Consider the following 72,089-nt stretch of genomic DNA (forward strand, 5'->3'; position numbering starts at 1 on the left):
CTGACCAAGGAGGAGTAGAGGGGAGAATTACTTCACATGATCTAGACTCTGTGCTTTTCTTATACATCCCAAAACTGGACCCAGTATTCCAGATGAGGCCTGACCAAGGAGGAGTAAAGGGGGGTAATTACTTCACATGATCTAGACTCTATGCTTCTCTTATACATCCCAGAACTGGACCCAGTATTCCAGATGAGGCCTGACCAAGGAGGAGTATAGGGGATAATGACTTCATGTGATCTAGACTCTATGCTTCTCTCATACTCCCCAAAACTGGACACAGTATTCCAGATGAGGCCTGACCAAGGAGGAGTAAAGGGGGGGAATTACTTCACATGATCCTAACTGTGTGCTTCTATTATACATCCAAGAACTGGACCCAGTATTCCAGATGAGGCCTGACCAAGGAGGAGTAAAGGGGGGTAATTACTTCACATGATCTAGACTGTATGCTTCTCTTATACACCCCAGAACTGGACACAGTATTCCAGATGAGGCCTGACCAAGGAGGAGTATAGGGGAGAATTACTTCACATGATCTAGACTCTGTGCTTTTCTTATACATCCCAGAACTGGACCCAGTATTCCAGATGAGGCCTGACCAAGGAGGAGTAGAGGGGAGAATTACTTCACATGATCTAGACTCTGTGCTTTTCTTATACATCCCAGAACTGGACCCAGTATTCCAGATGAGACCTGACCAAGGAGGAGTAAAGGGGGGTAATTACTTTACATGATCTAGACTCTATGCTTCTCTTATACATCCCAGAACTGGACCCAGTATTCTAAATGAGGCCTGACCAAGGAGGAGTATAGGGGATAATGACTCCATGTGATCTAGACTCTATGCTTCTCTTATACTCCCCAGAACTGGACACAGTATTCCAGATGAGGCCTGACCAAGGAGGAGTAGAGGGGAGAATTACTTCACATGATCTAGACTCTGTGCTTTTCTTATACATCCCAGAACTGGACCCAGTATTCCAGATGAGGCCTGACCAAGGAGGAGTAGAGGGGAGAATTACTTCACATGATCTAGACTCTGTGCTTTTCTTATACATCCCAGAACTGGACCCAGTATTCCAGATGAGACCTGACCAAGGAGGAGTAAAGAGGGGTAATTACTTCACATGATCTAGACTCTATGTTTCTCTTATACATCCCAGAACTGGACCCAGTATTCCAGATGAGGCCTGACCAAGGAGGAGTATAGGGGATAATGACTTCATGTGATCTAGACTCTATGCTTCTCTTATACACCCCAGAACTGGACACAGTATTCCAGATGAGGCCTGACCAAGGAGGAGTATAGGGGAGAATTACTTCACATGATCTAGACTCTGTGCTTTTCTTATACATCCCAGAACTGGACCCAGTATTCCAGATGAGGCCTGACCAAGGAGGAGTATAGGGGAGAATTACTTCACATGATCTAGACTCTGTGCTTTTCTTATACATCCCAGAACTGGACCCAGTATTCCAGATGAGGCCTGACCAAGGAGGAGTAAAGGGGGGTAATTACTTCACATGATCTAGACTCTATGCTTCTCTTATACATCCCAGAACTGGACCCAGTATTCCAGATGAGGCCTGACCAAGGAGGAGTAAAGGGGGGTAATTACTTCACATGATCTAGACTCTATGCTTCTCTTATACATCCCAGAACTGGACCCAGTATTCCAAATGAGGCCTGACCAAGGAGGAGTATAGGGGATAATGACTCCATGTGATCTAGACTCTATGCTTCTCTTATACTCCCCAGAACTGGACGCAGTATTCCAGATGAGGCCTGACCAAGGAGGAGTAGAGGGGAGAATTACTTCACATGATCTAGACTCTGTGCTTTTCTTATACATGCCAGAACTGGACCCAGTATTCCAGATGAGGCCTGACCAAGGAGGAGTAGAGGGGAGAATTACTTCACATGATCTAGACTCTGTGCTTTTCTTATACATCCCAGAACTGGACCCAGTATTCCAGATGAGGCCTGACCAAGGAGGAGTAAAGGGGGGTAATTACTTCACATGATCTAGACTCTATGCTTCTCTTATACATCCCAGAACTGGACCCAGTATTCCAGATGAGGCCTGACCAAGGAGGAGTATAGGGGATAATGACTTCATGTGATCTAGACTCTATGCTTCTCTTATACACCCCAGAACTGGACACAGTATTCCAGATGAGGCCTGACCAAGGAGGAGTAAAGGGGAGAATTACTTCACATGATCTAGACTCTGTGCTTTTCTTATACATCCCAAAACTGGACCCAGTATTCCAGATGAGGCCTGACCAAGGAGGAGTAAAGGGGGGTAATTACTTCACATGATCTAGACTCTATGCTTCTCTTATACATCCCAGAACTGGACCCAGTATTCCAGATGAGGCCTGACCAAGGAGGAGTATAGGGGATAATGACTTCATGTGATCTAGACTCTATGCTTCTCTCATACTCCCCAAAACTGGACACAGTATTCCAGATGAGGCCTGACCAAGGAGGAGTAGAGGGGGGGAATTACTTCACATGATCCTAACTGTGTGCTTCTATTATACATCCGAGAACTGGACCCAGTATTCCAGATGAGGCCTGACCAAGGAGGAGTAAAGGGGGGTAATTACTTCACATGATCTAGACTGTATGCTTCTCTTATACACCCCAGAACTGGACACAGTATTCCAGATGAGGCCTGACCAAGGAGGAGTATAGGGGAGAATTACTTCACATGATCTAGACTCTGTGCTTTTCTTATACATGCCAGAACTGGACCCAGTATTCCAGATGAGGCCTGACCAAGGAGGAGTAGAGGGGAGAATTACTTCACATGATCTAGACTCTGTGCTTTTCTTATACATCCCAGAACTGGACCCAGTATTCCAGATGAGACCTGACCAAGGAGGAGTAAAGGGGGGTAATTACTTCACATGATCTAGACTCTATGCTTCTCTTATACATCCCAGAACTGGACCCAGTATTCCAGATGAGACCTGACCAAGGAGGAGTAAAGGGGGGTAATTACTTCACATGATGTAGACTCTATGCTTCTCTTATACATCCCAGAACTGGACCCAGTATTCCAAATGAGGCCTGACCAAGGAGGAGTATAGGGGATAATGACTCCATGTGATCTAGACTCTATGCTTCTCTTATACTCCCCAGAACTGGACACAGTATTCCAGATGAGGCCTGACCAAGGAGGAGTAGAGGGGAGAATTACTTCACATGATCTAGACTCTGTGCTTTTCTTATACATCCCATAACTGGACCCAGTATTCCAGATGAGGCCTGACCAAGGAGGAGTAGAGGGGAGAATTACTTCACATGATCTAGACTCTGTGCTTTTCTTATACTGTACATCCCAGAACTGGACTCAGTATTCCAGATGAGACCTGACCAAGGAGGAGTAAAGGGGGGTAATTACTTCACATGATCTAGACTCTATGCTTCTCTTATACATCCCAGAACTGTACCCAGTATTCCAGATGAGGCATGACCATGGAGGAGTATAGGGGATAATGACTTCATGTGATCTAGACTCTATGCTTCTCTTATACTCCCCAGAACTGGACACAGTATTCCAGATGAGGCCTGACCAAGGAGGAGTAGAGGGGAGAATTACTTCACATGATCTAGACTCTGTGCTTTTCTTATACATCCCATAACTGGACCCAGTATTCCAGATGAGGCCTGACCAAGGAGGAGTAGAGGGGAGAATTACTTCACATGATCTAGACTCTGTGCTTTTCTTATACATCCCAGAACTGGACCCAGTATTCCAGATGAGACCTGACCAAGGAGGAGTAAAGGGGGGTAATTACTTCACATGATCTAGACTCTATGCTTCTCTTATACATCCCAGAACTGGACCCAGTATTCCAGATGAGGCATGACCAAGGAGGAGTATAGGGGATAATGACTTCATGTGATCTAGACTCTATGCTTCTCTTATTCTCCCCAGAACTGGACACACTATTCCAGATGAGGCCTGACCAAGGAGGAGTAGAGGGGGGGGAATTACTTCACATGATCCTAACTGTGTGCTTCTATTATACATCCGAGAACTGGACCCAGTATTCCAGATGAGGCCTGACCAAGGAGGAGTAGAGGGGAGAATTACTTCACATGATCTAGACTCTGTGCTTCTCTTATACATCCCAGAACTGGACACCGTATTCCAGATGAGGCCTGACCAAGGAGGAGTAGAGGGGAGAATTACTTCACGTGATCTAGACTCTATGCTTCTCTTATACTTCCCAGAACTGGACACAGTATTCCAGATGAGGCCTGACCAAGGAGGAGTACAGGGGGGTAATTACTTCACGTGATCTAGACTCTATGCTTCTCTTATACATCCCAGAACTGGGTCTAGTATTCCAGATGAGGCCTGACCAAGGAGCAGTAGAGGTGGAGAATTACTTCACATGATCTAGATTCTATGCATCTCTTATACATCCCAGAACTGGACACAGTATTCCAGATGAGGCCTGACCAAGGAGGAGTAGAGGGGGAATTACTTCTCGTCATCTAGGCATGCCAAATTCTTATCTCCCCCCACCGTCACCTGTCAGGAGGCCAGCTACTCATTAGACGGTCGGCTGTGTATGGTGCACCTAAAACTCTGACTCAGTGATTTCACACTTTTCACTTGTCATCAGGACTGTATTGTGTCGACAGCATCTGAAAGACGACTGCAATACTGGCAAATGTAAAGCCTCGTGGGATGGAAGACTTACTATGGACGATGGCACCAGCACAGGACTCAGCTGGGCATCGGGTCTTCCTTGTTGTGCCCGTCACTCTTTCGGATGGTAATTATTGAATGGGACTTAATACGGAACTTTAATAACAGATACAGTTGTACCTGGGAGCCGTTGGGAAAATGTCCACCTAAGTTGGGGTGAGCTTTCGGAGTGATCACTATGGACTATAAGGCCTCCGGAGCTGCGCTTACCAGATTAACATTCTTTTTATTATTAGCATCACATAAACGGCATTAACAACCTGGATTACACTAGATTTTCCCTAGAGACGCAGGATTAAGACAGCCCAAGTAATTTTCCACCACAATTACACATCCTTTAGCACAGTCTGGCCATGATCATCAAATTATAGGGTTATTTAACTCCTCATTAACTCAATTAACAACTAAGATGAAACACATTTTTCAAAAATGGGCTAAAAAGTATATTTTTTAAGCACAGTTAAAATACAATCATAAATACATAATTTCCAGGGAGCAACAGCAGGAGGAAACACATAAAGAAAGGGAAACAGGAAAGAAAAATGTGTGCTGTCAGGAAAATGAGTTATTTCCTAAATAAACGAAATACCCATCCAGAGCTGCCTGTTGCCTCTCCTTGCTCTGTGAAATTCGGCTTCACCAGCGATCTCCCCTCGCAGCTGCAGCCCCCTCTCTCTACCTCTGTGAAACTCTGTCCACTCCCCCTTCCCTTCAGCAGATGGTCACGTTTACTGCATCTGGCCAGAGTTAAGTGCAGTTTCTTCTGCCAAGTTTTCCTTTGTCTATTCCAGGTCAAACCTAATAACAGAGTAATCCTAGAGACAGGAAAAATATATTTCCAGAATCAGTAGAATTAGGGCTATGGACGGCAGCGTTATGCAGCCGATGCAGCAATCAGAATCCGGGAAAACAGTTTTTGCCCCCCAGTAACACGCAGGCATGTCATATTTGTGTCATGATCCATGCTGGATCATGTCAGATAAGAGCTCTGGTAACCTTTTTTTTCTCTCTCTAAGCTTTGTGCTTAGAGATGGTTTTGCCCCTGGTGGCCAGTATGGTCATTGCACTGGTGTTTTTAGAGATAGTTTTGCCCCCGGTGGCCAGTATGGTCATTGCACTGCTGTTTTTAGAGATAGTTTTGCCCCCGGTGGTGGTTAGTGTAATTGCACAGGAATCACTAACAGGTGTGTTTACTCAAGCTTGCGAGCAGGGACCTCACTCCTAATGTCACTGTTTAAATTGTCTTAACTTGTATTGAATTTATTGTCTGTACATGTCCCCGCTTAATTGTAAAGTGCTGCGGAATATGTTGGCGCTATATAAATAAAAAATTATTATTATTATTATTTATTATTAAAGGTGTGTCAGATGTGCTCACTCACGTTCGTGATATTGTTGGGTTTTTCCAACCATCCTGGGTGAAGGAAGGAGCTGAGGAGAGTCCATGGGCAGCTCAGTCAGAGTCCTGGAGTGGCAGCTATGGTGTCAGCGAGGAGTTTGTGTAAAGCATGGTGGAGTGGCAGCTATGGTGTCAGTGAAGAATTCTTGCAAGCTTGGTGGAGTGGCAGCTATGGTGTAGAGCTGCACTCAGTTGCTGGACTCTGCTGCTGGAAGCTGCACTCAGGTGCTGGACTCCGTTGCTGGACAGTTGCACTCAGGTGCTGGACACTGTTGCTGGACACTTTAGCTGGACAGCTGCACTCAGGTGCTGGGCTCTGTTGCTCCAAGGCGGCACTCGGGTGCTGGATGCTGTTGCTGTAAAGCTGCTCCCAGGTGTTGGACATGGTGGGAGGAAGATGCACTCAGGTGTTGGACTCTGTTGCCTGGAGCAAGTGCATCAGAGCAAAGCTAAGTGTTTCCCTGTTTGTCACTTTTCCTCATGTTGGTATGAGTACAGCGGTGGGGCCAGTGCCTGCAGCACCCAGCTCCCTAGTGAGGAATAGGTGTAGGGTGTGCTAGGGTGACAGGTATCCTGATCGGCGACAGGTGAGGAGCCTGTATAGGGAACGTTAGGTGTTATGAGCTCATTTTCTCCTTCACCTTTGATGTCCGATGAACTCCCTCTGCTGGTGAAAGGAGGTAGTGAAATTGATTTGGATGGGAAAAAACTGTCATCTGAACAGGTGGAGTGTGATTGGACATCCGGAATCTCTGAGTGGATATAAGGCCGCCGACGCCCTGCTGGGTTGCTGGTGATCCTCTCTGCTCTGAGCTCTGGCCTCCAGTTTAGTCCTGTCTACTAAAGCTAAGTTTTTGCTCTGCTATTGTTCCATGAGATTTTGTCTGTTTACTTAGTGTTTGTGTTCAGCCAGCCCTGGTTGGGACTGGCTGAACTCCATTTTTGTCTCTGATCAGTTGATCTCTTTGCTCTGTTTTCAGAATATACCTGAGTGCTGATATAGTGATTTTGAAGTCTAGTGACTTCAGGGCCTTTTCTATCAGACGTGTTGGACATTATTTTTGGCAGGGTTTTTGCGTGATTGCAAACAGTTGCTTTTCTTTCCTGTCCTATCTAGTTAGTGTGGGCCCCATCGTTTGCTCAGCCTGTCTTTCTGCCTGTGTTTTCATCTGTTTTCACCGTCAAAACATGTTGGGGGCTGTCTATTGCTTTGGGGCCTGCTCTGGGGCAGTTTAGATTTCCCCTTTCTTTCTTTAGGCTTATTTAGTTCTCCGGCTGTGAACGAGGTGTCTAGGACCACCGTAGGAACCTCCCACGGCTACTATTAGTTGTTGTGAATAGGATCAGGGGTCTGCAATCCACTAGCTACCAACCTCTCCGGTTTTCTGGACTTAGCTTGTATTTTTGTTTTTTCCTCCTTCGGTGACTCATTCATAACAGTTAGGAGTGTTAGGGACACTGACTCAGGGGAGTGTAGGAGGTCTCCACGTTCCCCGTTCCCTATCGCAGGGCCCACCGTTGTAACTGTTTCCCAAGCCCCTGTGTCTTGTTGTATTAGTTACCGGCCTGCGTCACACTGGACTATTAGAGGGAAAAAAAGACGCGCACTCTTGCTATAAAGAGAGGTGCTGACTGAGCGTGGATATACCACAGGCACACTGGACTATCACACGTGCCGTGTCCTGTTGTATTAGTTACCGGCCTGCTGACCGTGTCACACAGGACAGGGCATGTTACAATTTGGTCTCAAAAGAATGGTCACGTTGCAGTGGAAAGGTAATGCCCCTGTCATCACCCTGTGAGCCCCTCCAGCCAAAGATATGGAAAGATAGGAGTTTTAATAACTTTTCAAAAGGGGCGTACATCCTCTATCACAGTCCACCAAGTGAAGTCAGCAAGAGAGGAGTCCCTTGGTTTTGGGCCAAAGCTTAAAAATGATACACTCCATTAAGGAGGTGTCAGATGCCCGGAGAGCCAACTAAGATGCTGTGCTGATGAACCATTTTTCCTTGGGAAGGTTCTCCTCCCCTTTATCGACACGTCATAGCTGTGACTGAGAGAGTAAGTTTCTTATTTTAATCCCTTTTATTTGTAACTGTACATACTGTATTTTGTCTTTTTTGTAATATATTTTATATTTTTGTAAACACTGCCTATATTTTCTGGAGTAAACTTTAAAAAAATTGTTCTTTTTGCTCTATGATCGAACCGACACGTACTCCATGACAAATTACGCTACCTGTGATTTGGTTCCTGACCTGTTATAGGCTTTAGTATCAAACAAGGAAATGGTGGCAGCATAGCATACTGGTGGTATTGAGGGAACCCTGGCAGTGAACGATCAGAGGTTCATGTGTGTATTTCCTGCCTGGGGCTGGTGATATACATACCGCCCTCACTACAGAGTGCCCGATAACCAGTACGCAACAAGGCAGCCTGTTGTAAATTCCCTGGCTCAGACTTCTGAGCAGAAGCTCCACCTGCTCCCTCCGGTGGTTACTGGAGGTAGTGGAGCTGGCCAGATTGACAGACGTCTGCCCCCTGATGATGATGATGACGACTGGAGATCTGGGGCTACTGATTGGAGTATTTAAGTTTGCAGACTTCCTTCTGTTCCCTGCTGGTGATTGCTTTCCTGTGCATTCTGAGGTCTGCTGTCTCCTGCCTGATCCTGCATTGTTCAGCTAAGTTTTTCATTTGCTAATCCTTTGCATCTGATCTGGTTTTGGTTCTCTCTGCTTGTTGTGCGGGTCAGCTTGCTCCTGCAGGGGCTGTGCTGGACCACCGCTCCATATGTTACAGCCTGTGTCAGTTTGTTCAGTCCCCTGTTATATTGGTCTCTTTTGCTTTGCTTCCAGTTCATACCGAAGTGCTGATATAGTGGGGGTGGAGTCGTGTGACTTCAGTGTTTTTTGTACATCAGACGTGTTGGATTTTTCAGGGTTTTTGCGTGATTGCAGACAGTGTCTTTCCTTTCTTATCCTATCTAGTCAGTTTGGGCCCCATCATTTGCTCAGTCTATTTTTCTGCCTGCGTTTGGGTCTCATCTTGTCTCATCGACAATATATGTTTGGGGGCTATCTATTCCTTTTGGGGTCTGCTCCGGGGCAGTTTAGATTTCACCTTTCTTGCTTTAGGTGTCATGGTTAGGACATGGTTAATGTCCTGGTTTCTCAGGGTTAATTTTGCTGGCCTCCCTTTGGATCTGGGAGGGGTATTTATACACACTCCAGACTAGGATTCCCTGTCGGCTATACTATTAGGAGTCAGATTTCGGCCCTGGCTATGCAGAGATCTAGACCCTCACATGCTGCAGTCTCCTGCTCTGCGTTTAATGCTAAGGAGATTGAAGAGGAGATTGCTTTACAGCAACTCTCTCCGGAGGCTAAGTCCTTCATCCCTTCTTCTGAGCATGCTCATGGGATGAGCTCTCATTGGAGTTCAGGAGTCAGGTGCTCAGGTCCTGCTCCTGATTCCATTGGTTCGGCTCAGGGCTCTGGAGATCTCCGGAAGGTCCCGTTCACTATAAAAAGTTCTGCCATGCGCTAGTATTTCATACTTGCTGCTGTATGTTTGCTGATGGATGCTTGGACTGGTGAATGACTCATTAAATACCCCTTCCTTGGTTATTACGTTTGTGTGAGTGATTGAGTTCTGTCAGTAGCAGCGCCAGCACGCCTAGCTCCATCTTTGTCAGCAGCTTAGCGTCTGCATTGCGCCAGCGCTTTTGCAGCGCCTTGCCAGCGGCTCTGTTCTTGCCGCGCTGCAGTTGCAGCTTATTCCTGCGTCCGCGGTTGCGACGCCTCGCGCCTTATTTAACGGTAGGTCTAGAGGGAGTAGTCCTGTTGCTTAAGGCTACTCCTGTGACTCTGAATACCGTGTCAGTATCGCTGATAGTCTGTGACCCTGAACAGACTCAGCGTTTATTTTATTCTTTTTGCCTGCAGCTCTGTGAGATCCGCTGGGACTGATGGTGTGCGCAGCAAAGATGGTGAAGCTCCCCACAGGTGGAGCTGTAGTCCCAGGGCAGTGTAGATGTAGCTGGCACGGTGATGTAGCGGTGCCGGACACGTAGGGAACAGACAAGACACAGCGGTTGCAGTTTCTGTACCTTTACTTGATAACTGCAGTCCAGGGTCCTGATTACAGATGGTATTGGAGCAGGTTAGCCTGGAAGCAGATCAGGATTCTCTCTCAGCAGAAGGGCTGTGCAGTCTCCGTCCTAGCGCTTTGTAATGTGAAGCACTCCAGTACTTAGTTACTCTGAAATGCCTCTCGTCAGATGTTCTCAGAACCTCACTTGCACGGCAGACAGCTGTAGCCTCTCTCGGGGACTCCTCTCTTGAGTCCTGGCTCTCTATCCAAGCTGCTGTTGTGCCCTCAAGTCTTAGATGGGAGCAGGGCATTTACAGCCTCCTACTCCTCTGGTATCTGTGGCAGGACCGTTAGTATCCGTACCACCGTGGAGACCAGGCTCCAGTTCTTGCGCTCTTGCGGTGAGGGAGATCTCCTCCCGGAGCTCAACCTCCACCCCGCTCCACACGTCTGCACACGTGGACCTCCTCACACTATCTGACCACTCCTTCCTCTTGGCCCTCAGAGGACATCCCTCCCCTCATTCCTGGTTCAGAGTTCCCCCTGGTGGCCTGGAGTGGAACTGTGTTGCATGTATAGGTAAACTGCTGGAGAGACCCATCACTGCTTCCAAGCCTGGCATTACCCTCCCCTGGAGGAAGGCAAAGCCAGTGTGGTGACCATACCACTGGGGGCGCCACATGTTCCCTCTAACGGCAGCCTGGTCACCATGCCAACAGGTTCCCACAGCAGTCGGGACGCTCGCGTCTAGTGGCTGTCAGAGGGGGTCTATTAGACACAACGACATTTTCATCCAAGTTGTCCTTTAAGGGGACACTTGAGTTCGGCTCTTCCACTCTGGAGGTGAAGGTTTGCGTGGGCAATTTTATGTCCTCCGCCTTCGCCCAACGGCACGCAATTCCCTTGGTCTTGCTACCTCAGCTTGTCACTATCAGAGTTGTGAATGGGGCGACACTACCCTCCCAGATTATCCACCAGACTGCTCCACTGAGTCTCTCCCTGTCTCCATCCCATCAGTAGACGTTATCCCTGGGACGTTATCTGGGAGATCAACGGTGGAGACAGTGACAGCAGCTATAACTAAGGCTGCATCTACCCTCCTGTTACCTAAATATACCTGACTACAATATTGCCTCTTGGCATTCACCGTATTGTTATCCAGTGGTTGGTCATTGTATATGTATCATAACCCTCAGTACGCAACTGACGAAGGTCTTTTGTATGGACTGAAGCGTTCTGTATATGCTACTGTTTGGGATTAAATAAAATCACCTACAACTTTAACACTAAGTTGAGTGCCGGGTTCTATTTTTACATTAATTACGGTTTGGGAACCTACCTGAGCACCATTAGTCATTGCTGTGCACACGCTTTCTATGTACAATAATCTTCCACCGCACCGTCCCTATGACAGTCCTATTGACCTCTTGCCCGGTGCTGAGCCTCCTCGGGGTTGTGTCTATCCCCTATCTCTCCCGGAGACTGAGGCCATGTCTCAATACATCAGGGAGAATCTGGCAAGGGGATTCATTAGGAAGTCAGTGTCACCAGTGGTGGTGGGATTCTTCTTTGTCCAAAAGAAGAATGGAGAATTACGTCCCTGCATTGATTAAAGGGGTCTTAATGCCATCACCATTAAGAATAAGTATCCTCTACCCCTGATATCAGAACTGTTTGATAGATTATGAGGAGCGAAGGTTTTTTCCAAGCTGGATCTGCAGGGGGCCTATAACCTTATACGCATCCGTGAGGGTGACGAGTGAAAGATGGCCTTTAACACCAGGAATAGCCATTATGAGTATCTAGTCATGCCCTTTGGGCTCTGTAATGCTACTGCCATCTTCCAGGACTTTGTGAATGATATCTTTCGAGATATGCTCTCTACCTTGGTGGTTGTCTATCTGGATGATATTCTCATCTTCTCTCCAGATATGGACTCCCACTGGAGAGAGGTTTGCAAGGTCTTCGACCGTTTATGGGCAAATTCCCTCTATGCCAAGTTGGAGAAGTGCCTGTTTGAGCAGGAGTCCTTGCCTTTCCTGGGCTATATCATCTCTGCCCAGGGTTTGGCTATGGATCCTGCCAAGCTGCAGGCGGTAATGAACTGGCAGGAACCCCACTCCCTCAAAGCGGTGCAGCGCTTTTTGGGGTTAATAAATTACTATCGCCAGTTCATTCCCCACTTCTCCACCTTGGTAGCTCACTTGGCTGCCCTCACCAAAAAGGGAGCTAACTCCAAGTTATGGTCGGAACAGATCTCCAAGGCCTTTTCCTCTATCAAGTCCCTCTTTGCTAGCGCTCCCTTTCTACATCATCCCGATGTAGATAAACCTTTCATCTTGGAGGTAGATGCCTCTTCCATAGGTGCCAGAGCAGTCCTCTTCCAGAAGGACGCTTAGGGTCGGAAGCACCCCTGCTTCTTCTTCTCTAAAACTTTTTCACCGGCGGAGAGAAACTATTCCATCGGGACAGGGAGTTGCTAGCAATGAAATTAGCCTTCTCAGAGTGGAGACATCTCCTGGAGGGTGCCGGTACCCTTTCCAGGTGTTCACCAACCATAAAAACTTGGTCTATCTCCAAACCGCCCAGCGGTTAAATTCTCGCCAAGCCCGATGGTCTCTCTTCTTCTCCCGGTTCCACTTCACCCTACATTTCCTTTCCGGTGAGAAGAATGTCTGGGCCGATGCGCTCTCTCGCTCTGTGGTGTCAGCAGAGGAGGAGGAGCCTCGCTTAATTGTACCATCTGAGAGCCGGAGGACAGTGGCTCCGGTCGCCCTTGAGTCTGTACCCCCAGGCAAGACTTTTGTCCCTGCCCTTTTGCATCCGGAGATCCTCTCTTGGGCTTACGCGTCTAGGGTGGGTGGACACTTTGGTACTAAGCGGACAGTTGAGCTTTTGGTGAGGATGTACTGGTGGCCGCCAGAGACTATATTCAGGCGTGCATCTCCTGCGCCAAGAATAAGTCTTCCTGGCAATGACCCGCTGGGTTACTTTACCCCTTACTGGTGGCAGACAGGCCCTGGGAGATGGTTGGCATGGACTTTTTGTTGGGTCTACCCGTCCAGTGGCAGCACAGTTATTTGGGTTGCCACCGACCATTTTTCTAAAATGGTGCACTTGGTGCCTCTCTCTCGGCTACCTTCCACACGGGGCCTGGCAGTGTTGTTCATTAAACACGTTTTCTGGTTACACGGCATGCCAGACAAGATTGTCAGTGACCGGGGTCCCCAGTTTGCGTCTCGGTTCTGGAGAGAGCTCTGTCGCTTGCTCAGTATTGAGCTGAATCTCTCCTCCGCCTATCATCCCGAGACGAACGGGTTGGTAGAGAGGGCCAACCAGACCCTGGTCACATATCTACAACATTTTGTCTCGGCCAGGCAGAATGACTGGGCATCCTTGTTACCGTGGGCAGAGTTCACCTTGAACAACACTGTGGCCGATTCCACCAGCCAGACTCCATTCCTCCTTAACTACGGCCAACACCCTCGTGTCCCTGTGCCCATGCCATCCACCGACTCTAGGGTGGCAGACTGGGCGGTGGAGGCAAATGATACTTGGGACTGCACCCAGGATGCTATTCGGGCCTCCAGGGAGAGAATGAGTGTCTCTGAGGACGCACACCGGCGTCCTGCTCCAACCTTCTCCCCTGGCGACTTAATGTGACTCTCTGCCCGTAACATCAGGCTGAGAGTCGAGTTCACTAAGTTCGCTCCCCGCTACATAGGTCCCTTTAAGGTCCTCGAATAGATCAGCTCTGTGGTCTATCGTCTGCCCCTCCACCACACTTGGCTATCACTGACACCTTCCACGTGTCTCTCTTTAAGCCGGTCCACATGTCCTGGTTCTCCGATTCATCTGCCGGAACATCAGACGAGTTTGAGGTTAATGCCATTGTGGGATGCAGGGTGGTACATAGAATAAAGTTTTATTTGGTGGACTGGAAGGGTCATGGTCCAGAAGCTCAGACCTGGGAGCTAGTGGAGAACATCCATGCTCCGCTTCTCATTGCGGCATTTGAGCGTAGCAAGCATCAGAGAGGAGGGGGCCCTAAGAGGGGGGTAATGTTATGTGTCAGGTTTCTGTCGCTGCACAGTGGGAATCCTGAGCCTTGCATTCGGCAGTCTCCCATTCCTCTCCAGCCGCAGAGGAGGCTGCTCAGCAGACTCGTCAATCCCGGCGCTCTGCTCAGACCAGCTCTGTGGGTTTGGTTGCTGCTGCTGCCACCTCTGGACCAGCTATAGCAACGCATGCTGGTCAACAGCGAGCTACTCCAGGGACTAAGTCCTCCTTTCGGTCCACTGAGCATGCCCGTGGCACGATCTCTCATTGGAGATCGGAGGTCACATGCTCAGGTCCTTCTCCAGTTCGGATTGGACCATCAGGAAGATCCCGGAAGGACGCTGCTATAAAAGGTTCGCATGGCCACTCGGCCATGCGCTAGTATAGAATGCATTATCAAACTATAAGGAGTGAGTGTTGTATGCATGTATGAATGTCTCTGGTGAGTGACTCATTAAGAAACCCCTACCCTTGGTACGCATGTGTTGTGCAGCCTAGCCTGTTAAGCGCCCAAGCTTAGGTATAGATAGAGGCAGAGTCTGAGACTGGCATCAGTGTCCACCGGTGGCTCTGCACGCCACGGTGCACGTGCTCGACACTCCACCATAGTCAGCGTCTATAGTGGCACCCGCAGGTGCAACACCGCACGCTCAGTAGGTCTAGAAGGACTCTGACCCCGTGTCCTTGGGGCTGAGTTCTGTGACCACATCCTGAGCGCTCTCTTGCCGAGTGCTGTGAGTTTAACAGGCTCCGGCATTTATATTCAGCGGTAGTGCGGCTCTGTGTCGTAACAGAGTTCGCTTCTGTTCACACTGGGTGTCGTTAACCCACGTGTGACCTTTTGTGTACCGCTTTATACTTCTGCCATTACTAAGCAGCAGTTTACCACCCCTGTATGGTGAACCCCGGGCTGTGAACGCACCTTACTATTATTTTATTATTTGGTGCGTTCCGCCAGCCCTAACATTGTGTGTGCTTAGGATGTGCACAGCCACACCTCCTCTGCTTTTATCAGGGTTAGTGTGTGTACTTGAAATGCTGTCCCCAGCCAATTGCTGTGGGGCAGCTCCTATATAAACTCCCCCTTCCCTGCTGGGCGTGGCCAGAGCTACTCTCAGAGTTCCTGCACCTTGCCATGTGTGTTTTGTGTCCCTGGACTTCTCCTGTCTATGTTTTGGTACCAAAGTCCCTGCCTTGATTCCTGCTTTGTCCTGTCCCTACACCCCGCCCTGGAGGCGGTATATCCGGTACCTGTCCTGTACCTGATGCTGTCTGAACTGTGTCTGCTGTTATGTTCATGGAATCCCTCTGTGTTTGGAGCCTCGCACCCAGTGACTGAAACTTTTATAACCGGTGTTCCTGCTAAGCGTCTACTACCCTGTGCTCTGACTACCATGCGGTGCTAGCTCCATGCAGGCCCAGCAATCCTGCGGTTCTAGCACCATCACGCTTGACTTCCTTCCTAGGTCCCATGCCCGGAGCCTGACGACTGCAGCCTGGAACCTGATGACCGCTGCCTGGAGCTGGATGCCTGTAGGTCGTGTTGGATGTCCGGAACCGAACGACTCCTGTCTGATGTCTGCCAGTGACTGATGTCTTGTGGGTGACCCTGATGTATGTCCTGATGTCCCCAGTCGCTGCCCATTTCTGGTTCAGGGTAGGTCCAGGTTCCCCTCTGTGGTATAGAGGGTCCATATTGCATCCCCGGGGGACGCCCGCCCCTTGCTGTCGGGGTGGAGGTGCCTGCTGGGCCGCATCTGCGGCCACAGTCGTGACAACTAACTTCAGAGACTTCCTGACTTGCACAGTGCATGACAGGAAGTCTCTGAGCTCTGGTAACCTGGCCATCGGGATATCAAGGGAGCGATCGGGACCCCACATCATGCTGTGGGGTCTCTGATCCAAAGGCAGAGGGGCTATCAGGCTGAGTTCACATGTCGCATTTTTTTCGCGTTTCCGTGGCGGTTTTAAATGCGCAATTTTACCGCAAAAACGCGAAAAATAAGCATCCCATGCATTCCTATGGGGTTCCGCAATGCTGTGCTAATGCTGCGGTTTTTTCTGCGGCGGAATCGCTTCGCGGTAAAAAACGCAGCATGCTCATTAATTTAGCGGAATCACAGCGATTCCGCCCACATAGGAATGCATTGTTCTGCTCATTTCCCACATGTGGCTGTGCCCACCATGCAAAAAGTAAGCAGAACATTTGCGGATGGTACCCACGGTCCGGAGGAGAGGAGGCTGTCCTCCAGGCTCTGGGTACCATATCCCTGTAAAAAATAGAATTAAAATAAAAAATATTGTTGTTCTCACCTTCCGGCGTCCCGCGCAGCCTTCCCGCTTCTCTCCACGCTCCCGGTCCCAGTAGTCCTTTGCGAGAAGTTCCTTGATGACGTCGCGATCTCGTGGTCATTTGCGCAAAGGATTACTGGGACCGGGAGCGTGGAGAGAGGCGGGAATGCTGCGCGGGACGCCGGAAGGTGAGAGTAACAATATTTTTAAATTATTTTTTACATCCTATCTTTTACTATAGATGCTGCATAGGCGGCCTCAATAGTAAAAAGTTGGTCACACTCGTCAAACACTATGTTTGACGAGTGTGACCAACCTGTCAATCAGTTCTCCAAGCGATGCTACAGATCACCTGGAAAACGCTAGCATTCTGCAAGCTAATTACGCTTGCAAAACGCTAGCTTTTCCGTGGGAAAACTGCAGGAATTTAAAATGCGATTTTCCCGCGGAATGGAATTCCGGAATTCTCGCGGTAACTTCCGCGAGACTTCCGCTACGTGTGAACGTAGCCTCAGTGGTGACAGCCCCTCTGCCTGCTCCTGGAACCCTGCGAGTGACCACTCCAGGAACATAGTGCCAGGAGCTGACACCTTGAATCAGCTGGCACCCGGCTGCGATCAGCCGTGCTTCCCCCGTGTGCGTGGCTGATCGCGTATGACGTTCTCTTCTGTTCATAGGAATTAAGTCCCAGGGCACATGGACGGAATAGTACGTCCATTGTCACAAAGGGGTTATTGTTATTCTAGGAATTGATTTGGGGACTGGGATTGTGAACAATTCCAATTGGGGTTTGTGAGAGGCTCCTGTAAGTTGGAAGTTTACATGCAATTGGGGTTATAAAACTCCTGTAAGTTGCGAAGCTCCATAGTGATTGGGGTTTGTTAGTCCATGTAAGATATTCCGTAGAATGGGTACAAAGCCAGTGTGAGAAGGCTACTGAGTGTGCACGTTAAATTGATCTAGATGGGAGAATCGAGGGCGATTCTCAGGGATTGAGGAATCCGCTGGATTAACCTAAAATAGAACCCAGTATAGGATGAATTTTTGCCGGTATTCTGTTTTGTCTTCTTTACTTTGTTGAATGTTGTTTTCTGTTAAGTGTGCTGTTTTGTCTGTCTTTTAAAATAATAACACTAAAACGCCATAAATATATGTTTTATGTTACACATGAGACTCCTTGAATGTTATCTTGCGTGAATGTATGAGGGTTGAGATATAAAATCCTGATTGTATAAGGGAGTCCAGTAGGCGTGGTTAACAGTCACAAATCATAGGTTGTTATAGTGGTATAAATCATCTAGGTACATGCCACCTGATCCCCATAGAGAATAATCTATGTTGTATTGTTATATGTTTTTCTTTTAATAACACAGAGTGACTGAACCCTCCTCGTTAAAAAAGTGGACACAAAGTCAGATTTGTGGCGGTCAATTAAGATCTTACCAGGATCACTGAGGAGTCAGTAGAGTCCACGCCGGTGAAAATTTCCATGCTCCAGATTGTTCTTGGACTCCCTATACTGGGATTAGAAAGGGAACTGTGTCATCAGTTGTAAACTGTCAGAACAAATTAAATTGTTTTTTTTTTTGCTTTTTAGATGCCCCGTGCCACGTTTCCCTCTCCAGATGTAATGGCAGATCATGGAATTTCCTTGGTGATTTTGTTGGAGAGTACCAGCTCCATCTGCAACAAGCTCCACATGTGATCCACGATCTCTTTACTTCCCGCAACCTTTCCTTCCTGGCCCTCACTGAGACCTGGCTGACACCCCCTGACATGGCCTCCCCTGCTGCACTGAGTTACGGAAGCCTCCACTTTACTCACACTGCTTGCCCTGGCAACAGATATGGCGGAGGAGTGGGTTTCCTTTTTTCTACAAACTGCTTCTTCAACCCTATCGAACACCCACCCTCCCTTATCCTCCCTTCTTTCGAGGTTCACTCTGTCCGTATCTACTGTCCCTCTAATCTCCAAATGGCTGTGATACTGACCACCGGGCTAAGCCACTACCTTCATTGACCAATTCTCCACCAGGCTTCTTCACTTTCTCTCTGCTGACATCCCCACCATCATCATGGGTGACTTTAATATCCCTACTGACACCCGCCAGCCAGCAGCCTCCAAACTCCTGTCCCTTACCTCATCCTTTGGACTTACTCAGTGGTCCTCCACAGCCACCCACACAGATGGACATACATTAGACCTCATCTTCACCCGCCTCTGTTCCCTATCTAATCTCACAACCTCTCCCTTCCCCCTATCTGACCACCATCTACTCACCTTCCCATCCCTGTCCTCCTCACCTGCCCCCCATGTCCAGCCACTAGCACATCCTCGCAGAAACCTCACACATCTAGACACTCAGACTCTCTTCTACCTCTGTCCTCCATATCTTCAGTCCATGACACGAACAGCACCACCGCTTTCTACAATGCCACCCTCACATCAGCCATAGACTCAGTCGCTCTTCTCATGCATGGCAAAGTTCAACAAACCAATAGGCAACCCTGGCACAGCAACCTCATAAAAAAACTTCCACAAGCTTCCAGGGTCGCGGAGCGGCGTTGAAAGAAAACACGACTGCCAGACGAATTCACTGCTTTCAAACAAGCTGCACTTGCCTTTAAATCAGCCATCACCTCTGCTAAACAGACCTATTTCACACGCCTTGTATCTTCATTATCCCACAACCCTAAACAACTGTTCAGCACATTCAACTCTCCCCTCTGCCCACCATTGCCACCTCCAACTACCCTCATCTCTGCTGAGGACTTTGCCACCTACTTCAAAAACAAGATCGACTAAACACGGCAAACCTTTACAGTTCCACCACCCCAACCGTTCCACATACCAGACCTCTGCCCTTCCCCAATAACCTCCATCTCCAACATCACTGAAGGAGAACTTACTCATCTCATTTCCAAATCACGCCTCACCACCTGTGCATTTGACCCCATCCCTTCTCACCTGCCCCCATGTCCAGCCACTAGCACATCCTCACAGAAACCTCACACACCTAGACATTCTGAGACTCTTCTACCTCTGTCCTCCATATCTTCACTCCACAACACGGACAGTGCCACCGCTTTCTACAACGCCACCCTCACATCAGCCATAGACTCAGTCGCTCTTCTCTTGCGTGGCAAAGTGCGACAAACCAATAAGCAACCCTGGCACTTCGACAAGCATCTAGGGTTGCGGAGCGGCGTTGGAAGGAAACACGCCTGCCAGACGACTTCACTGCTTTCAAAAACGCTGCACTTGCCTTTAAATCAGCCCTCACCTCTGCTAAACAGACCTATTTCACACACCTTGTATCTTCATTATCCCACAACCCTAAACAACTGTTCAGCACATTCTCTCCTCCGTCCTCCACTCCCCTCATCTCTGCTGAGGACTTTGCCACCTACTTCAAAAACAAGATCGACCAAACAAGGCAAACCTTTACAGTTCCACCACCCCAACCGTTCCACATACCAGACCTATGCCCTTCCCCAATAACCTCCATCTCCAACATCACTGAAGGAGAACTATCCAATAACTGGGCAAAAAAAGTACTGAGTTTCCCAAACAATAATTACACTATCCTACAACAAGAAACTAGGCAACTCGACTGACAAAAACAGACAAATCTTTATTAAATGCAATCCCAATAAAACATGCACCTTACAAAGTGGCACATGATTAGGCAACGACGCGTGGTGCTTAGAAGACGTGGAATCAATAATACAGATTTTGTCAGGACACATAATTATTCTTACAAAAGACGTCCTTGACTTATAAATATTAAATTCTTGAAACTATTCACATCAAATTATTAGTAGAAGGAGAAAATATGTGCATTTTATAAATCTCTAGATTTACCTAATTTTATTCAGAATCATTGGAGAAAATGCGTCATATAATCGTGTATTCTTTATTAGTATGCTGCCATCTAGTGGTACAGAAATGAAGCATCCCCTCAAAAATTCACCTACCTATCTTCAAGAATATTCAGGATTGAGAGTCCTCAGCGGTTGATGCCTTTTAATGGCTAAGTGAGAAGATGGTGACACATTGCAGCTTTCCAGACTCCGCAGGTCTCTTCACCAGGCACTGACTAATACAACATCTGAAGAGTCACATATTATACACAACACAGCACAGAAATAACCCAATAGACAAGTGACGTGAAGCGGAACTATCAATATGGGAGAGGGAGAAATATAAATATTGGACCAGTACATAGATGAGGAGTCCGGAGGTTTTATTGTCCTCTGATTGGGGTCTGGTTCTGTGTTGTGTGATGACCCCAGAAGGTCTGAAGAGCAAATTCCTTAATTGATGTAAAAAGACATAAATCCAAGCGACACATTCATTCCTGCACTGAGTGTGTCAAAGGTGGTCATAAATTTATGCTCCCAAACCCTCCTGTCTCTCTGAGATGTGAAGTTACCCTTTAATACAAGTAATTTAATGTCCATCATGCTATGACCGGGGATACAAAAATGTTTTGCCACAGGTAGATCCATTCTTTTTTCTCTTATTGTGTGACGATGAGCATTCATCCTTATTCTCAGTTTTTGCCCGATCTCTCCCCCACATACAGACCCCCAGTTGGACATTTAGTACAAATAATTAAGTACACCCCATTAGATGTGATGCAGCTGAGAGTGCCTGGGATCTTGTAGTCCTGATGTGAGTTGGGATCTTTATCTTGTCCGTGGTCATTATAAATGGACAGGTTTTACATTTTTTCTGGTTGCAAGGAAAGGTTCCTGCAGCTGTTGGGGAGGACAGGGAGCTTCTGACAATGATGCTTCTTAGATTTGGGGGCTGCCTAAAACACAGCAGTGGGGGGTCTGGAAACATGGATTGTAATCAGGCATCTTTTTGTAGTAAAGGTTGTAATTTCCGTGCCGCTCCCCTTAGCACCTCCAGATTTGGGTTGTAGGTGACTACTAGAGGCTCCCGGTTATTCTCTTCTTTAGCTTTGTAATGTAGCAGGTGATTCCTTGACATTCTGGTGGCTCTTGTAATTTGGTTTTCAATTGTTCTTGGATGGTAGCCCTGATTCAAAAAGGTCTTTTTGAGGGGACCAAGGTGTTTGTCTCTATCCATGGGGTTGGAACATATACGATTGTATCTGATGGCTTGGCCATAGATAATAGAGTTCTTTATGTGTTTTGGATGGAAACTGTCCCATTTCAGGCATGTTGGACGGTCGATTGGCTTCTGATACAGAGATGTCTCTATTTCATTGTTCTTTAGCTTAATGATGGTGTCCAAAAAGTTAATCTCAGTGCTGGAGTAGTTGAGTGTTAAGTTGATGGTGGAATGAAATTGATTGAACTGTTCATGGAACGTCTTTAGCTGTTGCTCAGACTCCGTCCAGATGATTAACATATCATCAATGTAGAGGTAGTAGGCCAGGGGCCTGATGGGGCATGAGGACAAAAAGTCGCTTTCAAGCTTGGCCATGAAAAGATTTGCATACTGTGGAGCCATTTTACTTCCTATAGCTGTGCCAGTCTGCTGTAGATAGATCTTGTTGTCAAATAGCCTTCTGGGGTCAGCACAGAACCAGAACCCAATCAGAGGGCAACAAAACTTTCACACTCCTTATCTCTGAACTGTTCCAAAATTTATGTTTATCCTTCTCCCGTAATGACAATTCTGCTTCACATCACTTGTCTTATCTATTGCATTTCTGCTCTTTCCTTTTCTGACTTTCTTCACCCTCGTGTACATTCCGGGGTAGTAGCGCCCTTGGTGGTACCACAGCTTCACTACTGTAGGACCTCAGTGCATAGGGGATCCCTCTCATCCGTTTCGCCCCGGACTTGACAGTTTCAGCCCTATTGAGGATCTGCCACATCATGAACATTCTGCGCCCTGCACGACTTTTGGATCAGGTTTCCTTCTCCATTCCTGCTGCTGATGTGAACTATAACTTCCCTGGTGCTTCGGCCTTATCCAGCACCTGTCTGACTATGTCCATGCTTCTCTTCTTAAAGCAATGTTGCGTAGCTGCAATGGCGTCCTGGGCTTAGAGTCCTTCTGGACCTGTCGGGCATGCTTACCCTTCTGCCTAATTGCTACAACCTACACTAGTTTAACCCATAGCAGCTCCTCTTACAGTTAACCCTAAGCAAACTTCCTAACAGTTATACTTAACAAGTCCCACTAGGATGCCCCCATCTAGTGGCCCGTTCCAGGACTACGCTTACCCATTCTATAAACTCTATACTACAAGTGCTCTCCTCTAATGTTCCCAAAGGAAGCACTATCTTACCCAATCTGTTCAGAAATACAATACAATACAAAGTCATAACAAAGCAGAATATTTTACAGTTTGGTAACACACAATCGTGGCAGTACCAAAAAGCCAATCGGTAATATGCAGCCGTGTAGCATTACGGAAACATAATGGCATCTTTACATTAATAGCATCTTTACATCTGGAGGAATTACGTCCAGCTACTATGTCATGGATAGGAAGGATTAACATTTATAAGATGTTGGTACTTCCCAAGGTTTTATATTATTTTTCTTGCATCCCTGTCCAGATTTCTCTTAGGATAATTAAATCCCTTAAAAAATAGCTAATGACTTCATTTAAGCATATAAAAAACCAAGCGTGGTATGTTACTATATTATCCTTATGAATTTGGGGGTTGGGTGCCCCTAACTTACATGCTTATCATAGAGCGGCGGTATTATCAGGTATTAGAGACTTATTGGATAAGACACATCAGTGGCTTCAGATTGAGTCATTTTATTCTAAATTGACCTTGACGCGGTTTACGTTGGAAATGGAAGCTATTACATTTAGTAACTCCACCCCGTGTCTACCTACCGTTTAAACCCCTACATTGGGGGTGTTGTTGCTTTTTATGTTTTCTTTATCGAAAATATGCAATAAAAATTTATTGAAGTAAAAATAGCATTTTTACATGAGAGCTCTTAAAGGGGAGCAGGCATTAAAGGGGTGTTCCATTCCAATCCCCTACATGCATGCAGGTGGTACTGGAAGCCATGGGACTTCATGAGATGGGTATAGGTGGAAAACAGTAGGGCCCCAGGACCCTTGAGGGACTCCAAAAGAGAGAGGGTGGGATGAGGAGCTAGTGTGGGAGTAGGGACCGCTAAATGTGCGGTCAGAAAGGTATGCGGCAATTCATGACAGGCAGGTACGGACTGGGGCTTAAATTCAGCCCTGGCATTTGATATCACACAGGCCCATGCTGCCCCCGTCCCCAAGCACCGGATGGGATATATTACCCTGGATTGATTTACTACCAGACCAATATTTCTAATGACACCCGTGACCTGCTGGGGTAAGTGACTTTGTGCTCCACAACTCTTAACAGTATAGGTGTCTTGAGAACACCCATTCTGTTAACAATGTAGCAGACAAGGCAGTCCACGACCAGACAGGCCCTTCTGGCATTTGCCAGAATTGCCAGATGGCCAGTCTGGCCCTGATGACAGGGCAAGGTCATAGAATCATAGAATCGTAGAGTTGGAAGGGACCTCCTGGGCCATCTGGTCCAACCCCCTGCTCAAAGCAGGATTCGCTAAATCATCCCAGTCGGATGTCTGTCCAGCCTCTGTTTGAAGACTTCCATTGAAGGAGAACTCACCACTTCTCGTGGCAGCCTGTTCCACTCATTGATCACTCTAACTGTCAAAAAGTTTTTTCTAATATCTAATCTATGTCTCCTCCCATTCAGTTTCATCCCATTGCTTCTAGTCTTTCCTTGTGCAAATGAGAATAAAGATGATCCTTCTACAATGTGACAGCCCTTTAGATATTTGAAAACAGCTACAGTTGTGGCCAAAAGTATTGACACCCCTGCAATTCTGTCAGATAATACTCAGTTTCTTCCTGAAAATGATTGCAAACACAAATTCTTTGTTATTATTATCTTCATTTAATTTGTCTTAAATGAAAAAACACAAAAAGAATTGTCCTAAAGCCAAATTGGATATAATTCCACACCAAACATAACAAAGAGGGTGGACAAAAGTATTGGCACTGTTCGAAAAATCCTGTGATGCTTCTCTAATTTGTGTAATTAACAGCACCTGTAACTTACCTGTGGCACCTAACAGGTGTTGGCAATAACTAAATCACACTTGCAGCCAGTTGACATGGATTAAAGTTGACTCCACCTCTGTCCTGTGTCCTTGTGTGCACCACATTGAGTATGGAGAAAAGAAAGAAGACCAAAGAACTGTCTGAGGACTTGAGAAACCAAATTGTGAGGAAGCATGAGCAATCTCAAGGCTACAAGTCCATCTCCAAAGACCTGAATGTTCCTGTGTCTACCGTGCGCAGTGTCATCAAGAAGTGTAAAGCCCATGGCACTGTGGCTAACCTCCCTAGATGTGGCCGGAAAAGAAAAATTGACAAGAGATTTCAACGCAAGATTGTGCGGATGTTGGATAAAGAACCTCGACTAACATCCAAACAAGTTCAAGCTGCCCTGCAGTCCGAGGGTACAACGGTGTCAACCCGTACTATCCGTCGGCGTCTGAATGAAAAGGGACTGTATGGTAGGAGACCCAGGAAGACCCCACTTCTTACCCCGAGACATAAAAAAGCCAGGCTGGAGTTTGCCAAAACTTACCTGAAAGAGCCTAAAACGTTTTGAAAGAATGTTCTCTGGTCAGATGAGACAAAAGTAGAGCTTTTTGGGCAAAGGCATCAACATAGAGTTTACAGGAGAAAAAAAGAGGCATTCAAAGAAAAAACATGGTCCCTACAGTCAAACATAGCGGAGGTTCCCTGATGTTTTGGGGTTGCTTTGCTGCCTCTGGCACTGGACTGCTTGACCGTGTGCATGACATTATGAAGTCTGAAGACTACCAGCAAACTCTGCAGCATAATGTAGGGCCCAGTGTGAGAAAGCTGGGTCTCCCTCAGAGGTCATGGGTCTTCCAGCAGGACAATGACCCAAAACACACTTCAAAAAGCACTAGAAAATGGTTTGAGACAAAGCACTGGAGACTTCTAAGGTGGCCAGCAATGAGTCCAGACCTGAATCCCATAGAACACCTGTGGAGAGATCTAAAAATGGCAGTTTGGAGAAGGCACCCTTCAAATATCAGGGACCTATTTTTAGTGCAGATGTTCTGCATTGTTGATCCTGGGGAAGGCAAAAAACCCACAGAGTAGAAGCCATTTTCTCCATAGGGAAAAAAATTCCTTCCCCTAACCTGGGTCAGCCATCTACCTATAATATTCTGTTATTCGTAACCTTCTATACTGTTACTCACAAGAAAAGCCTCCATTCCTTTCTTACATTCATTCAGTGAGTTGGCCATCACCACTTCCTCAGGAAGAGAATTCCAGAGCCTCACTACTCTTACCGTGAAGAACCCTCTTCTACGCTGGTGCAGAAATTGTCTTTCCTCCAAACGAAGAGAATGCCCCCTTGTTCTTGTCACAGTCCTTGGTACAAACAGTTCATTGGAGAGATCTCTGTATTGCCCTCTGATATACTTGTACATATATATTAAGTCTCCCCTAAGTCTTCTCTTTTCTAGAGTAAATAGACCTAATTTTGATAACCTTTCTGGGTATTGTAGTGAACCAACTCCATTTATCATTTTAGTAGCCGCCTTTGAACCCTTTCAAGTTCAGTAATGTCTTTCTTGAGCACCGGCATCCAAAATTGCACACAATCCTCCAAGTGTGGTCTGACGAGTGATTTGTACAGAGGGAGAATTATGTTTTCATCTCGTGCCCCCAGACCTCTTCTAATGCATCCCATGACCCTATTTGCTTTGGTGGCAGCTGCCTGACACTGGGCACTCCAATTTAGCTTCTTATTGACTAAGATGCCTAAGTCTTTTTCCATGTCTGATTTCCCCAGCAGTTTCCCATTTAGTAAGTAATTGTAGCCTCTGTTTCTCCTTCCCATGTGCATAACCTTACACTTATCTGTGCTAAACCTCATTTGCCATTTTTCAGCCCAATTCTCCAATTTACTCAAATCTGTCTGTAGTTGCAAACTGTCCTCCTTTGTGTTAACTACCTTACATAGTTTTGTATCATCTGCAAATACTGATATTTTACTGTGTAAGCCATCCACTAGATCATTAAGAAATATATTACATAGTAGAGGGCCCAATACAGACCCCTGTGGTACCCCACTAGTAACCCTGGCCCGATCTGAGGATGCCCCATTAATAACCACTCTTTGTTTTCTATCACTAAGCCAGCTCCCTACCCATCTACACACATTTTCCCCTAGCCCAAGCTTTCTCATCTTACTTACCAATCTTTTATGTGAGACAGTGTCACATGCTTTAGAGAAGTCGAGATAAATGACATCCAATGATTCTCCTGGGTCCATTTGAGAGCTTACATCCTCATAGAAGCTGATCAGGTTAGTCTGACAGGAGCGATCCTTCATAAATCCATGTTGATATGGAGTTAAACATTTATTAACAGTGAGATATTCCATAATGGTATCCCTTAGAAACTCTTCAAAAATTTTACCCACAACAGATGTTAAGCTTACCAGCCTATAGTTTCCAGGTTCCCATTTACACCCTTTTTGAATATTGGTACCACATTTGTTTGCCGCCAATCAACCTGTTTCTATAGAGTCTTTAAATATAAGGAATAGAGGCCTGTCTATCACCTTACTTAACTCCCTTAATACCCGAGGGTGAATGCCATCAGGGCCTGGTGATTTGTCCCTTTTCATCTTACTAAGGCGGTTCTGCACGTCTTCCTGGGTTAGGCAGGTAATACTTAATGGGGAGTTTACATTATCACTCTGCATTTCCCCTGGCAAATCCTTTTCCTGTGTGAACACTGTTGAGAAAAAAGTATTTAAAACATTTGCTGTTCCCACATCGCTCTCTATGATTTCACCCTCATTGTTCTTTAAAGGGCCGACACCATCAATTTTAATCTTTTTACTGTTTATATCATTAAAGAATAGTTTGGGTTTGTTTTACTTTCCTTAGCAATGAGTCTCTCAGTTTCCACTTTTGCTAAATGTATTTGTTTTTTACACGTTTTATTTTTTTCTCTATAACTTTTTAATGCTTCTTCATTGCCTTCTTGTTTTAGCTCCCTAAATGCCTTGTTCTTGTTATTTATTGCCCTTTTTACACCCTTATTTAGCCACATTGCTGTTCTCCTGTTCCTAGCCCTTTTATTTCTGTACGGTATGGCTAGCTCGCAGTGGGGGTGTAAAACTGATTTAAATATTTCCCATTTATTTTCTGTGCTCCTATTTTTGAGGACATTGTCCCAATCAATTCGGGGAAGGTCCTCTCTAAGCTGATCACACTTTGCTTTCCTGAAATTCAGCGTTTTTGTAGCCCCCTTCCAGGGCACCTTACTGAAGGACAAGTGGAATTGTGTTATATTGTGGTCACTGTTCCCTAGGTGCCATCGCCTCGGACTTCTCTTAGTCAGTCAGAGTTTGCCAAAGAAGAATGGTCTAAAATTCCAGCAGAGCATTGTAAGAAACTCATAGATGGTTACCGGAAGCGGTTGGTCGCAGTTATTTTGGCTAAAGGTTATGCAACCAAGTATTAGGCTGAGGGTGCCAATACTTTTGTCTGGCCCATTTTTGGAGTTTTGTGTGAAATGATCAATGTTTTGCTTTTTGCTTCATTTTCTTTTGTGTTTTTTCATTTAAGACAAATTAAATGAAGATAATAACACCAAAGAATTTGTGTTTGCAATCATTTTCAGGAAGAAACTGAGTATTATCTGACAGAATTGCAGGGTGTCAATACTTTTGGCCACAACTGTATTAAGTCTCCTCTCAGCCTTCTCTTCTGCAAGCTAAACATTCCCAAATCCTGCAACCTTTCCTCATAAGACAGGGTTTGCAGACCGGTCACCATTCTGGTCGCTCTTTTCTGAACTTGCTCCAGTTTGTTGATGTCTTTTTTAAAATGTGGTGCCCAAAACTGGACACAATATTCCAGATGAGGTCTGACCAAAGAGGAGTAGAGGGAAATAATGATTTCATGTGATGTAGACTGTATGTGTCATGATCCATTTAATAAAGGTGTGTCAGTTGTGCTCACTCACGTTGGTGATATTGTTGGCCTTTTCCAACCTTCCTGGGTGAAGGAAGGAGCTGAGGAGAGTCCAGGACAGCTCAGTCAGAGTCCTGGAGTGGCAGCTATGGTGTCAGCGAGGAGTTCGTGTAAAGCATGGAGGAGTGGCAGCTATGGTGTCAGTGAAGAATTCTTGCAAAGCTTGGTGGAGTGACAGCTATGGTGTAGAGCTGCACTCAGTTGCTGGACTCTGTTGCTGAAAGCTGCACTCAGGTGCTGGACTCCTTTGCTGGATAGTTGCACTCAGGTGCTGGACACTGTTGCTGGCCAGCTGCCCTCAGGTGCTGGACTCTGTTGCTCCAAGGTGAGGAGCCTGTATAGGGAATGTTAGGAGTGTTAGGGACACAGACTCAGGGGAGTGCAGGAGGTCTCCACGTTCCCCGTTCCCTATCGCAGGGCCCACTGTTGTAAATGTTTCCCTATCCCCTGTGTCTTGTTGTATTAGTTACCGGCCTGCGGGCCATGTCACACTGGACATTTACACGTGCCGTGTCCTGTTATATTAGTTACCGGCCTGCTGGCCGTGTCACACAGGACGGGGCATGTGACATTATCACCAACCATACATTTTCTCTGGTGAGCCTTTGGCCATGTTCAGACTTGTGAGCAATTGCTGCTGGGCCTCACTATGGTGGGTGAGGAGCTGCATGGTGTGTTGAAGCAGTTCCAGCAGCAGTAATCAGGGTCTGGGACCTTCCCCCTGGCTCAACCAGAAAATCAATTTGTGGCTCTGGCAAAGAAGCCCCCTAGAGTCCCTGCTGGGGAGCGGGACTTGCTCATACAGTTGGATGTACCCAGGCAGGTAGGTAGAGTTGGTGCCCCATTGTGCTGTCTGGGGTTCCCCGAGGTGAAGGGGTGCGTCCCTGTAGTGAGCAGACTGGTGATATGGTCCGCGGGGCTCACGCCAAATCTTCCATACCACTGAAGAAACCACCCCCTCCAGGTTGTGTGGAGGAAGGCGACCAGGGAGTGTATTTTTCCTCCATATTCCAAGCCCCTCCCTCTCCGGTGTGAGCAGCAGGTGTGCTGCGGGGGAGTAGGGGCAAGTCTCTACCCTCGCCATTAGCCAACCCTGGAGGCGCAGTCCTCATGGTGGAAAGGGTTGGGGGGTGGTGTACCCCTTGGTGGAGTGCGCTGGTGTGAGTGTGGTGACACTGGGGGACGTCTCTGTTGTCAATCCCAGAGAGAGTTCACCGAATATTGACAAACGAATGTGTGGCAATAAACATTCAGGTCCGGACCTGTGTGTGAACGAGCGTGTATGGGTGCCACCAAAAAACATCTAATGGAAGTGTGTTGTGGAGTCTTACCAGCTCATATCAAACATACACATATATAACTCGTTCCCCAGGACGGCGCATTGGAGATGTGTGGTGCCTCCAGAACTTATATTGCCAATACCAGCGGTGCGTTTGTCATAAACCTGAAGTGCAGGTGGCTGCTGGGGTGAACTCTGGATCTGGACGTCCCCTCGGTGGGTAGTTCCTGATGAGGAGCGGTTTTGAGGGTCCAGAGGCCCCTCATTAAGGGGAGGGTACTGTCATGATCCATGCCGGATCATGTCAGATAAGAGCACTGGTAACCTTTTTTTTACTCTCTCTAAGCTTTGTGCTTAGAGATTGTTTTGCCCCCGGTGGCCAGTATGGTCATTGCACTGGTGTTTTTCGAGATAGTTTTGCCCCCGGTGGTGGTTAGTGTAATTGCACAGGAATCACTAACAGGTGTGTTTATTCAATAAAGGTGTGTCAGTTGTCCTCACTCACGTTGGTGATATTGTTGGTCTTTTCCAACCATCCTGGGTGAAGGAAGGAGCTGAGGAGAGTCCAGGGCAGCTCAGTCAGTCCTGGAGTGGCAGCTATGGTGTCAGCGAGGATTTCGTGTAAAGTATGGTGGAGTGGCAGCTATGGTGTCAGTGAAGAATTCTTGCAAAGCTTGGTGGAGTGGCAGCTATGGTGTAGAGCTGCACTCAGTTGCTGGACTCTGTTGCTGAAAGCTGCACTCAGGTGCTGGACTCCGTTGCTGGACAGTTGCATTCAGGTGCTGGACACTGTTGCTGGACAGCTGCACTCAGGTGCTGGACTCTGTTGCTCCAAGGCGGCACTCGGGGTGCTGGACGCTGTTGCTGTAAAGCTGCACCCAGGTGTTGGACATGGTGGGAGGAAGATGCACTCAGGTGTTGGACTCTGTTGCCAGGAGCAAGTGCATCAGAGCAAAGCTAAGTGTTTCCCTGTTTGTCACTTTTCCTCATGCTGGTGTTAGCACAGCGGTGGGGCCAGTGCCTGCACCACCCAGCTCCCTAGTAAGGAATAGGTGTAGGGTGTGCTAGGGTGACAGGTATCCTAATCGGCAACAGGTGAGGAGCCTGTATAGGGAACGTTAGGAGTGTTAGGGACACTGACTCAGGGGAGTGCAGGAGGTCTCCATGTCCCTGTTTCCTATTGCAGGGCTCACTGTTGTAAATGTTTCCCTATCCCCTGTGTCTTGTTGTATTAGTTACCGGCCTGCGGGCCGTGTCACACAGGACGGGGTACATGACAGTATGCTTCTGTTAATACATCCTAGAATTGCATTTGCCTTTTTTGCTGCTGCATCACACTGTTGACTCATATTCAGTCTGTGATCTATTAGTATACCCAAGTCTTTTTCACATGTGCTGTTGCTTAGCCCTATTCCTCCCATTCTATATATGCATTTTTCATTTTTATTGCCCAGATGTAGTACTTTGCATTTTTCCCTGTTAAAAACCATTCTGTTAGTTGCTGCCCACTTCTCCAGTTTATTTAAATCTTTTTGAATCCTCTCTCTCTCTTCTCTAGTATTAGCTATCCCTCCTAGCTTTGTGTCATCAGCAAATTTAATCAGTTTACCCTCAATTCCTTCATCTAAATCGTTGATAAAGATGTTGAACAATACAGGGCCCAGGACAGAGCCCTGTGGTACCCCACTTGAGACATTCTTCTAACTGGATGTGCAGCCATTTACGACCACTCTTTGGGTCCGATCACTAAGCCAGTTATGAATCCACCTAACAGTTTCCTTGTCCATTCCATACTTAGTCATTTTTTCAATAAGGATTGTATGAGAGACTTTGTCAAATGCTTTGCTGAAGTCAAGATATACTATATCTACAGCATTTCCTTGATCCACCCAATCAGTGATTCCATCATAGAAGGAAATTAAGTTAGTCTGACATGACTTATTAGTTACAAACCCATGCTGACTCTGTTTAATCACTTCATTCTTATCCAGGTACTTACAAACATGTAGTTTAATAATTTGTTCAAAGATCTTTCCTGGTATAGAAGTCAGACTCACTGGCCTTTAGTTCCCTGTGTCCACCTTCTTCCTTTTTTTGAAGATAGGAACATTTGCTCTTCTCCAGTCTTCTGGGACTTCTCCTGTTCTCCACGAATTTTCAAAGATTATGGAGAGCGGTTCAAAAATTTATTCTGCTATCTCCTTCAGTACTGTGGGGTGTAATTCATCTGGACCTGGAGACTTGAATTCATTTAGGTTAGCTAAGTGTTTCCTCACTATATTTCTGTTTATAGATATCCTGGATTCTTCTATTCCCTTAATAGGACAGTGAAGAACAGTTGATATTACATTTCCTTTCTGAGAGAAAACAGATGCAAAATAGGAATTTAAAAGTTCGGCCTTCTCAACATCCTGTCTTACCATTTCATCATTTTCATCCTGTAAAAATCCTATAGCATCTTTGACTTTTCTTTTACTTTTGACATATCCCCAAAATCCTTTATTATTGCTTTTGACATCCCTTGCAAGCTTCAATTCATTGTCAGCTTTAGTAATCTGATTCGTGCCCTGCAGTTTCTGCAGACAGCATTATATTCTTCTTTAGATATGCCTCCCTCTTTCCATTTTATAAACATTTTTTTCTTCCTTTTTAGCATGAGCTTAAGTTCTGTATTCATCCATCCTGATTTCCTTAAATGCTTCCTATTCTTCCCTCTTTTCGGAATTGTTAACAATTGTGCTTTGAGAATTTCATTTTTCAAGATTTCCCATCCTTCCTGGACATTTTTGTCTTTAAGGATATCCTGCCATTGGATCCCTCCAATTCTCTTTCTGATTCCCTTAAAATCTGCCTTTCTGAAATCTAACCTTGACGTCTGAGTCTTCACAGGTCTTCCTCCTCTAGTTATCCAAAATTCTAAAATAGTATGGTCGCTACCTCCTAGGGTCCCAGCCACTTTTACCTCCTCAACCATTTCCTCCCTGTTTATAAGGATTAGATCCAAGGTAGCAGTTCCCCTTGTTTTCTCCCTTACCTTTTGGAGGATAAAGTTGTCAGCAAGAGAGGATAAGAATTTCCTTGACCTGTTAGTTTTGCCTGATAGAGATTCCCAACAAATGTCTGGATAGTTGAAATCTCCCATGACAACTATGTCATATTTTTTGGAGAACTTGGCCATTTGATGCATAAAGAGTTCTTCCATATCTTCAGCTTGCACAGGCGGCCTGTAGTAAATGCCTACAATGGTGTCCTTTCCATTGTTCTGTCCTTGTATTCTTACCCAAACAGTTTCCACAGAACTCCCAGTCTCTGAAGCTTCAATCTCTGTGCAGATATACGCGTTTCTAACATACAATGCGACACCCCCTCCTCGTTTATCAAGTCTGCTTCTAGCAAATAAGTTGTATCCTTCTAGTCTTGTATTCCAATCATGTGTATTGTCCCACCAAGTTTCAGTGATTCCAATGACATCATATTTCTTTTCCTGTGTTAGTAGTTCCAATTCTCCTTGTTTGTTGCCCATGCTTTGTGCATTAGTATAGAAACATTTTAGTTTGTGATTGGTTTCTCTTTCTCCAATATTTTTATTAATTAGATTCTTTCGTCTTTGTTCTTCCTTTCCACTTCTAATAGCAGAGTTCTCAATAGCATTTGTCAGGTGTATGGCTTTTTCTGGTCTTTTGCTTCCCTTCCCATGTTGTTCTAGTTTAAAGCTCTCCTTACAAGTGTAGCAAGGCGACTTCCAAATACATGTGTTCCAGTCTTCGTAAGGTGCACCCCGTATCTAGCAAGTAGTCCATCGTAAAAGTAAATCCATAAATCCAAATCGTTGCTGACGGCACCATCGACGTAGCCAGTTGTTCACCTGCAGAATCTTATTCCACCTCCTTGTTCCATGGCCATCCACTGGGAGGATGGAAGAGAAGACCACCTGCACTCCCAGTTCTTTCACTTTCTTGCCTAAGTCTTCAAAGTCTCTGCAGATGGTTTCCAGGTCGTTTCTTGCAGTGTCATTTGTCCCCACATGTAGTAGCAGGAATGGGTAGTCATCTGTAGGTCTGAAGAGTCCTGATATCCTGTCAGACACATCTTTAATTTTTGCACCTGGAAGACAGCACATTTCTCTTGTAGTTATATCCGGTCTGCAGATAGCGGCCTCTGTTCCTCTCAACAGGGAATCCCCCATGACCACCACTCTCCGTTTCTTCTTCACAACATTTTTCTTTCTCCATCCAGGAGGACTCTGAAGGCGTACAAGGTTGCTGTTTGTTGGCAAAGTCTTATCCTGATGTATTTCTTCATCGTTTTACTGCGTGAGAGCCTGGTACTGGTTCCTGAGCAGTATGGGCGCTGACTGCCTCCTGATCCTCCTGCTTCTCTGGGTCACATGTCTCCATTCTTCTGTTTCTTCAGGTGCACTTCGAATTTCTTTGCTTTCTATAACATGAAGAGATAATTCTGCTTTGTCTAAGAACTCTTCACCTTCCTTAATGATTAGTGTTGAGCGATACCATCCGATATTGAGAAATATCGGATTGGATTGGATAAGACCTATACCCAAAAAGTATCGGGTATCACCGATTCCGATACCGGAAGTCCCATGCAAGTCTATGGGACAGAAATATCGGAAGTAAAAAAAACCCTTTCTTTCCTTTCACATCCAGTTCGGGAGAGGGAAAGAGTGTGGGTGGTGCGTGGGCGGACACTGTGCGTGTCTGTGTGTGGGCGGGGTTTGTACCGGCCTCTCGGGGGTCTAGGTGGGCCTCTCAGGGGTCTGTGCGGGCCTGCCGGGGCCTGTACGGGCCTCTCGGGGGTCTGTGCGGGCCTGCTGGGGGTCTGTGCGGGCCTGCCGGGGGTCTGTGCGGGCCTGTCCAGGCCTCTCGGGGGTCTATGCGGGCCTGCCGGGGGTCTGTGCGGGCCTGCCGGGGCCTGTACGGGCCTCTCGGGAGTCTATGCGGGCCTGCCGGGGGTTGTGTGTGTGCAGGCATCGTCCGATGGGACTACAAGTCCCATCGGGTGATGCCTGCTACAATGACGGGGATTGACACATTAGCCAATGATGGGACAGTAGTAGTCCCATCATCCGGCTAATGTGTTGAATGTAAAAAACAAACAAACAAAAAAACCATACATGCTACATACATACATACTACATTCATACAACATACATACATACTACATATATACTACATTCATGCAACATACATACATACTACATACTACATATATACTACATACATACTACATATATACAACATACATACTACAACATACATACAACATACAATATTCATACAACATGCATACTACATACATACTACATACAATACATTCATACAATACATACATATAGACATACAGTACATATAACATAGAGTACATACTCACCATCACTTGTCACTTTGTTCCCTGAAGCCAGTGTCATCTGTAAAAAAATATTAAAATAACAAGCAAGCAATATACTACCTGATCCGCAGAAGTCAACGAGTGTCCCATGACGATCTCCCGTGGAGAACAGCAGCATCAGAATCATAGAATCATAGAATCGTAGAGTTGGAAGGGACCTCCTGGGCCATCTGGTCCAACCCCCTGCTCAAAGCAGGATTCGCTAAATCATCCCAGACAGATGTCTGTCCAGCCTCTGTTTGAAGACTTCCATTGAAGGAGAACTCACCACTTCTCGTGGCAGCATGTTCCACTCATTGATCACTCTAACTGTCAAAAAGTTTTTTCTAATATCTAATCTGTGTCTCCTCCCATTCAGTTTCATCCCATTGCTTCTAGTCTTTCCTTGTGCAAATGAGAATAAAGTTGATCCTTCTACAATGTGACAGCCCTTTAGATATTTGTAGACAGCTATTAAGTCTCCTCTCAGTCTTCTCTTTTGCAAACTAAACATTCCCAAATCCTGCAACCTTTCCTCATAAGACAGGGTTTGCAGACTGGTCACCATTCTGGTCGCTCTTTTCTGAACTTGCTCCAGTTTGTTGATGTCTTTTTTAAAATGTGGCACCCAAAACTGGACACAATATTCCAGATGAGGTCTGACCAAAGAGGAGTAGAGGGAAATAATGACTTCACGTGATCTAGACTGTGTGCTGCTGTTAATACATCCTAGAATTGCATTTGCCTTTTTTGCTGCTGCATCACACTGTTGACTCATATTCAGTCTGTGATCTATTAGTATACCCAAGTCTTTTTCACATGTGCTGTTGCTTAGCCCTATTCCTCCCATTCTGTATATGCTTTTTTCATTTTTATTGCACAGATGTAGTACTTTGCATTTCTCCCTGTTAAAAACCATTCTGTTAGTTGCTGCCCACTTCTCCAGTTTATTTAAATCTTTTTGAATCCTCTCTCTCTTCTCTAGTATTAGCTATCCCTCCTAGCTTTGTGTCATCAGCAAATTTAATCAGTTTACCCTCAATTCCTTCATCTAAATCGTTGATAAAGATGTTGAACAATACAGGGCCCAGGACAGAGCCCTGTGGTACCCCACTTGAGACATTCTTCCAACTGGATGTGCAGCCATTTACGACCAGTCTTTGGGTCCGATCACTAAGCCAGTTATGAATCCACCTAACAGTTGCCTTGTCCATTCCATACTTAGTCATTTTATCAATAAGGATTGTATGAGAGACTTTGTCAAATGCTTTGCTGAAGTCAAGATATACTATATCTACAGCATTTCCTTGATCCACCCAATCAGTGATACCGTCATAGAAGGAAATTAAGTTAGTCTGACATGACTTATTAGTTACAAACCCATGCTGACTCTGTTTAATCACTTCATTCTTATCCAGGTACTGACATACATGTTGTTTAATAATTTGTTCAAATGATGATGCAACCGCTCTCTACGGGCCCCAGGAATACAATGACGGGAGGTAGGTATCCTTCCGCACTGTATTCCTCCGCCACTGTAAAAAAAGTATGTTTTTTTTTTTTTTACATTCAACACATTAGCCGGATTATGGGACTACTACTTTCCCATCATTGGCTAATGTGTCAATCACTGTCATTGTAGCAGGCACAGCCCAATGGGACTTGTAGTCCCATCTGCCGATCCCTGCACACACACAAGACCCCCGTCAGGCCCGCATAGACCCCCGGCAGTCGGCACAGGCCCCCGGCACGCCTGTACAGACCCCCGGCAGCAAGCACAGGCTCGTACAGACCCCCAACAGCCGGCACAGTCCCCAGGTAGGCCCGTACATACCCCCAGCAGCCGGCACAGGCCCGTAAGACCCCCAACAGCCGGCACAGGCCCCCGGCAGGCCCGTACAGACCCCCGGCAGTCGGCACAGGCCCCCGGCAGGCCCGTACAGACTCCTGACAGCTGGCACAGGCCCCCGGCAGGCCCGTATAGACCCCCGGCAGCCGGCACAGGCCCCCGGCAAGCCCATACAGACCCCCCGCAGTCGGCACAGACCGCGCATCATGATGACATCATTTCAGCAGCCAATCACAGCCACAACAGTGGCTCATTGCATTATGGGGACTTCCGATTCCGGTATCCGATTTTGAAAAAATATCGGTACTCGGTATCGGAATTCCGATACAGCGAATATCGGCCGATACCCGATATTTGCAGTATCGGAATGCTCAACACTATTAATGATCTTCAATGCAGTTAACCTCTCCTCGAGATTTTGCAACTTTTCCTCCAACAGGGACACAAGCTTGCATTTGTGGCATGTGAAGTTTGGCTTTTCCACTGGTAAGTCTGTGAACATGTAGCAAGAAATGCAGCTCACCAAATGGCTCCTGGCCTCTTCCATATTGTTATTATTAAAGAGATTTCAAAGCAATGAAAAATGAGCCAGAATATCGGCGCGGTTTACCGATTTCCTCTTTTCAGCTGCAACGGGCAAAATCCAGTGATCGTTGAGCTCGGGGAGACTCTTCACTTATCCCAGAAGGCACTGGGAATATGCAAATTATCTCCTCAGTTCTCCTCTCCAGGTCTTTGATGCCAAGGGAAGAAAGAATCTTTAGCAGTAGGCAGTAGTCGACTGTGTCGAAGACAGACGACAGGTCGAGAAGGAGGAGGATGGAGAACGGTCTATTAGCTTTGGCTGTAAGTCATTAGTAAGTATGGTCACAGCAGTTTCGGTGGAGTGATGGGGCAGAAGCCAGATTGGAGGATGTCAAGGAGAGAGGTAGATGAGAGGTGGGAAGAAAGTTGAGCATGGACATGCTGATCCAGGAGTTTGGAAGCAAAGGAAAGCAGTGATATGGAGCGATAGCTGGGCATAGCAGTTGGATCAAGGTTAGTTTTTGAGGATGGGTGTGATGGTGGAAGGGGGGAAACAGTTTGTCTGATGCTGTGAGTAACCGGAAAAAGAGAAGGGGTTAACAGTTTATTTTAATAAACAGTAGTTCACAGCAATACTACTCGCAGGGAGGCAATTAAATAAGATAACAGGAATATACAAAATAAACAGTGCGCTTATCGGTTGAAGTTCTGGCAGTGGGAAACCTGAAATATCTCACGGCGGCGTCGCAGATAGCACACAAAGTCTCTGACTCTGTTCCGCAGGAAAGAATAACACAGCTGTCCAACAGTGCCAAAGGATTCAGTCCTCTTTGTCTTTAATGCGCTGTAACGTGGAAACAATTCTCCGGATGAATGTCCCAGGAATGGCGCCGGGCACGGGCCACAAGCACATGCACTGTCCACAACAGTCTAGTCACTAGCCTAGTCTTGTAAAATAATGCTTATCCTTGTAAAATACTTAGGACTAGTTACCAGATAAAAATGTAGTGGTTTATTTGGATTCTTCCATCAAAGAAAAGATTATTACAGAAAAACATAAAAATAGGTGAAAGAGAGATTGTCCATTAGTTCATAGCAAAAGCTTTTCATCTTCTTTCTCTGAGATCCCACATGGCAAATGGCGTCTGGCTCTCTTAGGCGTCTTTGTAGTAAAGTAACATACCAGCTGTTCAGTTATGTCCGTGCAGAGATGACATCTTGCGTCTGTGTCTCATGATGGTGAGGGAAGGAACCAGCGACATCTACAGGTAGCCATGAATTATATACGTCTCTTGAAGCACATGATCTCGGTATATATGGAGTTGTCCTGTACCATGTGCCAAGCTTACAAAAATAGCCTGTGTCGTGTCAGCTAAAGCAATGTACAGAACTGAGTGTGATAAGAATACAACTCCATAACTATATATATCCATAACTAATATAAATCCATAACTAATATAAATCCATAACTAATAATATTTAACAATTCCCCCTTTTGAGGGAGACAGACATTAACTGGAACCCTCAAAATATAACAAGATCTTCTTTCTTCTTTTCTTCTTCTTTGACAAAATATTTTAATATCAATAATAATAATATCAGATTACTGTTATAAGTACTAAATGACATAATTGATGTGAATTCATGTTATGGTAAGCCGTGAACAATATTCATATACAATATGTATAATTATACTTCCCTAAGTCTAAATTGAAGCATCTCAGGCCAGTCATCATCATCTGATGTCATCTGGTCTTCATTTTGATGTCTTCTGTCTTCTTCTTGATTTTTAAAATTACAGTTTTTCTATAGCATATAAATGTTGTAGAAATCGTGTTGTGTATCAAATCAAAGTCCATAAATTCAAATGTTAATAAGAAAACAAAGTCTATGCAGCTTTAATATCTGTGCAGTGTCATCTTTAAAAACCTGGGCTTACATTGGCTCGCCTTGGATATTCTGGAATCCTCCATCGGCACTGGTCTTTGAACAGGTGTGACATCTTTGGTCAGCAAAGCAAGGGTTAAAATGACTCTTCCTTGCTAAACATAGCACCATAACCAGTCCTTGTCCTAATGCACAGGACATATGTCAGGGTTGTAGCTTCCTGACAATTACCTTACTGTTCACCAGCCTTCATCAAAGCTTTACAGGTGATTGAAAACCACTGGAACTTGATAAGAACGTGATAACACAGTTCATCTCAGCATCATAGGAGCATCGTCCTCTGGTTGTCAGGTTAGACACTTTATTTGTGACTGTCAGTGGTGGATACTGCACTTGTGGCTGTCAGTGGTGGATACTGCACTTGTGGCTGTCAGTGGTGGATACTGCACTTGTGACTGTCAGTGGTGGATACTGCACTTGTGGCCGTCAGTGGTGGATACTGCACTTGTGGCCGTCAGTGGTGGATACTGCACTTGTGGCTGTCAGTGGTGGATACTGCACTTGTGGCTGTCAGTGGTGGATACTGCACTTGTGGCTGTCAGTGGTGGATACTGCACTTGTGGCTGTCAGTGGTGGATGCTGCACTTGTGGCTGTCAGTGGTGGATACTGCACTTGTCGCTGTCAGTGGTGGATACTGCATTTGTGACTGTCAGTGGTGGATACTGCACTTGTGGCTGTCAGTGGTGGATACTGCACTTGTGGCTGTCAGTGGTGGATACTGCACTTGTGACTGTCAGTGGTGGATACTGCACTTGTGGCCGTCAGTGGTGGATACTGCACTTGTGGCCGTCAGTGGTGGATACTGCACTTGTGGCTGTCAGTGGTGGATACTGCACTTGTGGCTGTCAGTGGTGGATACTGCACTTGTGGCTGTCAGTGGTGGATGCTGCACTTGTGGCTGTCAGTGGTGGATGCTGCACTTGTCGCTGTCAGTGGTGGATACTGCATTTGTGACTGTCAGTGGTGGATACTGCACTTGTGACTGTCAGTGGTGGATACTGCACTTGTGGCTGTCAGTGGTGGATACTGCACTTGTGGCTGTCAGTGGTGGATACTGCACTTGTGGCTGTCAGTGGTGGATACTGCACTTGTGGCTGTCAGTGGTGGATGCTGCACTTGTGGCTGTCAGTGGTGGATACTGCACTTGTCGCTGTCAGTGGTGGATACTGCATTTGTGACTGTCAGTGGTGGATACTGCACTTGTGACTGTCAGTGGTGGATACTGCACTTGTCGCTGTCAGTGGTGGATACTGCATTTGTGACTGTCAGTGGTGGATACTGCACTTGTGACTGTCAGTGGTGGATACTGCACTTGTGGCTGTCAGTGGTGGATACTGCACTTGTGACTGTCAGTGGTGGATACTGCACTTGTGACTGTCAGTGGTGGATACTGCACTTGTGGCTGTCAGTGGTGGATACTGCACTTGTGGCTGTCAGTGGTGGATACTGCACTTGTGGCTGTCAGTGGTGGATACTGCACTTGTGGCTGTCAGTGGTGGATGCTGCACTTGTGGCTGTCAGTGGTGGATACTGCACTTGTCGCTGTCAGTGGTGGATACTGCATTTGTGACTGTCAGTGGTGGATACTGCACTTGTGACTGTCAGTGGTGGATACTGCACTTGTCGCTGTCAGTGGTGGATACTGCATTTGTGACTGTCAGTGGTGGATACTGCACTTGTGACTGTCAGTGGTGGATACTGCACTTGTGGCTGTCAGTGGTGGATACTGCACTTGTGACTGTCAGTGGTGGATACTGCACTTGTGGCCGTCAGTGGTGGATACTGCACTTGTGGCTGTCAGTGGTGGATACTGCACTTGTGGCTGTCAGTGGTGGATACTGCACTTGTGACTGTCAGTGGTGGATACTGCACCTGTGACTGTCAGTGGTGGATACTGCACCTGTGGCTGTCAGTGGTGGATACTGCACTTGTGACTGTCAGTGGTGGATACTGCACTTGTGACTGTCAGTGGTGGATACTGCACTTGTGACTGTCAGTGGTGGATACTGCACTTGTGACCGTCAGTGGTGGATACTGCACTTGTGGCCGTCAGTGGTGGATACTGCACTTGTGACCGTCAGTGGTGGATGCTGCACTTGTGGCCGTCAGTGGTGGATGCTGCACTTGTGGCCGTCAGTGGTGGATGCTGCACTTGTGGCCGTCAGTGGTGGATGCTGCACTTGTGGCCGTCAGTGGTGGATGCTGCACTTGTGGCCGTCAGTGGTGGATGCTGCACTTGTGGCCGTCAGTGGTGGATACTGCACTTGTCGCTGTCAGTGGTGGATACTGCATTTGTGACTGTCAGTGGTGGATACTGCACTTGTGACTGTCAGTGGTGGATACTGCACTTGTGGCTGTCAGTGGTGGATACTGCACTTGTGGCTGTCAGTGGTGGATACTGCACTTGTGACTGTCAGTGGTGGATACTGCACTTGTGGCTGTCAGTGGTGGATACTGCACTTGTGGCTGTCAGTGGTGGATACTGCACTTGTGACTGTCAGTGGTGGATACTGCACTTGTGACTGTCAGTGGTGGATACTACACTTGTGACTGTCAGTGGTGGATACTGCACTTGTGACTGTCAGTGGTGGATACTGCACTTGTGACAGTCAGTGGTGGATACTGCACTTGTGACTGTCAGTGGTGGATACTGCACTTGTGACTGTCAGTGGTGGATACTGCACTTGTGGCTGTCAGTGGTGGATACTGCACTTGTGACTGTCAGTGGTGGATACTGCACTTGTGGCTGTCAGTGGTGGATACTGCACTTGTGGCTGTCAGTGGTGGATACTGCACTTGTGACTGTCAGTGGTGGATACTGCACTTGTGACTGTCAGTGGTGGATACTGCATTTGTGACTGTCAGTGGTGGATACTGCACTTGTGGCTGTCAGTGGTGGATACTGCACTTGTCGCTGTCAGTGGTGGATACTGCATTTGTGACTGTCAGTGGTGGATACTGCACTTGTGACTGTCAGTGGTGGATACTGCACTTGTGACTGTCAGTGGTGGATACTGCACTTGTGACTGTCAGTGGTGGATACTGCTTGTGGCTGTCAGTGGTGGATACTGCACTTGTGACTGTCAGTGGTGGATACTGCACTTGTGACTGTCAGTGGTGGATACTGCACTTGTGGCTGTCAGTGGTGGATACTGCACTTGTGGCTGTCAGTGGTGGATACTGCACTTGTGACTGTCAGTGGTGGATACTGCTTGTGGCTGTCAGTGGTGGATACTGCACTTGTGGCTGTCAGTGGTGGATACTGCACTTGTGACTGTCAGTGGTGGATACTGCACTTGTGGCTGTCAGTGGTGGATACTGCACTTGTGGCTGTCAGTGGTGGATACTGCACTTGTGACTGTCAGTGGTGGATACTGCTTGTGGCTGTCAGTGGTGGATACTGCACTTGTGGCTGTCAGTGGTGGATACTGCACTTGTGGCTGTCAGTGGTGGATACTGCACTTGTGACTGTCAGTGGTGGATACTGCACTTGTGACTGTCAGTGGTGGATACTGCACTTGTGACTGTCAGTGGTGGATACTGCACTTGTTACTGTCAGTGGTGGATACTACACTTGTTACTGTCAGTGGTGGATACTACACTTGTGACTGTCAGTGGTGGATACTGCACTTGTGACTGTCAGTGGTGGATACTGCACTTGTGACTGTCAGTGGTGGATACTACACTTGTGACTGTCAGTGGTGGATACTGCACTTGTGACTGTCAGTGGTGGATACTACACTTGTGACTGTCAGTGGTGGATACTGCACTTGTGACTGTCAGTGGTGGATACTGCACTTGTGGCTGTCAGTGGTGGATACTGCACTTGTGACTGTCAGTGGTGGATACTGCACTTGTGACTGTCAGTGGTGGATACTACACTTGTGACTGTCAGTGGTGGATACTACACTTGTGACTGTCAGTGGTGGATACTGCACTTGTGACTGTCAGTGGTGGATACTGCACTTGTGACTGTCAGTGGTGGATACTACACTTGTGACTGTCAGTGGTGGATACTACACTTGTGACTGTCAGTGGTGGATACTGCACTTGTGACTGTCAGTGGTGGATACTGCACTTGTGGCTGTCAGTGGTGGATACTGCACTTGTGACTGTCAGTGGTGGATACTGCACTTGTGACTGTCAGTGGTGGATGCTGCACTTGTGACTGTCAGTGGTGGATACTGCACTTGTGACTGTCAGTGGTGGATGCTGCACTTGTGACTGTCAGTGGTGGATACTGCACTTGTGGCTGTCGGTGGTGGATACTGCACTTGTGACTGTCGGTGGTGGATACTGCATTTGTCGCTGTCAGTGGTGGATACTGCACTTGTCGCTGTCAGTGGTGGATACTGCACTTGTGACTGTCAGTGGTGGATACTGCACTTGTTACTGTCAGTGGTGGATACTGCACTTGTGACTGTCAGTGGTGGATACTGCACTTGTGGCTGTCGGTGGTGGATACTGCACTTGTTGCTGTCGGTGGTGGATACTGCACTTGTCGCTGTCGGTGGTGGATACTGCACTTGTCACTGTCAGTGGTGGATACTGCACTTGTTACTGTCAGTGGTGGATACTGCACTTGTGACTGTCGGTGGTGGATACTGCGCTTGTGGCTGTCGGTGGTGGATACTGCACTTGTGACTGTCAGTGGTGGATACTGCACTTGTTACTGTCAGTGGTGGATACTGCACTTGTGGCTGTCAGTGGTGGATACTGCACTTGTGGCTGTCAGTGGTGGATACTGCACTTGTGGCTGTCAGTGGTGGATACTGCACTTGTCGCTGTCAGTGGTGGATGCTGCACTTGTGGCTGTCAGTGGTGGATACTGCACTTGTGGCTGTCAGTGGTGGATACTGCACCTGTGACTGTCAGTGGTGGATACTGCACCTGTGGCTGTCAGTGGTGGATACTGCACTTGTGACTGTCAGTGGTGGATACTGCACTTGTGACTGTCAGTGGTGGATACTGCACTTGTGACTGTCAGTGGTGGATACTGCACTTGTGACTGTCAGTGGTGGATACTGCACTTGTGACTGTCAGTGGTGGATACTGCACTTGTGGCTGTCGGTGGTGGATACTGCACTTGTGACTGTCAGTGGTGGATACTGCACTTGTTACTGTCAGTGGTGGATACTGCACTTGTGGCAGTCAGTGGTGGATACTGCACTTGTGGCTGTCAGTGGTGGATACTGCACTTGTGGCTGTCAGTGGTGGATACTGCACTTGTCACTGTCAGTGGTGGATACTGCACTTGTTACTGTCAGTGGTGGATACTGCACTTGTGACTGTCAGTGGTGGATACTGCACTTGTGACTGTCAGTGGTGGATACTGCACTTGTGACTGTCAGTGGTGGATACTACACTTGTGACTGTCAGTGGTGGATACTGCACTTGTGGCTGTCAGTGGTGGATACTGCACTTGTGACTGTCAGTGGTGGATACTGCACTTGTGACTGTCAGTGGTGGATACTGCACTTGTGGCTGTCAGTGGTGGATACTGCACTTGTGGCTGTCAGTGGTGGATACTGCACTTGTCGCTGTCAGTGGTGGATGCTGCACTTGTGGCTGTCAGTGGTGGATACTGCACTTGTGGCTATCAGTGGTGGATGCTGCACTTGTGGCTGTCAGTGGTGGATGCTGCACTTGTGGCTGTCAGTGGTGGATACTGCACTTGTCGCTGTCAGTGGTGGATACTGCACTTGTGGCTGTCAGTGGTGGATGCTGCACTTGTGGCTGTCAGTGGTGGGTACTGCACTTGTCGCTGTCAGTGGTGGATTCTGCACTTGTAAGTAACACAGTCTATTACTCAGAAATCATAGCTTTGTTACCTTCTGGGACTTGTGGATAGCGGCATTCTTCTTCTTGCAACTGATAAGAATCAATAAAGTTTAGGAATATGAAAAGTCTTTATTAACGTAATTTCAGTATCTTGCTTGAAGTCTTCATTCCCTATTCTATACCAAATCTGGTAATTTTCCTAACCTATAATATCACAGCGTACCATAGCAATCAGTAATATCCATATAATTATTACCAGAATTTGTACCATATATGGATTTCAATGATTGAAATAATAAACCAATAATAAGTGATAATACATTATTATCCATATTCTTCATGTGATAGAACATTTTTTATGTCATAGGTGTAATTACCTTTTTCAACCCATAGGTGTCACTGTGTTTTATGTAACCAGTGTTTTCATCTTTATTAATAAGGAATATATTTATTATACTAATAATATGTAGGAATGTATAGCCATGAACCAAAATAAGAATATATGAGTGAGCGAATGAATAAAAGAATTGTTGCATATAACTCAGAAGTGAAACATTTCCTTTGTAATAGAACCGTATCATCGCTATATTTAATGAAGCAATATTCTCAGTAGATATTACTTTACTAAATGTTGATGAAAGAAAAAAAATAAAAATTTAAGAATTAAAATAAAAATAGATTAAAAAATTGAATATTAAAAATAAGAATAAGAATAAGGCCTTTATGTTGATGCAGAGTAGTTATGTCTTCAGTAACATATACCCTTAATATTTCCATGATCCGGATTATTTCATAATTGTCATAAACTTGTGTTACCAAAATATTCAAATTATGCAACTTTGCATATAATATTCTTCTTTGTGTAAAGAAATGGCTCTTTATAATACTTAATGTTATTATACCCAATACTTATACCATTGTACCTTATTAATATTTATTTTTTATTAAAATGTGTGAAGAAGAGGTATTAATCAAATATGATGATGTAGTCAGGATGAAAAACATATTTCCCCCTTAATACCAAAAAAAATATTGTTCTATGAAATAATTCATTTATCAAAACCAAAATTAAAAATAATTAATTTATAAATTGTGTAAATATTATACTTGCTTATACCATTATTTGTCTGAAGATGTGTGACCATTAAAACTAATTTGAATATCATAAAATTTTCCTTTGGAGAATTAATTTAAATGTAGATTTTCTTCATAAACCATTTTGATGTGTGATTGCACTTATCCACAATTAACTAAATCAAGAAATTACTAAAGAACTATAGAAATATATGTTGTGTAGATAATATTTCATTATATATCCTAATATTCTAATAATTTAACTGATCTGCATATTTCTCCTAAAGATAAAGGCTTTTGGGTTTTTTTTTCTTTCTCTCTTGCATTCAGGATCCTGAGGCCTCATACACCAAACATATCACATCACTCGCTCAGCAGCTGCTCATACACTCAGTCACTGTCACTCAGACTGTGTCACATATTATCCCTCATACAGAGGTGTGATGAATACACGTATTTTAACCCAAATTATCAATGCATTGTAAACTATTTATATTTAGTCTTAATATTTCTTTGAATATTCCCCACATGACATAAATATATGTTGTATAGCTATACTTGACATTTAGGCCTGGAAAAAAATTCCATTGGTTTGCAAAAGTTGAGACCCCTTGAAAATTCTTTCCCTAAGGAACAGGGACATGGTATACCTATTATTAGAACAAAGTTCAAATTCCACATGCTGTGGTTGTCATTCGAGCCATGCAGTAAAGGCACACACACAGAACAAATTTTAAAATGCAGTTAGTTTTTTCTTTTTAAGTGTTAAATATATGAAATCATGCAATTATTGCAATTCCTGTGTAAATAAATGCAGAAATCCTTGTAAGAGAATTTTTCCCGATTAAGTCCTGCTTTGAAATGAAAATTCTAAGGAAAAATAAAAGATAAGGTTAATATCATATTCATAATTCTAAATATTATTACTGATGTAAATTTTAATTTTCATTAAAAAATACAGTTCTACTATTTCTACTTCTACAAACACTCTATATATACTGTATGAATATGTATATACCCACAAACCATAAAACTACAGGATTATACTCTATAAAATAATTACATATAACTCACTAATTGTATAACACTTTTACACAATATATATAATTACTTTTTCTAGCCAATTCCTACACCCATACTTATTTCTCTGTAAAAAATATCCTGAAAGGAAGCTGATAGATTCTTGGAGCAGAGTATTCAGTTTAGAGGCCATGATGTCACTCACCACCTGCTTCTGTCTGTCACATTCGGCCATCTTTGTTACAGAAAGAAAATCAGAACTCATCATTTTTCTTAACTCAATCTGTGTCTTTTCGGTCCTTTGCATCATTCCATACGGCTTATAACAAACGTGATTTTCTTCGTTCTTCATAGATTTGATTTTGGGGAAAACGCATTTTAGAAGGCTTTGCTAATACAGGCTTCTGATAAGGTTTTACTCTGCCTGTCTTCACAAAATTGGCACAATTTACTTTCCTTTCACGATTCTCGTGTTTTCTGGCAAAATCAAGGGATTGCGCACATTCCAATAAAGAATCTTTTTGTGACGCAAAACACGAGATGCAGGATTTAAAAACCAAAATTTGCTTACAAAACTCCTTATGAGGGGCGGTGTTTTGACATTCTCACTCAGCATTTTGTACAGACGTTCATATATGGACATAAACATAAAAGTGCATTCCTTCCGACCAATCCTTAATTTTTGAAGAATATCAATATCTGGATGATTTTCATTTGATGAACAAAAAATGAGAATTTGTAATCTGTCCTTATCATTTAAGTTCTCATGAGTTTCACCAGATAACTTTAAAGTCAATCTCCTTGCAAAGGTTACAGGGATCCACATTTTGAACAACTGATTCTTCTCCTCGTTAGATAAATCAAATTTATCAACACAACTTTCAAAAACCTCAGAGTTTCTACAAACATGCATTTTGTTATCATATGCAGGAATGATTTTGCATATTTTTAGCAAAGCTTTTCTTACTTTACTTCGAAGTTGGGCCTGTGAGTCGTCTATTTTTAGTGGTCCGTCTTTCCCTTGTACGTCCTCTACGTCAGTTCTGAAGTCTCCTCCTACTTCTCCATCTTGTTCCACGTCTGCAAGGTCACCTTCAATGGCTGCTACAGACACTTGATTACAGTCAATCTTGAGAACATCACAACAATCATTTTTGGATTTTTCTGACACAGATCTATGAAATATATCTACCATCTGTAGAATATTTTTTAATCTCTCTCTTTCTCTATTGAAGAATTTACAATCTAACTTCTGATTCGCCAGTTCGCACTCAGCATATAATCTAAGCCATAATACTTCTGGATTAGACTTGTCTACAGACTTAAATTTCAATTTACTCTGCTTAGCATAAGAATTAATGACATCCATTTCTCTTACCTTGAAATTTCTCAGCTTGTTCCTTTGATGGACAACGCTGGGCTCCGGTCTTCACACGTCTGGCTTCAGCACGTCTGGCACTTTGGCACTTGTAGTACTTCTCAATCTATCTGGCACTTCTTAGTCCTCACTTCTAGGTTCTGTCTGATTCTTGTGAGTAGTGGAGTTCCTGATAACTTGCACATATGACTGACGTTAGCAAAGTTCAATCCCCCTTTTGGGCAAGTTGAGGGAAATCCGCAAAAAAGTACAAAAATTCAGATCTGGCTGGCTCTCCAATGTAAAATAATGCTTATCCTTGTAAAATACTTAGGACTAGTTACCAGATAAAAATATAGTGGTTTATTTGAATTCTTCCATCAAAGAAAAGATTATTACAGAAAAACATAAAAATAGGTGAAAGAGAGATTGTCCATTAGTTCATAGCAAAAGCTTGTCACCTTCTTTCTCTGAGATCCCACATGGCAAATGGTAAATGGCCTCTGGCTCTCTTAGGCATCTTTGTAGTAAAGTAACATACCAGCTGTTCAGTGATGACATCTTGCGTCTGTGTCTCATGATGGTGAGGGAAGGATCCAGCGACCTCTACAGTTAGCCATGAATTATATATGTCTCTTGAAGCACGTGATCCTGGTATATATGGAGTTGTCCTGTACCATGAGCCATGCTTACAAAAATAGCCTATGTCGTGTCAGCTAAAGCAATGTACAGAACTGAGTGTGATAAGAATACAACTCCATAACTATATATATCCATAACTAATATAAATCCATAACTAATAATATTTAACAAGTCTCTAGTCTGTGCCGACGGTATCCTAGCCGGAACAACAGTGTCCGTAGGTTTGCTCACAGACGGTAACTCAGTCAGCACACGGAGGCCTGGTAGCAGGGGAGACCTCAGTAGGAGCTGTGGAGAGGGAGTCAACAGTCTCCTGTTGCCTTCCCACCAAGTCTCCTCTGTTCCCGCGCTCAGCCCCTCTTAAGTACCCCGCGCCCCCTGCTATCTGAAAAATGGTTTCTCCCTCCCAGGGGAAATCTCCCCCGCTAGCAGTGGTGACAGCCCCAATAGTTCCAGCCTTAATGGGCGCCGCGCACCGCTGATTTTGTCTTGTCTAATCTTCTTACACCCCCCGCTCTTTTTACTCACCATTCCATGGTCGAGGCATCTGGAACACAACTGGGAAGTTTACTTTCAGTTTCAGCGGTTTGCCGCCAAATGAATTGGTCTTGATTATACCGAATGGGGACTGGCCAGCCATGGTTCGTTTGGAGTGACATAGATTGGAAGGAATAGTGGAGTCTTCTGACAGGTGCAGGACCGAATCTTCATTCACCACAACGTCCTCCCCAGAAATCCCAGGGCCCTGATCAGTGGCCATACCTTAAGACCCTCTAATTCGCCTGTGGCAGTAGAATTTTTTTGGGCAAAAAAAGGAAGGGGCTTAGGCAGTGTCTGAATTTTCAGGAGATCAATAAGATTACTGTGCGCAATCCTTACCCATTACCGCTAATTCCCGATTTGTTTAACCAACTAGCCGGAGTCAAGTGGTTTTCTAAAATTGACCTTCGTGGGGCATACAGTTATGGCCAAAAGTATTGACACCTCTGCAATTTTGTCAGATAATACTCAGTTTCTTCCTGAAAATGATTGAAATCACAAATTCTTTGGTATTATTATCTTCATTTAATTTGCCTTAAATGAAAAAACACAAAAGAGAATGAAGCAGAAAGCAAAACATTGATGATTTCACACAAAACTCAAAAAATGGGCCAGACAAAAGTATTGGCACCCTCGGCCTAATACTTGGTAGCACAACCTTTAGCCAAAATAACTGCGACCAACCGCTTCTGGTAACCATCAATGAGTTTCTTACAATGCTCCACTGGAATTTTAGACCATTCTTCTTTGGCAAACTGCTCCAGGTCCCTGATATTAGAAGGGTGCCTTCTCCAAACTGCCATTTTTAGATCTCTCCACAGGTGTTCTATGGGATTCAGGTCTGGACTTATTCCTGGCCACCTTAGAAGTCTCCAGTGTTTTCTCTCAAACCATTTTCTAGTGCTTTTTGAAGTGTGTTTTGGGTCATTGTCCTGCTGGAAGACCCATGACCTCTGAGGGAGACCCAGCTTTCTCACACTGGGTCCTACATTATGCTGCCAAATTTGTTGGTAGTCTTCAGACTTCATAATGCCATGCACACGGTCAAGCAGTTCAGTGCCAGAGGCAGCAAAGCATCCCCAAAACATCAGGGAACCTCCACCATGTTTGACTGTAGGGACCGTGTTCTTTTCTTTGAATGCCTCTTTTTTTTTTCTGTAAACTCTATGTTGATGCCTTTGCCCAAAAAGCTCTACTTTTATCTCATCTGACCAGAGAACATTCTTCCAAAACATTTTAGGCTTTTTCAGGTAAGTTTTGGCAAACTCCAGCCTGGCTTTTTTATGTCTCGGGGTAAGAAGTGGGGTCTTCCTGGGTCTCCTACCATACAGTCCCTTTTCATTCAGACGCCGACGGATAGTACGGGTTGACACTGTTGTACCCTTGGACTGCAGGGCAGCTTGAACTTGTTTGGATGTTTAGTCAAGGTTCTTTATCCAACATCCACACAATCTTGCGTTGAAATCTCTTGTCAATTTTTCTTTTTCGTCCACATCTAGGGAGGTTAGCCACAGTGCCATGGGCTTTACACTTCTTGATGACACTGCACACGGTCGACACAGGAACATTCAGGTCTTTGGAGATGGACTTGTAGCCTTGAGATTGCTCATGCTTCCTCACAATTTGGTTTCTCAAGTCCTCAGACAGTTCTTTGGTCTTCTTTCTTTTCTCCATGCTCAATGTGGTACACACAAGGACACAGGACAGAGGTTGAGTCAACTTTAATCCATGTCACCTGGCTGCAAGTGTGATTTAGTTATTGCCAACACCTGTTAGGTGCCACAGGTAAGTTACAGGTGCTGTTAATTACACAAATTAGAGAAGCATCGCATGATTTTTTAACAATGCCAATACTTTTGTCCACCCTCTTTGTTATGTTTGGTGTGGAATTATATCCAATTTGGCTTTAGGACAATTCTTTTTGTGTTTTTTCATTTAAGACAAATTAAATGAAGATAATAATACCAAAGAATTTGTGTTTGCAATCATTTTCAGGAAGAAACTGAGTAATATCTGACAGAATTGCAGGGGTGTCAATACTTTTGGCCACAACTGTATAATTTGCTGCGGGTGAAAGAGGGCCTTTAATACCCCGGAAGGTCATTTTGAGTGTCTAGTAATGCCTTTTGGTTGTTTGAGGTCTTCCTCCTCTATGGCCACTGGCGATAATTCTTTGGAAACTCTGGGAGGTTCCTCCTTCCGTCTAGGATCTTGAGAAAGACATGGCTGGAGCATATCCAGATGGAGCACCCAAGTGGGCGTGTTCTCTTCTCCTTCTGGAAGAACTTCATACACAGGACCCTCCTCACCAACTCGACACTTCACTCTGTAGAACCTGCTCTCCCGCCGGTTCTCCAGTTTGTCATGGGGACTCGATCGGCCACCTGTAGATCTGTCCCCCGAAGAGGAAGCTTCTCCACTTGTTCCAGCTCCTGGAGCCGGGTCAGCACCAGACGATGCAGGGTCTGTAACCGGTGGCGATGTTCTCAGACCCAGGTAGACACCCCTGTCCATGAGTCCTCCCCTGGATCCAGTTTCCAGCTCCATGACGTCCTTTCCATAAGGTGTGTGGCCCGTTGGCTGACGGACTTGGTTTATATATATATATATATATATATATATATATATATATATACACACAAGTTCGGAGACGTATTCTGGCCACCTGGCCTTTCAATCTTCTTCCAGAGCCCGTAATATTTGAATCAGGGTGCGGCTGAATCGTTTTCAGGCCCCATTTCCCTGAGGATGATATGGTGTGGTTTGTGACCTGTCAAACTGATAGATCTGCTGTAATTTGCCCCTCACTTTGCCCAAGAAACACGCTCTCTGATCTGAATGGATCCGCTGTGGACACCCATACACCTGGATGAAGTTTTAGCAGATGGCATAAGCAGTCGCTTCAGCTGTCTGATCTCGGGTGGTCATCACCAACGCAAATTTCATGAAGTGATTTATCATAATGAGACAGTGGTCAAATCCTTGATGAGCTGGACCGATCGTTAGATAATCAACAGTTAATAGTTCCAGAGGAGCGAAGGCCACTATTGTCTGAACCGGAGCCCATTGTTCTGGGGACTTGGCCAACTCACAGGCACGGCAGAGCCTACAAGCCTCTTCAACTGCTGCTCTCATTCGTGGATGGTAAACAAACTGTTGGAGCCAATGAAACGTTTTCTCAGGGCTGAAGTGAACCCCTCTTTCATGAGCGTCGCTAGCCAGTGTAGGTAGTACTGTTTCTGGTATCACCACCTGCCAGGAAGCTCCCAGCCCTTCCCAGAGTTGCACCTTTCGGTATTATAGTCCATTCCTCATCTGCAGCCGCTCCCATTGCTGGAAGATCTTCAATGCTTCTGGAGTCAGCATCATACTGCGTTAGTGGTTGTGGGGTCATGATACTATGTTGTGGACACGGTTGCAGCATCATACTGTGTTAGTGGTTGTGGGGGCATGATACTATGTTGTGGACACGGTTGCAGCATCATACTGTGTTAGTGGTTGTGGGGGCATGATACTATGGTGTGGACACGGTTGCAGCATCATACTGTGTTAGTGGTTGTGGGGGCATGATACTATGGTGTGGACACGGTTGCAGCATCATACTGTGTTAGTGGTTGTGGGGTCATGATACTATGTTGTGGACACGGTTGCAGCATCATACTGTGTTAGTGGTTGTGGGGGCATGATACTATGGTGTGGACACGGTTGCAGCATCATACTGTGTTAGTGGTTGTGGGGGCATGATACTATGGTGTGGACACTGTTGCAGCATCATACTGTGTTAGTGGTTGTGGGGGCATGATACTATGTTGTGGACACGGTTGCAGCATCATACTGTGTTAGTGGTTGTGGGGGCATGATACTATGGTGTGGACACGGTTGCTGCATCATACTGTGTTAGTGGTTGTGGGGGCATGATACTATGTTGTGGACACGGTTGCAGCATCATACTGTGTTAGTGGTTGTGGGGGCATGATACTATGGTGTGGACACGGTTGCAGCATCATACTGTGTTAGTGGATGTGGGGGCATGATACTATGGTGTGGACACGGTTGCTGCATCATACTGTGTTAGTGGTTGTGGGGGCATGATACTATGGTGTGGACACGGTTGCAGCATCATACTGTGTTAGTGGTTGTGGGGGCATGATACTATGGTGTGGACACAGTTGCAGCATCATACTGTGTTAGTGGTTGTGGGGGCATGATACTATGGTGTGGACACGGTTGCAGCATCATACTGTGTTAGTGGTTGTGGGGGCATGATACTATGTTGTGGACACGATTGCAGCATCATACTGTGTTAGTGGTTGTGGGGGCATGATACTATGTTGTGGACACGGTTGCAGCATCATACTGTGCTAGTGGTTGTGGGGGCATGATACTATGGTGTGGACACGGTTGCAGCATCATACTGTGTTAGTGGTTGTGGGGGCATGATACAATGGTGTGGACACGGTTGCAGCATCATACTATGTTAGTGGTTGTGGGGGCATTATACTATGTTGTGGACACGGTTGCAGCATCATACTGTGTTTGTGGTTGTGGGGGCATGATACTATGTTGTGGACATGGTTGCAGCATCATACTGTGTTTGTGGTTGTGGGGGCATTATACTATGTTGTGGACACGGTTGCAGCATCATACTGTGTTTGTGGTTGTGGGGGCATGATACTATGGTGTGGACACGGTTGCAGCATCATACTATGTTAGTGGTTGTGGGGGCATGATACTATGTTATGGACATGGTTGCAGCATCATACTGTGTTTGTGGTTGTGGGGGCATGATACTATGGTGTGGACACGGTTGCAGCATCATACTGTGTTAGTGGTTGTGGGGGCATGATACAATGGTGTGGACACGGTTGCAGCATCATACTATGTTAGTGGTTGTGGGGGCATTATACTATGTTGTGGACACGGTTGCAGCATCATACTGTGTTTGTGGTTGTGGGGGCATGATACTATGTTGTGGACATGGTTGCAGCATCATACTGTGTTTGTGGTTGTGGGGGCATTATACTATGTTGTGGACACGGTTGCAGCATCATACTGTGTTTGTGGTTGTGGGGGCATGATACTATGGTGTGGACATGGTTGCAGCATCATACTATGTTAGTGGTTGTGGGGGCATTATACTATGTTGTGGACACGGTTGCAGCATCATACTGTGTTTGTGGTTGTGGGGGCATGATACTATGGTGTGGACACGGTTGCAGCATCATACTATGTTAGTGGTTGTGGGGGCATGATACTATGTTGTGGACACGGTTGCAGCATCATACTGTGTTTGTGGTTGTGGGGGCATGATACTATGTTGTGGACACGGTTGCAGCATCATACTGTGTTTGTGGTTGTGGGGGCATGATACTATGTTGTGGACATGGTTGCAGCATCATACTGTGTTTGTGGTTGTAGGGCCATGATACTATGGTGTGGACACGGTTGCAGCATCATACTATGTTAGTGGTTGTGGGGGCATGATACTATGTTGTGGACACGGTTGCAGCATCATACTGTGTTAGTGGTTGTGGGGGCATGATACTATGTTGTGGACACGGTTGCAGCATCATACTGTGTTTATGGTTGTGGGGGCATGATACTATGTTGTGGACACGGTTGCAGCATCATACTGTGTTTGTGGTTGTAGGGCCATGATACTATGTTGTGGACACGGTTGCAGCATCATACTATGTTAGTGGTTGTGGGGGCATGATACTATGTTGTGGACACGGTTGCAGCATAATACTGTGTTAGTGGTTGTGGGGGCATGATACTATGTTGTGGACACGATTGCAGCATCATACTGTTAGTGGTTGTGGGGGCATGATACTATGTTGTGGACACGGTTGCAGCATAATACTGTGTTAGTGGTTGTGGGGGCATGATACTATGCTGAGGACATGGTTGCAGCATCATACTGTGTTAGGGATGCTGTAGAGTCATCCTACTGTGCACGTGTTGGGTATTGTACTGGCATATTGTGTGAGGAGTTCACTGTGGGGGAATTGTATTGTGTGTGGGAGGGGGAAATTTTGAGGGAATTGTACTCAGTGAAGGCCATGGAAGGCATATTACACGAGTGAGAACAATAAAGGGCTGTCTTGCGGTATTGCTAGTGTGGTGACCAGCAAGCAGGAGACACGCTGCTGCCACCCAATTGTGATGAATGGCGCGGCCGGTGCCAATATGGTCACGATCCCACCACCGACACGGGTTTGTCAGCGGACAGAGGGACGTGACGCACTGCCGGCACACGGCTATCACAGGCACAGTGAGGGCTTATCTTAGTGATCCCACCACGGGCACCATGTGACAAAAACACAGCAAGCTAATCTTGCTCTAACAATTTATCGCAGGGGGGTATTTTGGTTGCCCCACCACTGCTAACAACCTTCCAAGAACTGCAGGGATTTATGTATATCCCACTTTCTCAGTTCCACTTTGGAACTCGCAGCTCTCCAGCGCCCCCTTACCGTCAGGTCAGTCAGGGAACTGCACCTAGGATAATTAGTCGCCGGTGGGGCTGCTTGTTGTGCACGGGCCGCTAGACTACTGCAGTAAGGGAATTATCAATGCTGTGGCCACAGCCCCTCATTCAGCATGTAAGACCCTTCTGTACTGTCAGCTAGTCTCGCCAGCCGCACACACCACGCTGCCACCAGCCACGCTTTACCTAATCACAGAGTTAATTAAGAGGGTCCGTGACAAACCCCAAATTAGTAGCGATTATCTAAAAAAGGCCCATAGTTCGTTTCTTAGAGCATGAAGGCAGACTGAATAATTTTATCATTTATTCCCCAAAATGTGGGCAGTGATGACATATAAAAGTTGCTATAAAGTTGAGACATTACATATGTACAAATACAAGCATAAAACAAAATGGATGAAAACAGAAAGTACACTCACAGTTGCTTATGACTCTTAGGCATCCCATGTGGCTTGGAGGGGGATGGGCAGCCAACCAGACATCGGCACGTCTTGCCAGCATCAGAACTCGGCTTCCACTGACTGGAATTTGCTAGGGACTACCTATAGACAAGGGTCTGGGACCTCACGAAATGGGCGGTCTGGAGAGGTCCAACCTCCCTCTCTCTCAATTATGATTTGGCTACAAAACTTAGAATAACTATATCTAAACGAGAAAAGCCCGTACCAACACACATAGGGCATCATTGTTTGTGATTCACCGAACAGAATCCGAAGACACCAAGCATGCCGTACTTAGGACACTCCGTTTGGGAGCAATCCATATCTCAGTTTCTTGAAGTCCGAGAATCGTGAAACTTAGGGGCTTAGAAAGCTGGCTTCATTGCCTACACCATGATATGATTATTATATCTCGACGGTGTATGGTTTTTGCGGTACAGTCTCTTTAATATCACCCATAGTTTCATTCAGCCACAGATCTGAGGACAAAGGAAATGCTTTCCCTTAACTAATTAACATTTCTTTCTGTGGCGTTGAGCCAAATGCTATAGGGGAAGTGTCCTATTACCAGTGCGGACACAGGCCGTTAAGGAGGGGGAAGGAGGAAAGTTGTAGGAGCTGACAGGCTGAATATCTCATCAGAGTGAAGTGGGAGATTTCTAGAAGGTTCTAGAAACATACTTGGCAGACATTACATTCATTACAGCTAGCAGCTCCTGTCATCACACACACTGAGCAGTGTCCCATGCACAACCTCCATATGCCAGCTCCCCCTGTATATGCCACGCACAACCTCCATATCTCAACTCACGCTGGAATATGCCATGCACAACCTCCATATGCCACCTCCCCCTATATATGCCACGCACAACCTCCATATGCCAGCTCACCCCTGTATATGCCACGCACAACCTCCATATGCAGCTCACCCCTGTATATGCCACGCACAACCTCCATATGCCAGCTCACCCTGTATATGCCACGCACAACCTCCATATGCCAGCTCACCCTGTATATGCCACACACAACCTCCATATGCCAGCTCCCCTGTATATGCCACACACAACCTCCATATGCCAGCTCACCCTGTATATGCCACACACAACCTCCATATGCCAGCTCACCCCTGTATATGCCACGCACAACCTCCATATGCCAGCTCCCCCTGTATATGCCACACACAACCTCCATATGCCAGCTCACCCTGTATATGCCACACACAACCTCCATATGCCAGCTCCCCTGTATATGCCACACACAACCTCCATATGCCAGCTCACGCCTGTATATGCCACACACAACCTTCATATGCTTCTTCCCCCCTGACACATACCATCAACCTCTCATATTTTTGCCTCTGTTCAAAAAGCATTATTCCTGGCCCTTCACCTCTGCAGCCATGATAGTTACCAGTGGATGATGTCACCACCCCACTCCTGTCGTTGCTGCAGCACAACTGGTATACAGCAGGTTGTCTTGTCTCCAGCAGCTCGTCGGGTCTACGGCAGGCAGCAGCTTGTCGGGTCTACGGCACGCAGCAGCTCGTCGGGTCTACGGCAGGCAGCAGCTCGTCGGGTCTATGGCAGGCAGCAGCTCGTCGGGTCTACGGCAGGCAGCAGCTCGTCGGGTCTATGGCAGGCAGCAGCTCGTCGGGTCTACGGCAGGCAGCAGCTCGTCGGGTCTACGGCAGGCAGCAGCTAGTCGGGTCTATGGCAGGCAGCAGCTCCTCGGGTCTATGGCAGGCAGCAGCTTGTCGGGTCTACGGCAGGCAGCAGCTCGTCGGGTCTACGGCAGGCAGCAGCTCGTCGGGTCTACGGCAGGCAGCAGCTCGTCGGGTCTACGGCAGGCAGCAGCTAGTCGGGTCTATGGCAGGCAGCAGCTCCTCGGGTCTATGGCAGGCAGCAGCTCGTCGGGTGTACAGCAGGCAGCAGCTCGTCGGGTGTATGGCAGGCAGCAGCTCGTCGGGTCTACGGCAGGCAGCAGCTCGTCGGGTCTACGGCAGGCAGCAGCTCGTCGGGTCTACGGCAGGCAGCAGCTAGTCGGGTCTATGGCAGGCAGCAGCTCCTCGGGTCTATGGCAGGCAGCAGCTCGTCGGGTGTACAGCAGGCAGCAGCTCGTCGGGTGTATGGCAGGCAGCAGCTCGTCGGGTCTATGGCAGGCAGCAGCTCGTCGGGTGTAAGGCAGGCAGCAGCTCGTTGGGACTCCAGGAGCTTATCCGGTATCCTGTCCTGATCTCCTGCAGCTCCTCCGGTAGGCGCAACGTGGCCATCCGAGACCTGTTATGCCGGAAGTGAACAGTACAGCATCCGACATTGGCTTGCGATAGAGTGTAAATGGAGCTCAGCGAATAGCAGTGGCCACTAATAAAATGGCGCCTGGCCAGATGTACAGCTGTGAATTGAGTAGCCCACAGAGGCGTACCCAGGTCACAGCTGATGCGGCTGCAATGTTAGAGATAGGGTCGGCGTCCGATCGCTGTCTCCTATGCCCAGGGACTGCCGTATTTGAGGATGGAAAGTGACGTTCAGCAGCCATTACAGACAGGCAAGGTAAAACGGCAGCGCCCAGTGGCTGCACTAAAACAGTAAAAAAAAACATAAACAGAACAGAGTCAAGCTTAGGTGAACACAGCTTTTTAGATAATTTATTGTAAAAAAGAAAATTATCAAAAATCACGGCACCTTCCCTTTAATCTCATTTCGCCCTTGATAGTGACACTCTCTTAGGATACATGTTACTCTATGATGGCACTTTTGCACATGGCCACTAGGTGGCGCTACATTTGCCTGAATTTTTATATCTACACATGATTTACATAAATTATGTTTTCTTGTGGTAACTCTATACTATTTACCATTAGAAGCTGTGTATTTCTGTAATTATCTGTATGTATACATGATTGATTACCACTTCTGTCTCTGTAAAAACAATCCCCTTTAACCCCTTTCTGACATCAGGGGTAAATGTATGCCGATGTCGGGCTCCCTCCCTTGGATGTCGGCTCCAGCGCTGAGCCCGCATCTTTTCTGGCACATGTCAGCAAGCGCGCCGGAAATCCCGCCCATCAGTGACCCCGTCACATGATCGCGGGTCACCGATGGGTTGGCATGACAACCAGAGGTCTCCAGCAGAAGTCTATGGTTGTCACTGCCGGGTTGCTGTGAGCGCCGCCCACTAGCCGAAAACGCATGGACCAGGCATTGTCCGCCAAACTCCAGCTCTCCTTATAATATAGGCAAAACGCTACTCAGACAACACAGGGTGAGGGTAAAACAGTGTGGCCATGCTTTACTGTGTTAGGGACGGCGGAACGCACTAAATATAAAATAATAGAAGGTGCGCTCGCCGCCGGGGTCCACCGTGCAGCGGTGTAAAACTGCTGCTATATAATGGCAGACGCACAATATGGCGGTATATCGCACACGGGTAGAACGTCACCCGGTGTGCACTATAATAATAATAATACATTTTATTTCTATAGCGCCGACATATTCCGCAGCGCTTTACATTTCAGAGGGGATTTGTACAGACAATAGACATTACAGCATAACAATAATCACATAGATCATAACAGATACCAAGAGGAATGAGGGCCCTGCTCGCAAGCTTACAGTTGTGGCCAAAAGTATTGACACCCCTGCAATTCTGTCAGATAATACTCAGTTTCTTCCTGAAAATGATTGCAAACACAAATTCTTTGGTATTATTATCTTCATTTAATTTGTCTTAAATGAAAAAACACAAAAGAGAATGAAGCAAAAAGCAAAACATTGATCATTTCACACAAAACTCCAAAAATGGGCCGGACAAAAGTATTGGCACCCTCAGCCTAATACTTGGTTGCACAACCTTTAGCCAAAATAACTGCGACCAACCGCTTCCGGTAACCATCAATGAGTTTCTTACAATGCTCTGCTGGAATTTTAGACCATTCTTCTTTGGCAAACTGCTCCAGGTCCCTGATATTAGAAGGGTGCCTTCTCCAAACTGCCATTTTTAGATCTCTCCACAGGTGTTCTATGGGATTCAGGTCTGGACTCATTGCTGGCCACCTTAGAAGTCTCCAGTGCTTTCTCTCAAACCATTTTCTAGTGCTTTTTGAAGTGTGTTTTGGGTCATTGTCCTGCTGGAAGACCCATGACCTCTGAGGGAGACCCAGCTTTCTCACACTGGGCCCTACATTATGCTGCAAAATTTGTCGGTAGTCTTCAGACTTCATAATGCCATGCACACGGTCAAGCAGTCCAGTGCCAGAGGCAGCAAAGCAACCCCAAAACATCAGGGAACCTCCGCCATGTTTGACTGTAGGGATCGTGTTCTTTTCTTTCAATGCCTCTTTTTTTCTCCTGTAAACTCTGTGTTGATGCCTTTGCCCAAAAAGCTCTACTTTTGTCTCATCTGACCAGAGAACATTCTTCCAAAACGTTTTAGGCTTCTTCAGGTAAGTTATGGCAAATTCCAGCCTGGCTTTTTTATGTCTCGGGATAAGAAGTGGGGTCTTCCTGGGTCTCCTACCATACAGTCCCTTTTCAGTCAGAAGCCGACGGATAGTACGGGTTGACACTGTTGTACCCTCGGACTGCAGGGCAGCTTTAACTTGTTTGGATGTTAGTTGAGGTTCTTTATCCAACATCCGCACAATCTTGCGTTGAAATCTCTTGTCAATTTTTCTTTTCCGTCCATGGGCTTTACACTTCTTGATGACACTGCGCACGGTAGACACAGGAACATTCAGGTCTTTGGAGATGGACTTGTAGCCTTGAGATTGCTCATGCTTCCTCACAATTTGGTTTCTCAAGTCCTCAGACAGTTCTTTGGTCTTCTTTCTTTTCTCCATGCTCAATGTGGTACACACAAGGACACAGGACAGAGGTTGAGTCAACTTTAATCCATGTCACCTGGCTGCAAGTGTGATTTAGTTATAGCCAACACCTGTTAGGTGCCACAGGTAAGTTACAGGTGCTGTTAATTACACAAATTAGAGAAGCATCACATGATTTTTTGAACAGTGCCAATACTTTTGTCCACCCTCTTTTTTATGTTTGGTGTGGAATTATATCCAATTTGGCTTTAGGACAATTCTTTTTGTGTTTTTTCATTTAAGACAAATTAAATGAAGATAATAATAACAAAGAATTTGTGTTTGCAATCATTTTCAGGAAGAAACTGAGTAATATCTGACAGAATTGCAGGGGTGTCAATACTTTTGGCCACAACTGTAGATGCAGTGGGGGAGGGAGGACAGTGCATGGTATGAGATGATTGGGAGATAATTTCCTGTCGGATATGATCAATTTTTTCTTTGAAGTAATTAGCCAGATCCTAGCACTGGGTGTACTCTGTTATATTCACAGAGGCGCCTTAAGGCATAAACATAAATGCCGAGCCTGTTGACCTCACAGGTCTCAGCGGTGTGCACGCAAGGTATATGGTCACAGGACTCGGGCCCAAGACACAGGGTCGGTGTCCGTCTAGACCTACCGTGCGTGCAGCGTCGCAACCGCGGACACCCCAAGTGCTGCTGACTGCAGCGCGGTGACTGAACCACCCCCTGTACGACAATGCCCAATAGAGGGCGCTCTGTTGGATGCTAGCACTGTGTAGATATGCAATGTGGCCTGAAGCGTGCCACTGACTGGCACTGAATCTAAGACTAACTCCCTATCCACACACGTAATATCAGAGGGAGGGGATCTTAATGAGTCAACCGTGGATGCCCCAAGTGCAGCTGACTGCAGCGCGGTGACTGAACCAGCCACTGTACGACAATGCCCAAGAGGGGATGCACTGTCGGACGCTAGTTCTGTGGAGATGAGCACTGTGGCCTGAAGCGTGCCACTGGCTGGCGCTGACTCTAAGAATAACTCCCTATCCACACATGTAATATCAGAGGGAGGGGATCTTAATGAGTCATTCGCAGGTACATGCATCCATCATCATTCACACAGTAGCAAGTAAAGTCTATACTAGCGCATGGCCGAGCGGCCATGTGGACCTTTTATAGCCATGCGGGACCTTCCAGATCTCTGGGATGGACCAATCAGATCAGGAGAAGGACCTGAGCACGTGACTCCCGATCTCCAATGGGAGATCAATCGTAAGGACGGTGTGGCGGAAGCGCCTCCGCTGATTTTTTGGAGAAGACGTCCGCATACTGCCGGTAGTGTCCAGGGAGCGCGGAAAGATCTGCGGGCACCTCCGTGGATGCTACTTGAACACTGCCCCTCATGCACCTTCCCTCACAGTTCTTGCTCCAACCCAGTATACTCCCCCAAGACCAATCTATATGAGGGGAATGGTAATGGAGCCACGGAAGTCCGAGAAGCACCTGGTCGATGCCATCTGGCAAAATGAACAGGGACAACGTCTCGTGATGAGTGAGATTGAGAAACCAAGAGGTGCTGTCTGGTGTGTAACTTGGGATAGTAAAGGCGCACCGTCAACCACCCTGATGGTCAAGGGACGAGGCAGTAGTACCAGCGGAATAGCGTGCTTTTGGGCAAAGGATGAGGACATGAAGTTTCCTTCTGCCCCGGAGTCCGCCGTGACCTCTACCTCCCAGGTGGAAGCACCGCTATTTAACATCTCTTGGAATACTGGTTTGGGGGAAAAGGTTTTCATATCAGGTAGCCCCCACCTACTACCATAGTACGTGCTCGTTTTTTCGAGCGCTGCGGGCACCTGTTAGCCGGATGACCAAACTGTCAACATTGGTAACAGCGTGCGAAGCTTCGCTCCGGACTCGACTTGGAGCTGGTGTGAGACACCTCTGTGGGTATAAGAGGTACGGAGAAGGTTGGAGCCAACCTAACCTTCTGTCTGGATTGAGCTCGCTTCAACCTGCGCTCAGTATAACCAAGATCAATGCGGGTGGAGATAGCAATCAGCTCCTCCCGAGTTACAGGAACCTCCCTGGTGGCTAAGGCATGTTTGACATGCCCCGCCAAACCCCTCCAGAGAGGTTAAGAACTGGGCAGCGCTCAGAACCACATGGTCACCACGCTCCCACAGCGGCATGGTCCATTCTAACACCCTGCCCGACAAGAGGGAGACGATAAACCCCACTTTCGCCCGCTCTGTAGGAAATTGCGCAGCCAGTAACTCAAGCTGGATAGGGCACTGGTTCACGAAACCCCTGCAGGTGGCGCTGTCACCAGAAAGTTTATCAGGCAACGGGAGGCGGGACATTGTTGGCACAGGCGTGGATGTGGGCACATGCGAGACAGCCTCTGTGACAGTTTGGGCAGCGGCCATAGTAGCATTCGCAGCTGAGGTGGAGCTCTCAATAGCCGCCAACCTGCTCTCCAGCTGCCGAATGTACCGCTGTAGCTGCTGCAGTTCCGCAATTACTAGCCAGACCCTGGCGCTAGTATAATGTTAGGGACGGCGGAACGCACTAAATATAAAATAATAGAAGGTGCGTTCGCCGCCCGGGGTCCACCGTGCAGAGGTGTTAAACTGCTGCTATATAATGGCAGACGCACAATATGGCGGTATATCGCACACGGGTTGAACGGCAACCGGTGTGCAATGGGCGTACTCTGTTATGTGCACAGAGGCGTCTTAAGGCATAAACATAAATGCCGAGCCTGTTGACCTCACAGATCTCAGTGGTGAGCACGCACGGTATATGGTCACAGGACATGGGACCAAGACACAGGGTCGGTGTCCGTCTAGACCTACCGTGCGTGCGGCGTCGCAACCGCGGATGCCCCAAGTGCAGCTGACTGCAGCGCGGTGACTGAACCAGCCACTGTACGACAATGCCCAAGAGGGGATGCACTGTCGGACGCTAGTTCTGTTAGATGTGAGCACTGTGGCCTGAAGCGTGCCACTGGCTGGCGCTGACTCTAAGAATAACTCCCTATCCACACATGTAATATCAGAGGGAGGGGATCTTAATGAGTCATTCACAGGTACATGCATCCATCATCATTCACACAGTAGCAAGTAAAGTCTATACTAGCGCATGGCCGAGCGGCTATGTGGACCTTTTTTAGCCGTGCGGGACCTTCCAGATCTCTGAGATGGACCAATTAGATCAGGAGAAGGACCTGAGCACGTGACTCCCGATCTCCAATGGGAGATCATCTCGTGAGCATGCCCAGTAGCGTGATGAGAGGACTTAGCCACTGTAGTGGCTTGCTGCAGGGCAGCCGGCGCTGCTATTGCTGGCCCAGAGGTGGCAGCAACAACCAGTCCTACAGAGCTGGTCTGAGCAGAGCGCCTGGGACACCAAGATTGCTGTGCAGGCCCCTGAGCGGTCGGTGGAGAATGGGAGACTGCTGGATGCGAGGCTCTGGATTCCTGCTGTCCAGTCGCAGAAACCCTATGCCTAACATTGCTGTACCACAAAACAGGCAGATAGCACAGTACCCAAGATGGGGCACATTACAGAGTCTCACCCTTCCACTGACCCGCTGGGATAATGGCAGCTGTAACTACAGATCTTCCAGGATGGCTACCTCACCTGTGGCATGCACACAGAGAGGAGGTAACAAGTGTAGGAAGATCACAGTTCATACAAGGCCATTTGATCCAATGATCACAACCTGTCTTCTCCATATGTATCCATGGTTCAGTGATGGTCAGTGGAGCAGATCTATATTCTTCCAACAGAGGCTGAAACCCCTAGGTTGTTTCCTATAGAATGATAGATCTGTGTCCCTTGTAATGGAGCCATGATGTAAAATAGCTGCTCTGGTCCTTTTGAGATGTATGGATGTCTTGGCAGAATCTTTGCCTGTTTCTCTCAGTCTCTTTATACAGAGGCATGTAACCTATTTTTAGACTTAACAAGTGTCCCTCATTCAGTATTTACATGAAGGGTAAGAATGGAGAGGAGATTATTATAGCATTACTTGGTTATTTAAACGATTTGCATAGCTTTTCCCTCACTGCTTTGGAGGTCAACAAACTGGCTCCATAACACAAGGCATAATTAGCATATCAGCAAACATCAGTAGTGATCAAGGATAAGAGCACAATAAAAGTCAATATTACCGGCTTACACAAACAAAAGTCTGTTTTCTTGAACAACCAGAAATCAGCACTTAAATCTGAAAGCCAACATACAGATAACATTCTATTATTCTTCGTCTGCTAAAATAGTCCTCTGGTTAATTAAGATACAATGCGGTAAAAAATAAAATAAAAAAAAAATATATAAAAGTTCAAATTACCCCCTTCGCCCCATTCAAACTAAAACAATAAAAAAATAAAACATACACATATTTGGTATCACCGCGTTCAGAATCGCTTGATCTATCAATATAAAAAAATAATTAACCCGATCGCTAAATGGCGTAAGGAGAAAAAAGTTAAAACCCCACAAAGAGGTTTTTTTGGTCACTGCAACATTGCATTTAAATGCAATAATGAACGATCAAAGGATCGTATCTGCACCAATATGGTATCATTGAAAACATCAGCTCGGTGTGCACCCATGATCTTGAAAAATGGAGATGCTACGGGTATCGGAAAATGGCGCAATTCTTTTAGATTTTACCTCAGGGGTGGGGAATCTTTTTTCTTCCAGGGGCCATTTGAATATTTATACCACCCTTCGGGGGCCGCACAAACTCCACCCACAAAGTAGATCCTGACTCTGGCACTGGTTTCAGGACGTAATCTTTCATTGCATGCCCTTCAGTGTTCAGTAGTGGACACTGCATGTGTATGCTCACAGAGCAAGAAGAAATTACTGAGCTGGTGGCAATCAAAATACAACTCCCTGCCAAAGCACTGTGGTCCCTGAGAATCTGCCTGGGGGCCGGATAAAAGGTCATCGAGGGCCGTAAATGGCCCTGGGCCTGAGGTTCCCCACCCCTGTTTTACCTAATAAAGTGGAGTTATTTTTACTGATGTTTGTTTTGGGTCATTTATTTTCTGTTGGTATTTAAGTTTATGCTATAAAACTCCAATATAATATTCTCACCTTGAATTTATCATATAAAACTCCAATATACCACATATACTCGAGTATAAGCCGACACGAGTATAAGCCGATCCCCCTAATTTTGCCACAAAAAACTGGGAAAACTTATTGACTCGAGTATAAGCCTAGGGTGGAAAATGCAGCAGCTACTGGTAAATTTCAAAAATAAAAATACATACCAATAAAAGTAAAATGAATTGAGACATCCCTAGGATAAATGTTTTTGAATAGCCATATTGAATCAGGAGCCCCATATAATGCTCCATACAGTTCATGATGGGCCCCATAAGATGCTCCATACAAAATAGACCCCACATAATGCTGCACAAAGGTTAATAATGGCCCAATAAGATGCTCCCTAGAATAATATGCCCCATATGCTGCTCCATAAAGGTTATGGCCCCATAGGATGCTCCATAAATGATGCCCCCATATGCTGTCCCCATAAGATGCTCCATAGATTATGCCCCCATATGCTGTACCCATAAGATGCTCCATAGATTATGCCCCCATAAGATGCTTCATGGAAACCATCTGCAGAGACTTTGAAGACTTAGGCAAGAAAGTGAAAGAACTGGGAGCGCAGGTGGTCTTCTCTTCCATCCTCCCAGTGGATGGCCATGGAACAAGGAGGTGGAATAAGATTCTGCAGGTGAACAACTGGCTACGTCGATGGTGCCGTCAGCAACGATTTGGATTTCTGGATCACGGAGTGAACTACTTATACGATGGACTACTTGCTAGAGATGGGGTGCACCTTACGAAGACTGGAAAGCATGTATTTGGAAGTCGCCTTGCTACACTTGTAAGGAGAGCTTTAAACTAGAACAACATGGGAAGGGAAGCAAAAGACCAGAAAAAGCCATACACCTGACAAATGCTATTGAGAACTCTGCTATTAGAAGTGGAAAGGAAGAACAAAGACGAAAGAATCTAATTAATAAAAATATTGGAGAAAGAGAAACCAATCACAAACTAAAATGTTTCTATACTAATGCACAAAGCATGGGCAACAAACAAGGAGAATTGGAACTACTAACACAGGAACAGAAATATGATGTAATTGGAATCACTGAAACTTGGTGGGACAATACACATGATTGGAATACAAGACTAGAAGGATACAACTTATTTGCAAGAAACAGACTTGATAAACGAGGAGGGGGTGTCGCATTGTATGTTCGAAACGCGTATATCTGCACAGAGATTGAAGCTTCAGAGACTGGGAGTTCTGTGGAAACTGTTTGGGTAAGAATACAAGGACAGAACAATGGAAAGGACACCATTGTAGGCATTTACTACAGGCCGCCTGTGCAAGCCGAAGATATAGATGAACTCTTTATGCATCAGATGGCCAAGTTCTCCAAAAAATATGACTTAGTTGTCATGGGAGATTTCAACTATCCAGACATTTGTTGGGAATCTCTCTCGGGCAAAACTAACAGGTCAAGGAAATTCTTATCCTCTCTTGCTGACAACTTTATCTTCCAAAAGGTAAGGGAGAAAACAAGGGGAACTGCTACCTTGGATCTAATCCTTATAAACAGGGAGGAAATGGTTGAGGAGGTAAAAGTGGCTGGGACCCTAGGAGGTAGCGACCATGCTATTTTAGAATTTTGGATTACTAGAGGTGGAAGACCTGTGAAGACTCAGACGTCAAGGTTAGATTTCAGAAAGGCAGATTTTAAGGGATTCAGAAAGAGAATTGGAGGGATCCAATGGCTGGATATCCTTAAAGACAAAAATGTCCAGGAAGGATGGGAAATCTTGAAAAACGAAATTCTCAAAGCACAGTTGTTAACAATTCCGAAAAGAGGGAAGAATAGGAAGCATTTAAGGAAACCAGGATGGATGAACACAGAACTTAAGCACATGCTAAAAAGGAAGAAAAAAATGTTTATAAAATGGAAAGAGGGAGGCATATCTAAAGAAGAATATAATGCTGTCTGCAGAACCTGCAGGGCACAAATCAGATTAGCTAAAGCTGAAAATGAACTGAGGCTTGCAAGAGATGTCAAAAGCAATAATAAAGGATTTTGGGGATATGTCAAAAGTAAAAGAAAAGTCAAAGATGCTATAGGATTTTTACAGGATGAAAATGATGAAATGGTAAGACAGGATGTTGAGAAGGCTGAACTTTTAAATTCCTATTTTGCATCTGTTTTCTCTCAGAAAGGAAATGCAACATCAACTGTTATTCACTGTCCTATTAAGAGAATAGAAGAATCCAGGATATCTATAAACAGAAAGATAGTGAGGAAACACTTAGCTAACCTAAATGAATTCAAATCTCCAGGTCCAGATGAATTACACCCCAGAGTACTGAAGGAGATAGCAGAAGAAATTTTTGAACCCCTCTCCATAATCTTTGAAAATTCTTGGAGAACAGGAGAAGTGCCAGAAGACTGGAGAAGAGCAAATGTTGTTCCTATCTTCAAAAAGGGGAAGAAGGTGGACCCAGGCAACTATAGGCCGGTGAGTCTGACTTCTATACCAGGAAAGATCTTTGAACAAATTATTAAACAACATGTATGTCAATACCTGGATAAGAATGAAGTGATTAAACAGAGTCAGCATGGGTTTCTAACTAATAAGTCATGTCAGACTAACTTAATTTCCTTCTATGACGGTATCACTGATTGGGTGGATCAAGGAAATGCTGTAGATATAGTATATCTTGACTTCAGCAAAGCATTTGACAAAGTCTCTCATACAATCCTTATTGATAAAATGACTAAGTATGGAATGGACAAGGCAACTGTTAGGTGGATTCATAACTGGCTTAGTGATCGGACCCAAAGAGTGGTCGTAAATGGCTGCACATCCAGTTGGAAGAATGTCTCAAGTGGGGTACCACAGGGCTCTGTCCTGGGCCCTGTATTGTTCAACATCTTTATCAACGATTTAGATGAAGGAATTGAGGGTAAACTGATTAAATTTGCTGATGACACAAAGCTAGGAGGGATAGCTAATACTAGAGAAGAGAGAGAGAGGATTCAAAAAGATTTAAATAAACTGGAGAAGTGGGCAGCAACTAACAGAATGGTTTTTAACAGGGAGAAATGCAAAGTACTACATCTGGGCAATAAAAATGAAAAAAGCATATATAGAATGGGAGGAATAGGGCTAAGTGACAGCACATGTGAAAAAGACTTGGGTATACTAATAGATCACAGACTGAATATGAGTCAACAGTGTGATGCAGCAGCAAAAAAGGCAAATGCAATTCTAGGATGTATTAACAGAAGCATACAGTCTAGATCACGTGAAGTCATTATTTCCCTCTACTCCTCTTTGGTCAGACCTCATCTGGAATATTGTGTCCAGTTTTGGGCACCACATTTTAAAAAAGACATCAACAAGCTGGAGCAAGTTCAGAAAAGAGCGACCAGAATGGTGACCGGTCTGCAAACCCTGTCTTATGAGGAAAGGTTGCAGGATTTGGGAATGTTTAGTTTGCAAAAGAGAAGACTGAGAGGAGACTTAATAGCTGTCTACAAATATCTAAAGGGCTGTCACATTGTAGAAGGATCAACTTTATTCTCATTTGCACAAGGAAAGACTAGAAGCAATGGGATGAAACTGAATGGGAAGAGACACAGATTAGATATTAGAAAAAACTTTTTGACAGTTAGAGTGATCAATGAGTGGAACAGGCTGCCACGAGAAGTGGTGAGTTCTCCTTCAATGGAAGTCTTCAAACAGAGGCTGGACAGACATCTGACTGGGATGATTTAGCGAATCCTGCTTTGAGCAGGGGGTTGGACCAGATGGCCCAGGAGGTCCCTTCCAACTCGACGATTCTATGATTCTATGATTCTATGATTATGCACCCATATGCTGCCCCCATAAGATGCTCCATAGATTATGCCCCCAAATGCTGTCCCCATAAGATGCTCCATAGATTATGCCCCCATATGCTGCTCCATAGATTATGCCCCCATAAGATCCTCCATAGATTATGCCCCCATATGCTGCTCAATGGATTATGCCCCAATATGCCGCTCTCATAAGATGCTCCATACATTATACCCCCATATGCTGCTCCATAGATTATGCCCCCATATGCTGCCACCGCAAGATGCTCCATATATCATACCCCCATCTGTTGTCCCCATATGCTGCTCCACATATCATGCCCCCATATGCTGCTCCATGTATCATGCCCCCATAAGATGCTCCATACATTATGCCCCCATATGTTGTCCCCATATGCTGCTCCACATATGCCGCCATATACTGCTCCATATATCATGCTCCCATATGCTGCCTTCATAAGATGTTCCATGCATTATGCCCCCATATGCTGCCGCTGCTGCAAATAAAAATAAAAAAAATGACATACTCACCTCTCTGTCGCTGGGTGCCAGGTGTCGGTGTTGCTGCTGCCTGCCAACCTGAGATACTCACCTGTCCTGCATCCATCGCTGCTCACCGCTATCTGCCACGTCATCTGTCAGTGACGTTCAGGCAGCAGAGGGCACGGCACGCACTAACCACATCACCAGGCCCTCTGCTGTCTGAATGTCACTGACAAGAGGACACATCAGACAGCAGAAAGCACCGATGGACCGGGGACAGGTGAATATAGCCTGTTCTTACCCCGTCCTGGCTCAGTCTCTGCAGTCCCGTTCTCCAACTGTCTTCCTTCCTGCCTTCAGTGGTCACATGGTACGCTCATTAAACTCATGAATATGCGCATATTCATGAGTTTAATGACCAGTACCATGTGACCACTGAAGGAGGGAAGGGAGACTGTGGAGAAGTAGGGGGCTGCAGAGACCGAGCCAGGACGGGGTAAGTGTGATCTGTGACACCCCACCTCCCCCTCCCCAGCCGACCCCCAGGTATATGACTCGAATATAAGCCGAGAGGGGGACTTTCAGCACAAAAAAATGGGCTGAAAATTTCGGGTAATATTCTCACCTTGAATTTATCCTATAAAACTCCCATATAATATTCCATCCTTGAATTTATCCTATAAAGCTCCCATATAATATTCTCACCTTGAATTTATTCTATAAAACTCCCATATAATATTCTCACCTTGAATTTATCCTATAAAACTCCCATATAATATTCTCACCTTGAATTTATCCTATAAAACTCCCATATAATATTCTCACCTTGAATTTATTCTATAAAACTCCCATATAATATTCTCACCTTGAATTTATCCTA

This window comes from Dendrobates tinctorius, unplaced genomic scaffold (assembly GCF_039654945.1).
Source record: "Dendrobates tinctorius isolate UK_male_01 unplaced genomic scaffold, ASM3965494v1 ptg000491l, whole genome shotgun sequence".
Classification (NCBI taxonomy): Eukaryota; Metazoa; Chordata; class Amphibia; order Anura; family Dendrobatidae; genus Dendrobates; species Dendrobates tinctorius.